This window comes from Benincasa hispida, chromosome 3, assembly GCF_009727055.1.
Source record: "Benincasa hispida cultivar B227 chromosome 3, ASM972705v1, whole genome shotgun sequence".
In the NCBI taxonomy this organism is placed as follows: domain Eukaryota; kingdom Viridiplantae; phylum Streptophyta; class Magnoliopsida; order Cucurbitales; family Cucurbitaceae; genus Benincasa; species Benincasa hispida.
Genome location: NC_052351.1, coordinates 73,161,278 through 73,233,366, shown reverse-complemented (window position 1 = coordinate 73,233,366; position 72,089 = coordinate 73,161,278). Strand labels below are relative to the sequence as shown.

The 72,089-nt window shown below is 35.5% G+C and overlaps 1 protein-coding gene and 1 long non-coding RNA gene across 3 annotated transcripts; both read left to right on the top strand.

Annotated features, from left to right (window-relative positions):
- The first annotated feature begins 31,208 nt into the window (after positions 1-31,208).
- LOC120073766 (probable serine/threonine-protein kinase At1g09600) lies at positions 31,209-57,192 on the top strand. Of its 2 annotated transcripts, XM_039026594.1 has the most exons (10): positions 31,209-31,675; positions 33,011-34,228; positions 40,589-40,873; positions 48,257-48,362; positions 48,504-48,574; positions 53,703-53,930; positions 55,404-55,504; positions 55,604-55,718; positions 55,813-56,295; positions 56,399-57,192. In XM_039026594.1, exons 2-10 carry the CDS (start codon positions 33,749-33,751, stop codon positions 56,600-56,602), a joined length of 2,073 nt encoding a protein of 690 aa, XP_038882522.1. In that variant the 5' UTR covers positions 31,209-31,675; positions 33,011-33,748; the 3' UTR covers positions 56,603-57,192. The 2 variants fall into 2 exon arrangements, with proteins under 2 accessions (XP_038882522.1, XP_038882521.1); XM_039026593.1 differs by having other exon boundaries at positions 48,257-48,574.
- LOC120073767 lies at positions 40,883-48,250 on the top strand. Its single transcript, XR_005480792.1, has 3 exons — positions 40,883-42,018; positions 47,163-47,232; positions 47,452-48,250. It is a non-coding gene; the product is annotated as an uncharacterized LOC120073767 (long non-coding RNA).
- Positions 57,193-72,089: the final 14,897 nt, after the last annotated feature.

Below are 72,089 nucleotides of genomic sequence, written 5' to 3'. Positions count from 1 at the left end.
GATATATTTCTGTGTCCATGATATAACCAATCAACAGTAAGTCGATCCTTCATGAATTGGCTGAAACTACAGCTAGGTCAAATTATCGTTATACCATTGTAGTTACATCTAACTCTTTAAGTACTATTGATTCTTTTAATGAACAAACAGTTTATAGTCCAACTGTAAACTAATCCCTCTAGGGTCAATGAGAAGGTGAGGCCTCATTGTTCAAGTCAGAATCAGATATTAAGGGAGAAATTCATCTACTTACTCTAAAGACGGGAAGAAGTGATTTATATCTTTTGTAGTTGTGTTCCTAGTTACATACTCATTCATATCCCCAAAATGGTAGGGTTATTGAGTCGGTGAATTTGGTCACTCTCACCCATACAGATTAAGGATTGCCCTCAGAGACAGGAGTTCACAACTCACTCAGGTTAAGGTCGAATCACTTATAGTCATCTTATTGAAATGTTAATTTCTTCAAGTAATGGTGGTATAAAGAGAGCTTAATCATTTCACGTTCCAATCTTATACAAACTCTATGTATAGGATACCTCCACTCACATGTCTCCACATGAACGATTAGGATTAAATCATTTGTAACACTTTATAATTGTTGTAACAATTACAAAATGGGCTATACCCATAGTATCACTAGGATAAGGTATCCAACCTTATCCATATACTATACTTTAACATGATTCACTTGTATGTCAGCCACATACATGTTTAAGTTACATAGAATAACTTTGGATTTTAGTTTTTTGGACTAGATTAATGAAAATTAAATATCGAATAAAATAAATTCTTATTTTATTAAATGAATAATTTGTGTACAGAAATTTACAAACTGCGAAACCCACGAGATTTAAGGCACCAACTTCAATAATGAGAACGATGCATCTTGGAACTGGTTTATGACTAACTTGAAAGCTGCAATCGGAGAGGTTCCAGGATTAGTCTTTATATTTGACTGTCACAATTCAATCGGAAAGGCGATCGCAAATGTATTTCCCAAGGCATTTCATGCTCTATGCATATACCACATCTAGAATAATTTGGTGATCCAATTAAAAGATAAAGATATAATCCCACACTTTTATCTTGTGGCCAAAACAAATAAAATGTCTAAGATTAAGATCTATAGGGCTAAGTTCCAACAATATCCCGGGGTGACGACATAATAGAGAGGATTGGGTTGGAGCAGTGGAAAGAGTTTATCAAATTCATTGTAGGTATGACAAGATGACCACGAACATAATGAAATGCCTTAATGGAGTATTAAAAGATGCTTGAAAACTTTTGATTACAAAATTGTTGGAGCACATATGCGAGAGTCTTTAAGGTTGGTTCTACATTCGTTGGGTAGATGCAGTGACATGCACAAACATCATTTCTGATTATGCATTAGATATTCTAAAAGCTGAAGAAATGATGTCCAGAACCTATCGGGTTTCCCCAGTAGATATCGTATAATTAATGTGGAAGCTAGGTATCTGGGGAGGCTCGTTAAACTCCATGCACGCACATTCAGTTGCATGGAATACAATTGCCTAGAAATCTCATGCTCTCATATGATTGTTGTGGTTGCACTACGTAATATAAATTCTCAGACTTCGTGCACAAAATGGTTTACCATCGAGTGTGTACTTGCCTTGTCGGTCGTAGACTAGAATAAAGACGAAGGCCAGATTTTGATGACTTTGAAATGTTACCGCCAAAAAAGGTTCCAAGTGTTGGTCGACATCAGACTATTCGAATACCTTCTGTAGGAGAGAAGCCACAACAAATCCACAAATGTACGAAGTGTAGTAGTAGATGACTTAACAAAAAAAAACTTGTAAATAGACACTAATAACACAAGGCATGGGTACATCGAGACTAAATGAAATGTAACTAAGCGATCATGTTATAACGGGTAATTCCATATCAACTAATGAGGGATCGAGTATCATTTAGTGATTGATCGCGTATCCATTAATTAGTGATCATGTATCAATTAATCAATGATCACATATTAATGGATCAGTGATCGTGTATTAATTACTCAAGGATCACATAGTTTGTACAGGATCGCATAATCTATTCATCGCTTAGGTGTATTTACATGTACAAGTGAGTTTGTTACTCTAATTAAATCAATATGTTATATTAATATTGCATTCATGTACCAAAAAATCATAAGTGATTTTTAATTAAATCATATTGCATTTATGTACAATTCAATTAAATTAATAAAGATATTTATGTGCCCACAATTTGACAACATATTGTTTTCTAAGTAATTGCATATATACTTGTTGCAAGCCTTCCCTATTCTTCCCTCTGGCAAGGAATTCTCCAAATTTGGCACAAAATATGCCACAATCAAGACTACTCCCTGTTTAGATGGACACCTTTGATTGTTTTATTTCCATAGCCTTTTCTTGAATCTCTTATTTGTTTTATCAAACATGACTGCTATTAGCATGGAAAGGATTGCACTCGACAACGTCTGAAGAATTGCCTCCACAATACTACTATCGATGTAGTTTGGCATGGAGTCGAAGATGTATATCATGCATTCAAATAAATCAAGGGTTGCCATGAACCAATGTTGTTTAATGTTGATTGGCCAAAAAAGAAAGTCCGCCTCTGTCCATGTAGATTTGTACTTTGTATGCCAAGCACGTACCCTATGATGGGATCGAATCTCGCAACGGAAGCGTATGAATGCTTTTGCGTTGATTTAGGGAAGATGAAAAATACAGAACTAAATTAAAATTATGACCAACACATATTGTGATTAATTTAGGGTATGCATAAATTAAAATTTAGAGGAATTACCTTTAAAGATGATTCTTCAAGAAATTCCAGCAGCTTTTCCTCTACGAATTCTCCTTCTTCTCTACTGTGAGAGCGCTTTCAAAAAGCCTTCCCTACTATGATTTTGGCGAGGAACCCACTTGTGGGAATGCTTTTTTGAAAGCTTAAGGAAATTGAGAAAAAAAATAGTTATTTTGTACAGAGAACTTTTTTTCTTTGTATTTTTCTTAAGATTGAGAGAGAACATGAAAAATCCATCATCTCTTCCAAATACAAACATGTATTTAATAGAGTGGGGGGATAACTTCCCTACTCTCCCACCCCCTTGTAATGTAGGGGAGTTATTTAGTTTAAATTGATTAATTAATTTAAGTAAAATGATATAATTAAATATCTAATATTTATTTACATTTGAATCATATTCAAATGTACAATTCTCTCATAACCTGCAGTTTTAATATGAATCTCATTCATATTAACTTGTAACCTATATTTTAATATTAATCTCACTTATATTAATTTATTATCAGAATCATATTCAAATACATTAAACCTTCCATATTATATGGTTTAATTCAAAAATTAACTATATAATTTTTCTATATACATTATATTAATTTTATCATATATAATTAACATATGTTTCCTTAATTTAATTTGAACATTTCAAATTATTCTTTCAAAACTTTTTGGTCCTCATTAATCCATTGTGAGCTAGCAAGGGTACATAATGGACCAATAAATTATAAGCTCCAATTATTCGAGATTAATTAATTAAAATTTTAAATTAATTAACCAACATTCATTAACTATGGGGCAAACCACTATAGACCCATAGTTGCACTCTTATGCACCATAGAATATGTTGCTGTCACTTATACACATCTAGATGTACATTCATTAACTATGGGGCAAACCACTATAGACCCATAGTTGCACTCTTATGCACCATAGAATATGTTGTGTCCATGAATATAATCATTACATGTAAGTCAATCTTTCACGAGTTGTTCATAATTACAATTGGGTCAAATATTTGTTTTACCCTTGCAATTACTTTTATATCCTTATGTATCACTAATCCTTTAGTGAACAGTTTATTTATGGTCCAACTATAAACCAAGTCTCTCTCGAGAAAGTGACATGAAAAGGCTGCATTGTTCAAGTCATGGAGTTAGCACTTAAGGGAACTACTTATCTACTTATCCTAAATGAAAATGAGTGAATTTCATTTTGTAAAATTACGTTAATCCCCAAAATGGTAGGCTTATTGCATCAGTAGCTCGGGCCACTCTCGCCCATGTAAATAAAAAAGACGACCATAATAGATAGGAGTTCATAAATCACTTAGGATTAAGATCGAGTTACTAATCATCCTATGAGATATTAATCTCTTCAATTAATGGGGTTACAAAGAGAGATTAATGATTTCATGGTCCAGTCTTATACAAACTCTTTGTAAATGATACCCTCACTCACATGTCTCTACATGAACGACTTGGATCACAACCTTTATAACACTTATAAAGTGGGTTGTATCCCTAGTGTTACTAGTATAAGACACCCAACCTTATCCATATACTATAGACCCTTTAGGTTATTACTTGAACATGATTTACCTGTATGTCCACTACATACTATTCAAATTTCATATAATAACCTTAGATTTTTACTGGAATGAATAATTCATTATTGCATAATTGATAAAAATAATCAGATAGTATATTAAATAACTAATTGTCTACGAGGTTTTAAGGCACAAATCCCAACACCTTGGACACACAACTTTCTAAGTGGTTGCATATGTACTCGTTGTAAGCCTTCCATATTCTTCCTATGGCAAGAATTCTACGAATTTAGCATTAGATATACCACAATCAAGACTACTTCCTATTTGGATGGTGGTCTTTGGTCACTTTATTTCCCATGGTCCCTTCTTGAATATCTTCTTTGTTTTATCAAACTCGACTGTTATCAGCATGGAAGGGATTACTTTCAATAACATTTGAAGAATTTCCTCCACAATGCTACCAGTTTGGCATGGAGTTGAAGATATATATTGTGCACTCGAACAATTCAATGGCTGCCATGAGCCAATGTTGTTTAATGTTGACTGACACAAAAATGAAGTCCACCTCCGTCCATGCAGGTTTGTACTTCGTATGTTCGTCAAGCACGTACCCTAGACACACAACTTTATTTCCTCAACTTTATAAGTGAGGTGTGTAATTTGTCCTCAACTACAACGATCACGTGTAGTTGAAGAAAAATTACATACTTCGCTTATACCCTAGACACATAACTTTATGTCATTCAGATGTTGATTTGAAGTATTCATACTGTTGATTGAATTGGTCACATATCTAATGAACCATGCCCGTTAAGTTCACCAAATCCTTGCGAACTTCTATCAACTCCCCCCTAACAAGTTTGTAAGACTTGCTTCTCTTATGTCTTAACGAGGATTTGGTATGCTCCTCCATAGATTCGAGCTCCTCTTCTTCGGTGCCTTCTATCGTTTGGTCCGTTCTATACTATGTGAATCGGGTTGCATCATAGACTGCTCTATTTAGTGCTGCTCTAATTGGGAAGGTCATATTAGGGAAGCTCATCATGCCATTCAGGCGTCTGCTGAATCTCATATTCAACAGGTTGATTAACTGACCCAGTTTGTGAAAGGAATTTTCCCGACAGAAGCGTGTAATCGCGTTCTTTGATTTCTTGAAAGAATTAAAAATACAAAAAGAAAGAGAAGGTTAAGCACTATACTTTTGTCGATCTACAATCGTAGTAAAATCTTCTCCTCGAACCGATAGTCTTTTCCTTGAAGTCTTCATTTTTCCACGAGATCTTCTTTGTTATGACTCTGAAAAGGATCCAATTTATGAGAACTTCTCTTGAAAGATGTAAGGGAATATGAAAGAAGAATTTTTAGAGAATACTTCTCTAAAATTGGGAAATTTTTCTTGGAAGAGAATTTTCTACATAATGATTATAGAGATTATGTTGTAGAGAGTAGAAGTATAGAAGTGATTTCTTTGAGGGCTCCCTAGGGTCCTATATATAGATCTCTACTGGGTCACTCTTAATCCTATTAGGAGAATCCTTCAAGATATATTTTAAATTAAATATTTAATAATATCTAATAAAAAATATCTTCTCATTTAATATCTCATACTAAAAGGTTTAAAATATTTAAATCATATTTAAATGTTTATCTTTTGCAGATTCCCTTTAATTTGAATCTATCAAATTAATTAACTAGTTATTTGAATCATATTCAAATAAATTAACTCTCCTAATATCTATTTATTTTGAATCTTAGTCAAATTAAATAATCTATTTATTTATATGGATCTCATCCAAATAAATAATTAACTATTTGAATCATATTTAAATAAATTAATTCTCCATATTATAAAGTTATAATTTGAATCTCATCCAAATAAACTTTTATTCTTTTATTGTATATAAAATTTATGGTTTCTATTGGTGCAAATCCAATCATCTCAATTTTCAATTTTAGATGAGAAAGAATTCTCCATTAGTAACAAATGCTTATCCATTAAGTAGAGGAAATCCTATTTAACAGAAGGAGTATGGCCTTATTCTTCCAAGACATACTAAGAGGGTCAGCTACCCAATTAATCTTCATAATTAAATACCGTTACTGTATAAGTAGATCTCGTTGTGAAAGACCGATTACTAGCTAATTCATGGGTAGAGCCAAAGAGGGTAAATTGTACAAGTTAACAATAACATTGATGAAATAAAAGAAGGAGCTCCGGTATATAGAGAGGACCTCACCGTTTAAGAAGTAACCATAGAAACGAAGGAACCCACTATTTCTTTATCCATTTCTATTTTGATTTATTTACTCTATGTTTTTTTTTTTTTTATACCTAGTATGAATACAATTTGGTATTTTGGGGTGACTAGAACAAAAAAAGAAATCGTGGTCGGGAATTCTTTGTATAGGATACCCCCACTTATGTGTCCCCACATGAATAGTATGGATCAAACTATTTGTAACTATTACAAAGTGGGTCGTATCTATAGTGTCACTAGAGTAAGGAACCCAATCTTATCCATATACTATAGACCTATAAGTTATTTCTTGAACATGATCCATCTCCATACTATTCAAGACTACATATAATAATCTTGGATTTTTCTTGTTAATAGATAAATTAATATTGCATAATAAATAATTAAATTAATAAACTAATTAATCACGAGGCTTTAGGGCACAAATCCCAACAATTTGTTAATCAGTGAGGACAATATCATCATCCCCCTCAACGATAGCCTCAACAAGTCTTCTTCCTAGGTTAACCACTTGAAACCTTCTTAGTCGATCCTTCTTGTACCTTATCTCCTCTACCATCAGTATAAGTATCCACATAACAATAGTCTGAATATAAACGATAACAACAATTTAAATATAGCTGATCTCTACAATCGAGCATATAATGATAAGCGGTCGTGTATGACAAGCCACATGATCCCTAAATAGATCGTGTACCATTATCTACTCGATCACTTACCATAACCTGGTGATTGAGTAGATAATGGTACACGATCATTCAGTAATACAATCAGTTGTTATTACTTACTTTTTTGGGTTGGAAGACATTCATCTCTAACATGTTCCAAAATGGAGCTTGAGAACAAGTTCACTTAAAAATGTGTGGTATTATGTTCTTGCTAACTTTGGTTACTATGAACTTACTAGATGTGGACAATATCTCGTAAGCTCATACCTGAATAAAATAAAGAAACAATATTAGACATATCGCATAATTTCGTTGAGGTTGGAATAAATTGGAAATGTACCAATTGGAATGCATGTACACTTTGATAGTGTAATATGAGACATATTTAGGATTTGCATGTCTCTTCAAATCATGAACCTCTTTCCAACGCAATGAACTCTTCAAATTTTCCAATGTCCATTCATATATGACAACGACCAGTCATAATGTCTGAAGATTTTGTCATCATCGATGATCCCAAATACGTTTACATCAAATTGGGTTTCCTTATCTTTTCCTATCGACACCATTTCGACAGTGACAATGCCACTTTGGTGGAATCTTCGTCGTTCGCAAATTTGAACTTTATAAATGCAGTCTCAAGATCCTTTCAGAGTTTGTCCTTCTCTTTTTCACCCCTTCGATTTAAACACAATGTGTCGTAGCCTCTCCCCACTAATATCCCTTTTATTCCTTTCCTCGATCAGTAACAACCCAATGATCAAATTAAAATCCTCCTAGGTGAATTTTACTTTCTTCCTCAGGTTGTTAAAGCTTACGACATCTGGATTCTTATCTCTAACCTCCCTTAACAAAAAGTGATGGAACAACTATCTATTAAATACAATGTCCGCATTAAAATATGGACTAAAACATATTTTCCTAAACATTGCCATCTGTTCTTAGGTCAGCTTCTTCTTATTTAGGGCATTCATTGTTCCAATGCGGACCAAGGAAGATATGATAGCAGTGTTGGGTTTTATATGTCCTAAAACTCATGGTCTGTAAATATTAAACATATTCTATTTTGCAATAAAAATATTACTGAGGTTTATTCTGCAAAATTGTTATTGAATATGTGAATTGCACCTTTAAGAACCCTAAATCTAATAAACTAAGAATCCCTGGCTATAGCATGAATTCTTGAACTATATGTGGAAACATAAAAGTGAATCAAGTTCAAGTATATAGCCAAAACGATCTATAGTATATAGATAAGACTGGATACCTTATCCTGGGGACACTATGGATGCGACCTACTTTATAGTTGATACAAACGATGTGATCCCTGAATAGTTCATGTGGAGACATGCGAGTGGGGCATCTTATGCAATGAGTTTGCATAAGACTAGACCACGAAATAGTCACTTTTACTTTACAGCATCATTTATTGTTAAGACTGATTATTTCAATTCGATGACCTAGGTAACTCGATCTTAATTCTGAGCTAACTATAAAATCCTGTTTATTTGGGATTATCCTTTAATCTACATGGGTGAGAATGACTCATCATCGCCGACTCAATAAGCCTCCTATTTTAGGGATAAGACGGGGTAGATAGTTGGAGACATAGTTCTGCGAGATGAAATTCACTTTTACCCGATTCTAAGGATAGTAGATAGCATGTTCTCTTAAATGTTGTCTCCAAGTCTTGAACAAGAGGTCCCACCCTCTCATTGGCCTGAGAGGGACTTGGTTTGTTGGTTGGACCACAAACCAATTATTCATTAAAGGATCACTAGGACTTAAGGAGCAAGATGTAATTATAAGGATAAAACGATAATTTTGACCCAACTGTAATTACGAACAACTTGTGAAGGATCGATTTACTAATCATGGTTAAATCAAGTGGACAGAAATATATCTACAGTGAGGAGAGTGCAACTACTGGGCTTTAGGGGAGTGCCCCATTAGAGATGTATAAAACTGTCGTAACTCAAAATAAACATCAACGTGTTTCTCTAAAAGAAAATGCCCAACTTTGGCACCTTCAATTAGGGCACATCAATCTTAATAGGATTGAGAGGTTGGTGAGAAATGGACTTCTAAGCAAGTTAGAGAAAAATCTTTTACTAGTGTGCGAATCTTGCCTTGAGGGCAAGATGACTAAAAGACCTTTTACTGGAAAAGGTTATCGAGCCAAAGAGCCTCTAGAGTTAGTGCATTCTGACATTTATGTGTCCGATGAATGTACGAGCTAGAGGAGGCTATGAGTATTTCATCACCTTTACTAATGATTACTCTTGGTATGGGTATGTTTATTTGATGCAACGGAAGTCCGAATCCTTTGAAAAGTTTTAAAAATTCAAGGCTAAAGTTGAAAATGCATTGGATAGACGGATTAAGACACTTCGATCGGATCGAAGTGGAGAGTTTTTGGATTCGGGGTTCCAGGATTATTTGATAGAACATGGAATCGTTTTTCCAACTCTCAGCGCCGGGTACACCTCAGCAGAATGGTGTTAGTAAAGTAGAGAAACAGAATCTTGTTGGACATGGTTCGGTCGATGATGAGTTACGTTTCCTTACCAGACTTGTTTCGGGGTTTCGTAGTGGAGACTGCAGTGTATATACTCAACTTTGTTCCTTCCAAGAGTGTTGCGAGAACACCTCTGGAGTTGTGGAACGGACGTAAAGCTAGTTTACGTCACTTTCGTATATGGAGTTGTCCACACATGTGCTTGAGCTAATCCAAAGAAATTGGAACACGGTTGAGGTTGTGCCTCTTTGTAGGCTAACCCAAAGGTACACGAGGGGTTACTTTATGATCCGACGAAAAACGGAGTGTTTGTGTCTAAAAATGCTACCTTTCTGGAGGAGAATCATATTAGGAGTATAGACCACGTAGTAAGATCGTGTTACGTGAGCTTTCCAAATGAAACTACTAAAACTTCAACAAGAAGTTGTTGAAGGACTTGCTTCTTCAGCAAGAGTTGTTGATGATAGTTTATCTGGTAGGTCGATTCCACCTCAGAGTTGGAGAACCGCGACGTAGTGGGAGGGTTATGAACCCACTCGTTCGCTATCTAGGTTTCACAGAAATCCTGGCTATGGTAGCCGATGGCGATGTTGAGGATCCGTTTGTCTTATCAAAAGGTAATGGAGAATGTTTGACCGGATGAATGGTCAAAGCCATGGATCACGAGACGGAGTCGATGTAATTAAACTCAGTGTCGGATCTTGTAGATCAGCCTTGATGAGGTAAGACCTATAGGTTGCAAATGGATCTTATAAGAGGAAACGAGGTATCGATGGGAAGGTGTAAACCTTCAAGGCTCGACTTGTGGCAAAGGGTTATACCCAGGTGGAGGGAGTCGACTATTAGGAGGCTTTCTCGCTTGTTAGCATGTTGAAGTCGATTCGCATCCTCCTGTCCATTGTCGTTTATTATGATTATGAGATTTGGAAAATAGACATCAAGACTGCCTTTCTTAATGCTAATCTTGAGGAGACCATTATATGGTGCAGCCCGAGGGATTCATAGCCCAAGATCAAGAGCAAAAAGTTTGCAAACTAAATAGGTCCATTTATGGGCTGAAACAGACGTCTCGATCTTGGAACATTCGGTTTGATACTGCAATCAAATCGTATGGCTTTGACCAAAACATTGATGAGCCTTGTGTCTACAAGAAAATCATCAACGGTTCAATAGTTTTCCTAGTGGTGTATGTAGACGATATCCTACTTATTGAGAGTGATGTAGGACTACTGACTGCAGTTAAGAAATGGCTAATGACCCAATTCCAAATGAAAGATTTGGGAAAGGCTCAGTTTGTTCTTGGTATACAGATCTTTCGGGATCGAAAGAACAAAGTGCTAGCGCTGTCTCAGGCATCGTACATTGACAAGATGTTGTTCAAGTACTCGATGTAGAACTCTAAAAGGGGCCTACTACCGTTCAGGCATGGAGCTACTTTGTCTAAGGAAATATGCCCTAAGATACCTCAAGAGGTTGAGGAGATGAGACAGGTCCCATATGCATTTGCTATTGACAATTGGATGTATGCGATGCTATGTACTAAACTAGACATCTGCTATGTTGTGGGAATAGTCAATAGGTATTAGTCTAACCCAGGACAGAGTCACTGGACTGCAGTCAAGAACATCCTCAAGTATCTTCGGAGAACGAAGGATTACATGCTCATGTATGGAACTAGGGATTTGATCCTTACTAGATACACGGATTTTGATTTTCAGACTGATAAGGACTCTAGGAAGTCCACTTCAGGGTCTGTTTTTACTCTTAATGGAGGAGCAGTAGTGTGGTGAAGCACTAAGCAGGGGTGCATCGTCGACTCCACGATGGAGGCCGAGTATGTAGCGGCTTGTGAAGCTGCTAAGGAGGACTTTGGCTCAGGAAGTTTCTGACAGATCTGAAAGTTGTTCCAGACATGTCTAGGTCTATCACCCTCTATTGTGACAATAGTGGTGTTGTGNCTCAGGAAGTTTCTGACAGATCTGAAAGTTGTTCCAGACATGTCTAGGTCTATCACCCTCTATTGTGACAATAGTGGTGTTGTGGCGAACTCCAGGGAGCCTAGGAGTCATAAGTGCAGCAAACATATAGACTGAAAATATCATCTCATCTGCGAGATAGTGCATCGAGGGGACGTGATAGTCACGAAGATCGCTTCGAAGCACAACGTTGCTGACTCGTTTACGAAGGCTCTCATGGCTACAATTTTTTAGGGTCACCTTCAAAGCATGGGTCTACGGGACCGCCTACGGCTGGACTAAGGCAAGTGGGAGATTTTTTGTACTGGGACTTAGTGCCTTAGTTTATTGTTTTGTAACTAGTTGTTTGTACACCCCACTCGCTTTAGGACAAGTGGAGATTGTTGGGGATGATACCCTAAATTCTCGTTGGGTTTTGTAGTTTGTAAACACATTATTGAACAAATGCTTGTGATATAATAATATACGATATTTTCTTCACTTTTGTCTATAGATCATTAAATGTTTTAATTGCTTTACCACAAACCAATAAACTAAGATCCCTGGTTGTTGTTTGTAACTTAAGTATGTATGTGGAGACATACAGGTGAATCATGCCTTAAGTGATAACCAAAATGGTCTATATTATATGGATATAGGAGGGGAACCTTATCTTGGTAACGCTACGGATCCGACCCGCTTTGTAAAATAGTTACAAGTGTTGTGACTTGCTATAGTTGGTCTGATCCTGATCATTCATGTGGAGACATGCGAGCGAGGGCGTCTAATAGCGGAAAATTGGAAGTCAATTTTACTTGACAACCAAAATCCCATGGACGCGGTAAGCGATGCATGTTCCTAAGACATACGTTGATAGTCATGTGTCGATGGTCATGCGTTGGAATGATAATGCGTTAACGGATGTATGCGATGACCATGCATCCTGTCACAAGTTTTCTTGCCTTCACGCCAAGTATAACATGGACGCAAGTTTCTAAGGTGATCCGAGATTGAACACAGGGACTTGTAGCTATATGTTTGCGGTGATGTGCATGCGGCGGTTAAAATAAAAGAATGGAAGGGATATTGCTAAGTTAATCCTACTCCTACTCCTATCTAACAGACAACACAATGAGCGTATGCATGAAAGGTAGAGATACGACAAACCTTGACATGGAATAAATGTATGGGAAAATAGATAGAATGCGGAGATGATTTCATTGCAACCCTTAAGAGTGACCGCAAGGGCAACCTTATTCAACGCAAGCCATGCGATCATGCTACACACACTAAGCTTAATCTAGGACGTATGCGGTGTGTATCCATAAATGTCGAGATGACCGCATACCGCCATCATATCCTACTTCCTGGACCGCACCATTGTCCTCTCCGCAGGGTGCATACGAGATAACTGGCATGAAATGCCAAGTTATTATAAGCCTTTTATTTAGAATTATGAGGGCTAACAGGTAGAAAGCGCAGTGATAATACTTAAAATTTTGAAAAATTGAGTTTTGTGTCAATAAGCACCTAAAACCTCACTGACCCAATATTATGTGTTATTCCGTGTCAAATTGTTTATTTTTTGTAGCTATCGCAGGAATCAAACGCATGCGTTTGTAATAAGCAATCACAGACAAACACATGTACTGAAGCCAGGCACCGAGAAAAGACGAATGCAGACGACAACCCTATGCAATCTAACGCATGGAGACTGCGGTGGACAAATGAGAGATTGGGGCACAGAGTGACAGTCATAATAGAAGATCGCAAGATGGTAAGAACGCGTTTGATAACTTCAGCTAAATTAAGCTCGGACGCATACCTTGGAAGTATCAACAAGATAAGGTGATGTGACAACGCCCATACCGCGACAAAGTAGAAGTGAGCCATACCTTCATCATTACAGCTGTCGGTGTCCAAATTCTATAAATAGCCCTTGAGACCTTCATTTTAAAACATCCGAACTTCTGCCTCAAGGCATAAGTTTGTGATCACAAATGAGAGCTTGAAAGAGATTTTCAGTGAGAACTCTTCATTTCCACAACCCAGACCGAGTGACGATCAGAGCATTTTCCAGAGATAGAGCTCGAGAGAGATATCTCCACCATTCAACCATGGCACCACCGGCAGCCTTGACGCAGAGTCCTTCATCTCCCTTCTAATCTCTGTATTGTATTACATTTTAGCTTGAGATATTAAGATATTTTGTGATCAATGCAAATCTTACTTCCTTCATTCCCGTTTTCTTCATCATCATCATCATATCTATCATAGTTTATCTTCAGTGTTTATTTATCAAAGTCAATCGCATGCTTAATCGTGTAGCCTAGAGATAGGATGCATGTAGCAACCCACCGAGAGGTGTGCGTTGTGCAAGTATAAGTGAGTTAATCCTCTTTGCTTGGTGAAAGGCTGTGGCAACGCCTGTCTATGGGATGTTGCATTGCCTGTCTATGGGATGTTGCATTGCTTGTCTATAAGTTAAATAGCCGCATCTAACTGCCTGAGAAGGTAAGGGATGGAACGTACTAAGCAAGGTTCGTATTGTTCCTAGAGATAGGCACAATCTTATGCTCGACGCAACCATGCACTATAGAGATATAGTCATGCAGCTGACCACCTAGAGGTGTGATGCGTTAGTGCAACAAGCTGGGATTACTAGGGCGATTTAAGATAGTAAACGTTACTATACGTTATTGGTTGTTGTGTCTTTACTTATTCTCATTGCAAGTCTTCTATTGCTCAATCTGTTTAGTTAGGAGTAGGAGTAGTGTGTAAAACATTTAAACCTTCTTCGCTTTATTTTTATTCTTATTCATCGCCTCAAACACATCACCTCATAAATATTATTGAGTGACAAGTCCTCGTGTTTGACCTCGGATTACCTGAGAAACTTGCATTTGTGTTATACTTGGCGCAAGCGTAAGAAAACTTGTGATGGGAACGCGTGATCATTGCATGCTAAGATTAACACATCATCATTCCGACGCATAAGAGCAAACGCATCAATTATGTCTAACGCATGATTTCATGTTCAAACCCATCCGTCCTTAAATGATAAAAATAAAATAAAACGAAACCCGTTCCTTAAATTTTATCAACAATACGCTGTGTAATAACAAACAGAGCTTATTCCTAAGTTTCCATTCTTGCTTATGCAAACCTAACCTAGCTCTCTCGAGTCATTAGGTTCTTTCTTTAGACTCTCTCTCAAGCAGCTCTAAAGGTGTGATGGGCGCATACATAAGACAAGGTAACCGCATGAACTTGGTTGACGCAAGATTGTTACTATCCCTAGTGAACAACGCAAACCTTGCTTAATGCGTCCAACCACTTACTCTCTCGAGCAATTGATTGTTGCTAACTTTATGCATAGACAAGCAATGCGTTAGCCTATAGACAGGTGTTGCCGTAGCTTCACACTAAGCAAATAAGGTTTTCTCACATACTCACGCAATGCACACCTCTCGGTGGTTTGCTACATGCTTCATATCCCTAATCCACATGACTAAGTATGCAATACCCAAGCAATCCCACTAAGTGTTGTAATGTAAGTAATGATGCTAAGAAAGAAGATGGAGATGGGGTCAAAGGAACAGAGAAATGCATTGAAAACAGATTGTATTAATTCCTTAATTCCAAAATGTCATACAATACATTAAGAGAAAAGAAAGGAAGAGGAAATGACTGGCTGGAAGCAAAGACTTGCTTCCTGCAAATGTGCGTCAAGGTTGCTGGTGGTGCCATGGTGGGTGGAGAAGCTGACTCTCTCGAGTCCTAGCTCCGGTCGTCACTCGGAATGGATGAAGGAGGTGAAGAACTCTCAGCCGTCTCCTCACGCGTTTGTCTGGATCATAAGGATTCGCCATAGGTGAACCTCAGGCAAAAACCTTGGATAAAATGAATTTCAGCTCATCGGCTTCTATTTATAGAGCTTGGATCGCCGACAGCATTAATTGGACTGCTCTGAGTTTGACATTTGGCACGTTCGTCTTTTCTGAACCTCTGCCACTAACGGCGTGGTAGGTGAAATGTCAACATCATTTCACGGCTTTCTCGAGGTAGATGCGTTGATGCGTTCAGTCCACCTACCTTGCATTGATCCCATTAGTTTGCGTTGTCGCGCAGCCGCAATCATTCAATGACCACATTCGCTTAATACCATAACTCTACACGATGACCGCAATCGCTTGAAGAGTGCAACTCCAATGCTATGGATGCATACGATTGATAACCGCAACATCCATGCGTTGATTGATGCGTTTGCCTTTGCGATGGAGTGTTTCTCCGCATGTGGTTGTCTATGTAGTGGTCCGGTTTTCGCGTTTGCGTTCATTTCCTACATTAGCTACAAAGATAGAACATTGAATGCATAATTAACGCAAAATAACGGGTTAGCTAAGTTTCAACATGTTGATCGATGCAAACTCATATTCTCGTGAATTTCTATTATGATCGATGCATAATCTGCCTAACAACCTTCATGATTTTAAGTAAAAGGCCTAAGATGACATGCATTTCTGCATGTCATCAGCGTCCTATACAAAGGAGTTTGTATAAGATCGAACCACGAAGTGTTATAGTCTTGTTATGTAACGTTGTTCATGATAGAGACTTCACTTCACTAGGATGACCAGTTGGGAACTCCTGCCTTTGAGAGCAGTCCTTTGATTTGCATAGGTGCGAGTGGCTAGATCACCGACTCAAACCTACCACTTTGGAGATTCGCCTGATTTAGGAGCTGGGAACTCAGCTACACAAGATGGAATTCACTCTTTCCCCGAAGTAGAGGTAAGTAGATAGATTACTCCCTTAAGAGCTAATTTCGGGGCAATAACGATGTGGCGCTATACACCTTCTCATGGCCCGAGAGGTGTCCACAGATAGGGGGACTATGTTGTATTATTCATTAGAGGGATTAGTGGTACTTAAGGAGTTAGATGTAACTACAGGGGCAAAATGGTAAATTGGCCCAACTATACTTACGAGCATCTGTGAAAAGTTATCGTACAATTGATTGGTTATATTTGATGGACCAGAAATATATCTATGGTGAGAAGAGTGCAACTGTCGGTCTTTAGTGAAATGTCTGGCAGTTAATAGATGGTGGATCTTATGGCTAAAGAGTTTAGTCAGCTATTCACGTACTGTTGGAGCTTCGAGCCATAGGTCTATAAGGTCCCCTAGGTAGCTCAATGGATTCAAGTTGAGAATCAGTTTTTGGGTCAGTTTGAAGTGTTCAAATTGACAAAAGGAAGTTGGATTATATATGACATGATTGAATTGGTCAATTATATATGATATAGTTAACATAATGTATGAGATATGTTAATTGGAGGAAAAAGATATAAATATGATTTATATCTAGTGGAGGAGAAAAGGACTATGGTTTATATGTTGCATTTGATGTGATATTAAACCATAGGTTATAAATATAATAAGATTATATTTATTTTTTAATTTAAATGATTATGAGATAATTGTTGCCGTTTTTTTCTCCGTAACCGAATGAGTTAGTGGGAGGTTGCATTCAATTTTTATAACTGAAGGATAAAATGAAAATAGTTTTCATTTTGCAAGGAATCAGACATTCGTTCACCGTTGAGTATACTGTCTATCGCCTAACAAATCGAGAGCATACATGATAGCTCAATTTTCTAAATGATCATGTACGCGCGCATTAAACGATCGCATAGAATTTCCTAAACGATCGTCTAGCTTTTTCTAAGCGATCACGCGCCCGAGCGTTTTAATAAATGATCGTCTATACAATCAGTCCCAGTTTACTACACTATCGTGTACCTTTACCTAAACGATCAAGCATTCGTCTATATGATGGACATCTAATATCTCCCACTTGCTTGGTCGTGGTAAACGATCATTCTTTGCTCCTTCCCTCTATCAATCCAACAGAGCCCACACCTCTTGGATTATCACTCTTGGATTCTTTGCTACCTTGTTCGTGAGGAGTCCGTTTATGGGTAGACGAAAGTGAGATTTGGTGGACAATAGCTTGGACGATCTCAGCGACAACGAGATTTGCTTCCTTGATGAGAGCGAGATTTAAAGGTGAATAAGGGTTCTTCAATTCGTACGTATCTCGATCTTTGTTGTTTAAAGTTAAAAACATGCCGTAATTTGTTGTTAAATGCATGACTTGTAAGTTTGATTGTGAATGCGGTATTTCTGTCACAATGAGTTTAGAATGATCTTGTTTCCACTCAGAGGTGCTCTTTGATAAGAGTTCCTTCACCATGACTAATACATGAGTACTGAACTATATCTAGAGACATAAAAGCAAATCATGTTCGAGTAAATAGTCAAAATTGTTGGGATTGGTGTCCTAATTCTCCCAGAGTCTCGTTGTTTTGTAAAGATACACATTGTTCAATGAATAAAATAAGTGTTATTTAATTCTGGCATTTACTCATATCCAATAAACAAAACTCTTTGGTTATCTTATGTGAACTTAAGCATGTATATGTGATATACAAGTGGATCATGCCTTAAGTGATAACCTAAATCAGTCTATAGTATAAGGATTAAGGTGGGATATCTGATACTAATGACACTATGGATACGACCCGCTTTGTAGAGGTTTGCAAGTGTTATAAACTACTACATATGGTAGATCCTAACCATTCATGTAGAGACGTGGAGCAGGGCTGTCCTATACAAAGAGTTTGTATAAGACCTGGACCACAGATGACTAGACTCTGTATATAACGTCGTTGATACTAGAGATTTGCATATCACCTAAACTACCATAGGTGACACGACCTCAATTCTGAGTGTTTTTTGAACTCTTGCCTTTGAGGGCAGTCCTTTGATTAGTATGGGTGAGAGTGGCCAGATTGCGAACTCAACGTGCCTACCTTTTTGGGGATTTGTCTGATCTGGGAGCTGGGAATTAAATCCACAAGATGGAATTCACTTCTTTCCCGAAGTAGGGATAAGTAGAGAGATTGCTCCCTTAAGGGCTGATTCCGAGGCTTGAACATAGTGGCCACAGCTTTTCTTTGGAAGAGAAGACTCAGTCATAGTAGGACTATGACTTATGTTCATTAGAGGGATCAGTGATACTTAAGGAGACAGATGTAACTACAGGGGCATAACGGTTATTGGCCCAGCTGTACCTACGAGTGATCTGTGAAGGGTTGTCGCACTGCTGATTGGTTAAGATGGACACATAATATATCTGTGGTAAGGAGAGTTCAGCTGTCGATCTTTAATGAAGTGCCAGACAGTTAACGGATGGTGGATCCCATGACTAAAGAGTTTAGTCAGTTATTCACGTACCATTGGAGCTTCAAGCTATAGGTCCATGAGGTCCCCTTGGTAGCTTGGATTCTGTTGAGGATCAGTTCTTGGTGTTGATTTGAAATGTTCAAATTGACAAGAGGTATTTTGATTATATATGATAACTAATGCAGTATGATGTATGAGATACATCTAGTGGAGGATTGATGTAAATGAGATTTACATTAAGTACCATGAAATAGAAAAAGAACTATGGTTTATATGTTTCATGAGATGAAATATTAAAACTATAGGTTATAAAAATAGTATGATAAGTTGTTATCATTTATATTTATAATAATATTAATTATTGGATAATTAATTCTTTTTCTTTTAAATAACCAAAGTAGTGGGTGGTTATTGGATCACGGTAACCGTGAGTTTAAAAGGAAAGTGGTTTCCTATTTTGAAAAGAAGGTTTTACAAAAGTTTGAAAATGTTTTGAGTTTTCTCTCCGTGAAAAAAGAAACTCACGAAGTCGTCAAGTAAATTTGGATTTACTAAACGATGGCCGGCTAGCTAGACGATCGTACAGGTGTGAGCTAAATGATCATGTAGTATTTACTAAACGATCGCATAGCTTTTCTATACGATCGCTGGTCCAAAGTAAAAATCGTGCAGAGTCTGTAGGTGACAGACTGAGCTAGACGATAAAGCTAAACGATTCACATAGCTTTTGCTAGACGATCGCATAGCTTTATCTAAACGATTGGGCATCGACCTATGCGATAGGTCTCCGCCATCTCCCACTTGCCCAGTCGTGTATGCGATCGTTGTTTCCTTCGTTCGTCTGTCTCATACCAAGTTCGAACAGAGCCCACCCTCTGGATTCTCACACCGAGAATACCAAGGTCGCCTTGTTGGTGGTGTCAGACTCAACTCAACACCGTCGAGGTTTTTCTAGAGGCCTTTCGTGTTGCGGAAGAAGTTCGTGACGAGGAGATCGTTGAGGACGAGCGCGAAGTGTTCTGGCTAATGTTCGTGCGGTGTTGTGGTTGTGTAGATCGAGCGTTCGTGATGCTGATTGTTCGAGCGGTCACGCAACAGAGCGTGGAGACGCATCCTCATATGTGGTAAAGTTTGATCTCTGTTTATTGAGTTTATTCATGTTGTAATTTCTCTGTATAATTGTATAACCGTTTGTATTGAAGTTGACTGTAAATATATGTTCATTAATGATTGTAATTTGGATAGTCTTGTTCCGCTGCTCATGAAAATCTCGACTTCCGATTTCCTTCAAAAATGATTTATAGTATATGAATAAGATTTAGTGCCTTATTCTAGTAACACTATCAGATGTGGCCCACTCTGTCATTGGTACGAGGAGTATGGGCGTCCTGTGCAATAAGTTTGTACAAGATCGGACCACGAAATTATTGGGGTTGATGCCCTAAATCTCATAGGGTCCTATAGTTTGTAAATCTTGTATAAACAAACTTGTACGTGATTAATAATATTTGATATTTTATTCACTTTGTCTCTGAAATATATGATATTTTAGTTGCATTAACTACAAACCAATAAACTAACATCCAATGTTATCGTTGTAACTTAAACATATATGTGGAGACATACAAATGGATTATGTAGGATTGTATCAATAGCAGCAGAAGCACAAGGATCATCTAAGCACTCAAATTCACTAATTTTGGCATAATATAAAGCATGCTTCTGCAGAAAATGGGTTTCAAGACATACCTTTTGTAGAACTTCTTCAAAGCTCCACCTCCAGCTGCTATCTTCTCCATATCTTGTTATAGACCACCTCAAGATCTTCCCCACTATTCTCTTGGTGCTCTAGATTGAGTTGTGGGACTCAAAACAAGCTTGAATCAAGGGATGAAGGAGAAAAGCTCACTGCAACAACCTTGTTGAAGAACCATTCTTCAAACCGAATTTTCCCTAAAAATTCTTTTGATTGCATGCCCGATTTTCACTCCAATCTCTTCATTATAATATAGATCAACATGCAAAGAGAAGAGTTGCATGAGTTGCAGCTCATGCTTGGAGAAGACAAGGCAAGTATATTGCTTCATGTGTGAGCTAGTTCAATGATGGATAATGGAAAAAACTACTTTTCCATTTAAGTGTGTTTTAGTTCTCAAATTTTTCAATTTTATCTAAAAATAAAATTTTGATTTAAAAAATCTATTTGATTTTTAAAAAAGAAAAAATAATTAATTTCATAAATTAATTATTAAATAAAACTTAATTAATTTAATATCAAATATTAAATTAATTTTAACACATATCTATCTCTATATATTTAAATCATATTAAAATATATAAATTCTCCTATTCCGTTTAATTCTAAAATTAAACATGTAATTATATCTCATATGATTACTAATTCCCTTAATTCTAATTTGAACGTTCAAATTAACTATCACGCTATTCTAGAGCTAGTCCTTCACCAGCTAGTAAGGGGACCTCGCGGAACTACAGATCATGGGCTCCAACGATCCGAGATTAATTGGCTAAACTCATTAGACCAAATTAATCTCCATTCATTAACTAATGGGTCATTCCACTAAAGCCCATAGTTGCACTCCCCTCACTGTAGATACATTATGTCCACATGATTTAACCATAATCAGCAAGTCGACCCTTTACAGGTTGTTCGTAATAACGGCTGGGTCAAATATCTGTTTTACCCCCGAGATTACGTCTTATTCCTCAAGTCCTTACTGATCCTATGATGAACAACTGGTTTTTGATCCAATCACCAAACCAAACTCTCTCAGCCCAGTGAGAGGGTGGGGCTTTTTGTTCAAGACCTGGATTCAGTACTTAAGAGAACAACCTTTCTCCTATCCCTAAATCGGGTAGGCATGAACTCCGTCTTGCACCCTATGTCCCCAACTATCTATCCGGTCTTACCCCTGAAATAAGAGTCTTATTAAGCCGGCGCTGTTGAGCCAACCCTCAACTATGCAAATCTAAAGGCAATCCTGAATAAACAGGAGTTCATAGTTAGCTCAGGATTAAGATCAAGTTATCTAGGTCATCTAGGTGAAATAGTCAGTCTTAAACAGTAAACAATGTTATAAAGTAAGAGTGACTTATTTCTTGGTCCTGATCTTATGCAAACTCATTGCATATGACACCCCCACTCCTTATGTCATAACATGTACGAATTAGGATCACATCGTATGTAGCACTTTACAACTCTTTATAATAACTACAGAGTAGGTTGCATCCAATGGTGTTACCAGAATAAGGTACCCAACCTCATTCATGTACCATAGATCATTTTGACCATTTACTCGAACTCGATCTACTCTTATGTCTCCACATAAAGTTCAAGTACTCATACAATAGTCATGGGTCTTAGTTTATTGGATTTAGACTTTCGTGCAATTTATGAGATAAATAACAAGTATATTGATAATAGAAAATGTTTATCATTTTACAAACTGCAAGTTTTTAGGACATAAAACCCAACAGATTATATTTAAGTGATAACCTAAATGGTCTGTAGTATATGGATAAGGTTGGGTACCTTATCCTGGTAACACTACGAGTATGGCTCACTTTGTAGATGTTACAAATGTTATAAAGTGCTATAAAGGATCTGATCCTGATCATTCATGTTTTAGATATGCGAGCGGGGATATTCTATACAAAAGAATTCGTATACGACCGAACCACGAACTGTTTAGTCCCATTATATAATACCGTTCATAATAGAGACTTTCATTTCACTAGGATGACCATACGTAACATGATCTTAATCTTGAATGAGTTGTGAACTCCTGCCTATAAGGTAACATTTTGGAGATTTATCTAATTGGGGAGCTAGGAACTCAGCTACACAAAATGGAATTCACTCCTTCCCCAAAGCAGGGGTAAGTAGATAAATTGCTCCTTAAGGGCTGATTTCGGGTCTTGAACAATGTGGCGCCACACCTTCTCCTGGCCCGAAAAGGATTTAGTCATAGTGAAACTATGATCTATTGTTCATTAGAGGGATCAGTGGTACTTAAGAAGTTAGAGGTAAGTATAGGGGCAAAACGGTAATTTGGTCTAGTTGTACTTACGAGCAATTTGTGAAGGGTCATCGTATTATTGATTGGTTATATCCAATGGACACAGACATATTTATAGTGCGAAGAATGCAACTGTCAGTCTTTAGTGGAGTGCCCGATAGTTAACGGATGGTAATGTAATTAAAGAGTTTAATTAATTATTTATGTAACGTTGGAGCTTCAAGCTACAGTTCCATAAGGTCCCCTTGGTAGCTCAAAAGGATTTAGTTGAGAATCAATTTTTGGGTTAATTTAAATTGTTCAAATTAATAAGAGGGAGGTTAATTATATATGATATAATTAAATTGATTCAATTATATATGATATAATTAATTTAATTCAATTATATATGATATAATTGACATAATGTATTTGATACATTATAGTTTAATTGGAGGAATAAATATTTGAATGTGATTCAAATATATTTTCTATGAATGAGATTCATAGTTGTTAAATTTAATATAAATATGATTTATATTAAATGCCATAAAATAGAGAAAAAGAACTATAGTTTATATTGTATATGATGCAATATTAAAATTATAGGTTATAAGTACAATATGATAAGTTGGTTATCATATTTATTTATTTTATTTATTACTTTGAATAATAAACCATTTTTCTCTCTAACCACCTTAGTGGGTGACTAAGTAGTTTTTTTATGGCAAATGGAATAAATAAAATATGATTTTATTATTCCAAATCCAAGTTACACGATTTTGTAAGTGAATCTACACGATTTGCAAAGCCTATACGATAGGAGTCTTTATACTACACGATTTGGAGAACGAAGCTATACGATAGAGTGTGTTCTTCTTCAATCGTCTTCCTCCTCCAAACTCTCAAACTCCCTCTTAACCAGAATAGTTAGAGCCTACCACTCCTTGATTCTCACCCTGAGAATACTGAGGATACCAAGTGGTAATGTCCTTCACTTTTGTTTCAGTCTTGTTGTTGTTCGAGGAGTTCGTGAAAGTTTGAGGGATTTATGTGAAGAATTGTTCTTCAAATATATGATCTCTGAACTCTTTTCCTAGTTTAAAGCATGTTGTAATTTTTATTAAGTTGTATAATCTGTATGTTTGCTGTAAATGTTTGTTTTCAATCAAAATGGAATTTGAATTATTCGCTTCCGCTCATGGATCTCTTGTAAATCGAGTTCCTTCATAAATAAGTCACTCTTACTTTATAACGTTGTTTACTATTTAAGATTAACTATTTCACAACGATGACCTAGGTAACTTAACTTGAATCATGAGCTAACTATGAACTTCTATTTATTTAGGATTATTCTTAGATTTGCATGGGTGAGGGTTGGCTCAACAGCGCCGGCTTAATAAGCTTCCCATTTCAGGGGTAAGACTGGGTAGATAGGTGGAGACATAGGGTGCAAGATGGAATTCACTCCTACCCACTTTTAGGGATAGTAGAGAGGTTGTTCCTTTAAGCGCTGACTCCGAATCTTGAACAAGGGGTCTCGCCCTCTCATTAGACCAGAAGATTATTCCACTTCAACCAAGTTCCCTTTTTTTTTGCCTGGCCCGAGAGGGACTTGGTTTGATGATTGGATGACAAACATATTGTTCATTAGAGGATCAATAAGACTTAAGAAACAAGAGATAATCTCAGGGGTAAAATAACCATTTGACCCAACCGTTATTACGATAACCTATGAAGGGTTACTTACTAATCATGGTTATATCGAATGGACACAATATATCTACAATGAGGGAAGTGCAATTTTGGGCTTTAGTGGAGTGACCTAACAGTTAACGAATGGGGGTTAATTCGGTGTAAAAAGATTAGCCAATTAATCTGTAGGTCCACGAGGTCCCCCTACTAGCTCACAAATGGATTAGCCTTAGAGTAACGTGATAAATTGATTTGAAACGTTCAAATTAGAATTAAAGGAATCAGTAATTATATGTGATATAATTACGCATTTAATTTTGCTATTAAACAAAATTGGAGAATCAATTAATATTTAAATACGATTTAAATATTAAATTCATGAATAGGATTTCATGATGATGGAATGTTAAATTAATTTAATATTTGATATTAAATTAATTGGATTAATTAAATTGTTTAATTAATTATTAATTATTAATTTTATTAGAAAAATTAATTTTGAATTAATTTTTGTAAAATTAAATATAATTTCTGTTTCAATTATTGAATTAAAAGCTGAAATTAAAATTAATCTAAAAAAAAATTTCAAATTAAAAGAAAAAAAAGGAAATTGGAAATGGAGAAGTTGGATTTTACCACTTCCATTTCCAACTTGCTTACACACATTCCACTAAGATTTTTCAGTTAAATTCACAAGCATGAGCTGTCAATCATGCAAGGAGTTGGTTTGCATGGTTATCATGCTTTATATACTTCAGAATTGAACCAAAATCGGGCATGCAAAAGGGTTGTTTTTGGCTGAAAATCTCTCTTGAAGAAGGGTTCTTCACAAGCTGCTAAAACCAGAAAGTTTCCTCCAAATTTCCTTCAATTCAAGCTTATTTTGAGTCCCACAACTCAATCCAAGACACCTAGAGGATAGTAGGGAAGACCTTGTAATGGTTCATGAGCTGAATTCAAGGAGATAGCAGATGAGGATCGTGATTAAAATGTTTCTTCAAAGGTATGTCATGAAACCCTCTTGTTAGTTTACGAGCATGCTTAATTCAAAGCCAAAATTAATGAATTAGAATGCTCAATGATCAGTTTTTCTTTCGTTGCATGTTTTCTAACTCTCTCATATAAAGCATTTTAATTCATCAATTTTGGCTTTAAAATAAGCATGTTCATGAGATGTTAAGAGGGTTTCATAGATACCTTTGAAGATCTTCTTCAACAACGAGATCCAGCTGCAATCTTCTCCAAATCTGGTCGTGAACCACCATTAGATCTTCCCCACTATCCTCTAGAAACCTTAGATTGAGTTGTGGGACTCAAAATAAGTTGGAATTTTGGGAATTATGGAGAAAAGTCACTGGTTTTCACAGTTGAAGATCTTCTTCAACCTTCAAACTTCTTCAGCCAAATCCAATAGATTGCATGCCCCCTTCAACTCAATCACGAGTGTTTTATGCAGGAGTTTCATGTAAGTTGATTGCATCTCAAACATCCAACTCCTCCTTTGATTTTGAGTTGAAATTTAGTGGTGGAAGATTTGTAAGGTGCTAGGTCTTCAAAGTGGAAAAACCCCACATTTGAGATTTTTCCATTTTTCAATTTCTTTTCTTCTTTTTTCATTTTAAAACTAATTTTTAAAATAAAATCGATTTTCAATTTTAATTCTTTAATTAAAATTGAGTTTTTATTAATTTGACAAAAATTAATTCAATAATTAATTTTTCTAATAAAATTAATAATTAATAATTAATTAAACAAGTTAATTAATTCTATTGATTGATTAATTTAATATAAAATATTGAATTAATTTAACACCAATTACACCATTATGAATCCCTATTCATTAATATTTAAATCATATTTGAATATTTAATTGATTCTCCGATTTCGTTTAATTCCAAAATCAAACGTGTAATTATATCACATATAATTAATATTCTAAGGTTTATTCTATTTGTGAGCTAGTAGGGGGACTTAATGGACCTACAGATCATGGGCTCCAACGATCCGAGATTAATTGGCTAAACTCTTTATACCGAATTAACCCCTCATTCGTTAACTGCTGGGTCATTCCACTAAAACTCAGTAGTTACACTTCTCTCACTGTAAATATGTTGTGTCCATTGGATATAATCATGATTAGTAAGTTAACCCTTCACAGGTTATTCGTAATAACGGTTGGGTCAAATGACTATTTTACCTCTGAGATCATCTCTTGTTCCTTAAGTCCTACCGATCCTCTAATGAACAATTGGTTTGTGATATGATCATCAAACCGAGTTCCTCTCGAGCCAATGAGAGGGTAGGACCCCTTGTTCAAGACCCAGAGTTAGTACTTAAGGGAACAACCTCTCTACTATCCCTAAAAGAGGGTAGAAATGAATTCCATCTTACATCTTATGTCCCCAGTTATCTACCCAATCTTACCCCTGAAATGGGAAGCTTATTGAGTCGGCGCTGTTGATGAAGGAACTCTAACGGGAGAGAACCTTGATCGGAAATGGATCGACCAAATTCCATTTTTATTGAATATAAAATTTTACGGTAAACAAGTAACAAGATATGCATTTAATTCTAAGTTACATCATGCTAATAAAAGGGTTTCAAGAAACCCCACCTTTGAAGACCTTTCTTCACGTTTTCCCTCGAATAGTTCACGAACAATTGAAGACTTTCTTCAAGATTAACCTCGAAAAAAATCGAACACTACCACGAATGTCGGTATTCTTAGGATGAGAATACAAGAGTGGTGGGCTCTGGCTATTTTGGATTTTAAGGGAAAACTTAATGCAGAGGAGGAAAGCTAGAGAACTCTCCCAAAGACTCAAAACTACAAAATTCTTCTGTTGTCTCTCTCTTTCTCAATATCGACTAACCATCCAAGAAGAAGAAGAAACATTTTTCTTGTATTCTCCTTGCCAAAAATAACCACCATCCACAGAAAAGGATGGGAAGAGAGTTGTAACTCCCTTCCTTATTATTAAAATAATAATAATATAAATATAAATATATAAACTTAACTTATCATATTATATATATATATATTAATTATATAATATATATATATATATATTTTAAATTATATGTTATATCAAATATAACATATAACCTATAATTTTAATATTGTATCACATACAATATAAGCTATAGTTTCTTTTCTCTATTTTAACAACTATGAATCCAATTCATAGAAACTATATTTGAATCTCATTCAAATATTTATTTCCTCCCATTAAGCTACAATGATCAAATACATTATGACAATTATATCACATATAATTGAATCAACTTAATTATATCATATATACTTAATCCAAAAAACTGATTCTCGATTAATACTATTGAGCTACCAAAGGACCTCATGGACATGTAACTTGAAGCTCCAATAGTACATAAATAATTAATTAAACCCTTTAATACTGTTGGGCACTACACTAAAGACCAACAACTATACTCTTCGCACTACAGATATATTTTTGTATCCATTTAATATAACTATCAATAGTACGATACCCTTCACAAATTTCTCGTAAGTCAGCTAGGCCAAAATACCGTTTTGCCCCAGTAGTTACATTTAACTTCTTAAGTACCACCGATCTCTCTAATGAACAATAGATCATAGTCCAACTATGACTAAACCCCTCTTGGGCTAGGGGAGGTGTGACGCCACATTGTTCAAGACCCGAAATCAGTCCTTAAGGGAGCAATTTATCTACTTACCCTACCTCGGGGAAGGAGTGAATTCCATTTTGTGTGTAGCTGTGCTCCTAGCTCCTAATCAGACGAATCCTTAAAATGGTAGGCTTGTTGAGTCGGCGATCTGGCCACTCTCACCTATACAAATCAAAGGACCGCCTTCATAGGCAGGAGTTCACAACTCACCTAGGATTCAGGTCATGTTACATATGGTCATCCTGGTGAAATGTAAGTCTCTATTATGAACGACAATATATAATGAGACTAAACATTCCGTGGTCCAGTCTTATACAAACTCCTTTGTACAGAACATCCTTGCTCGCATGTCTATACATGAATGCTCAGGATCAGATCATTTGTAGCACTTTACAACAATAGTGACACCTATAAAGTGGGCCATACTCGTAGTGTTACCAGGATAAGGTACCTAGCCTTATCCATCTACTACAGACCATTTAGGTTATCATTTAAACATGATTCATCCGTATGTCCCTACATACATGTTTAAGTTACAAAGATAATCTTGGATGTTAGTTTATTGGTTTATGGTTAATGCAACTAAAATATCATATATTTTATAGACAATGAATAACATATCATATATTTTATTAAATATGTAAATGAGTTTGTTCAAAAATGTTTACAAACTATAGGATCTTACGAGATTTAGGGTATCAATCCCAACAATTGAATCAACCTTCACCTATGCAAATCTAAGGATAATCCCAAATAAACAGGAGTTCATAGTTAGCTCAGGATTAAGGTTAAGTTACTTAGGTCATCGATTGAAATAGTCAGTTTTGAATAGTAAACAACATTATAAAGTAAGAGTAACTTTATTTCTTGGTTCGATCTTATGCAAACTCATTACACAGGAGGCCCCCACTCTTCATGTCGCCATATGAATGAATTAGGATCACTTCGTTTGTAGCATTTTACAACTCCTTGTAATAACTACAGAGTGGGCTGCATCCGATAGTGTTACCAGAGTAAGGTATCAAACCTTATTCGTATACATAGATCCTTTTGACTATTTACTCGAACCTGATCTACTCTTATGTCTCTACATAAAGTTCAAGTACTCATGTAATAGTCATGGATCTTTTAGTTTATTGGATTTATTTTTGAAACGAAATAAGCAATTGATATATTCAATAACAATTTTATTGAATCTACACTTAAATAACAACTTTATTGATTTATAGAATAAGTTTATTGTTTTACAAAACCACGAGTTTTAGGACATAAAATCCAACACATGAGAGGGTGTGGTGCCCTATTTTTCAAGCCCCGGAATCAACCCTAAAAGGAGCAATTTCTCTATTTACCCTAACGCTAAGGAAGGAGTGAATTTCTTCTTGTATAACTGTGTTCCTAGCTTTTCAATCAGATAAGTCCCCAAAATGGTAGACATATTAAGGCTGTGAATCTAGCCAGTCTCACTCATGCAGATCAAAGGATTGCCTTCATAGGCAAGAGTGCACAACTCACTCAGGATTCAGGTCAAGTCACCTATGGTCATTCTGGTAAAATCTAAGTCTCTTCTAGCAATGGTATTATATTGAGAGACTATTCATTTCGTGGTCCGGTCTTAAACAAACTCTTTGTATAGAATACCTCAACTCACATGTCTCCTTATGAATGATCAGGATCAAATCATTTGTAGTACTATACAACAATTGTAACAACTAAAAAGCGGGTCATATTCGTAGTGTTACTAGGATAAGGTACCCAACCTTATCCACCTACTCCAAACCATTCAAGTTATCATTTAAACATGAACCACCAGTATGTCTCCACATGCATGTTTAAGTTACAACAAATAACCTTGGATCTTAGATTATTGATTTTTGGATTAATGCAACTAAAAGTCGAATAAAATATTTCTTATTTTATTAGATAAATAAATTATTTGTACAAATACAATTACAAACTACAAGACCATGGGATTTAGAGCATCAACTCCAACAGTTTTCTTGAACCTAACTTTAGTTCTTGTATTTTGAATTGAACGTGACTTGCACACACACATGGAAGATGATTAGATTTGGCCATGGATGGGCATAATGATAGACTTATTTGAACGTTTCTGCTTGAGCCTTTAACTAGCTATTATTTGAGGCATGAATCACTAGCACACTTATTTAGAACTTTTCTATTTTCTTTTTTCTTCTTTGCTCGTGACTAGCAAAATCTTATGTTTTGGGTGGTGAAGTGCACACAAAATGATTGAAAACCCTAAATCCAACGATCGTTCCCCATGTACTCAGTGATCATTACCCATGTACTCAATGATCCCTATTTAAGTACTCAACGATTACTACCTATGTACTCAACGATCCCTACCATAGTACTCAACGACTACATTTAGATTCTTTGATACATACAAGCTACTACACCTACATTTAGATTCTTTCCGCTAGGAATAAACATTCAGACAACAGCAGAAAGGAAACCATCGTGCATTTAAGGATAAAAGTAACATACCTTTTAGATAAAATGAGAATGGTGGAAAAAGTGTCGAAATGTACGGAGAGAAGGTGTTCGAGACGCTTGGAGAATTATTGAAGATGAGAGAAATGGAGAGGAAACTGAGAGAAAGGGTCATGTAATGAGAGAGAGTGAGGAGAACGTGAACAACGGCTAAGAACTTAGTTCAATTGACATTTGTATTCAAATCTCCACTCCAACTTGTACTAAAACAAGTTGGAAGTTTTTGGCTTTTGGGTCCTTTGGTACGAATTTCCACTAAAAAAAAAAGGTCATATTCATAAAAGAAGGAAAATAAAGAAAAAAGGAAAAAGAAACGAGAAGTAAAAAACGGAAAAGAAACCGTCGACTATCGAACCCCCTCCCCCTCCCTACTTTCTCTCCCTCTACTCAGCCGTCGACCCCCTTCTTTTGTCAGTCTTCTTCTCCGGCGAGCACCCGACCGGCGTAGATGGTGGCATTCACTCACTGTTCACTGGAGAACCCACGCTGTCCACGCGCTGGCGACGTTACCCACACAGCAAACCCACGCAATTGAGATGCGTTTCGTACTCGGGCCGCGAGCGGCTAGCCCTCACAGGCGACGACATATGCAGGTAACGCCGGGCGTTCTTCTCCGGTGACCCACTTACTCACCAACGAGTTTTGTCCCACAAATCTGACTTGCATCGCGAGCACGATTTCGAACGGCTTCGCCTAAGCCTTCATAGCATCGTTTCCCTCCGTTTCGGCGGCGTTGAGATCCGAACACCAATCAGATAAGATTCAGTAAGCATCGTTGCTTTAATTCCCTTTTGGATTGGAACTAAGTATTCGAATGTTTGTCTGAACCATTGGAACTCATCTGTTGTTATGTTTGGGTCACTTTCGAAGTGTTCGATTAAGTTCTATAAGTATTAACATTCTTTGAACCATTTTAGACTCGATTGAAGTATGTTAGACCAGTCTTTGACACGTGGAAATTTATTGTTTGTAGTTTTGAGTGCTATAGGTTGTCGATCAAGTTAAATAGTTTCCACATCCCTTCCAAAACGTAAATTTTGGTGAAGTTATGTTTGGACTTTCGTGATTTTATAAGAGTTTAAAAGTATGTTTTGAATGTTGAAAGCATGTTTTATGTGATTTGTGAATTGATTGAAATTGTTTTGTATGTTTTTTTATTGTTTCTGCAAAATGAGAGCATGTGACAGTTTGAAAGATTTTGAATTGAAAGTAAGTATGTTTTTGTTTTGTCACCTGTGGAAAGTTTGAATGATTTGATTTGGGCCGGTTAATTCTTCTGTTGAAATTGTATTTGGAACTGCATGTTTTGCTTCAAATGTTTATGAAAGAGTTTTGACATTTTTTTTTGAAAAAGGGAATAGCATCTTCATTAAGATAATGAAATGAGACAAGCTCAATATACAAAAGGAAACAACGATCAACAAAATTGTTTATGGAAGAGTTTTGACAATTCAATAAGGTCTTCTGGATATGCCAACTTTCTTTTGTGTTTTGAGAATTGTATGCTTATTTTTTTAGTAGCCAAAATTGGAATTGACAACAAATTGACAGATTGAAACTTATTTGTGAGAAAACACATTTTGTGGTTTGGCATTCCTTTGAATGAAGATTTAATTTATATGTGTGTTACACTCATCTAGCCTCACATTTAAGTAAATGTATTGAATATTTGGGTCGATTTTTAATTGACATATCTGAGTGAATTAATTATTTGTGTTGCCGACGGGTAACAATATATGTTTGGACTACTTCAATTATGGATCTTTCTCAGTTGGTTAAATGAAAGTATTGATTAATCAAGAGTTCTGTCTGATTGAAAGTATTAATCGGTTGAAAGTTTTGTTTCTTTAAGGTATTGAAGACTTTGTTTTGTTGAAAGTCTATTTAAAGGTTTAAGTTTGAAATGTTGGTTTTGAAAGCTTATTTGATAGATTTTTGGCTTTGAAAGCACCATTCGTTACAGAGTTATAATTCAAGGTTTTGCAAGGATTTTTATATTTTGTTTATGAAGGTTTTGAAAGAAAATGAATTGCAAAGTTGGAGACGAGAATTGCTTATTGAGTTTCTTTACTCATATTTGTTTCTCCAAAATGTTTTCAGGATCAAGTTGAGGAAGTTTGACGATCTGGCACAAGGCATCAAAAGATGTTTCTTTTAGGTTATGATAGTTTATCCTAGAAATAGTTTGTAATAAGCTGTGTCTGCTGAAGTGTGCAAGTTGTAAAAGTTTCTCATTGTTATAATTTCTGCATTGTTGTCATAATAGCTGTTTTGGAAAATATGGGCTATTACACTTTGTGTTTTTGGGTATTCTAGTTTTCCTAGAGTTGGACCTCAATTGATGTTCAACTGATCACATCCTCAAAATTAGAATTTCTCATGGTTGCTGTTTGGATGGGGTGGAGTTGAAGCTTTCCATTCAGGAATTTTCTTTCTGCTTTACATTGGTTGGAACTGGATTGATTACCTTCCTCAAGGTCATTTCCATTCTCATTCTTTCTGGAAAGTTTGTTTATTGGGTTCCTCTAGTTTTATACGAAGATCTTGTTGATTTCATTTTCACTGGGGACCTGGATTTTCTCATTCTGTTTAAGTTCTGAGATTTTTTAAAGTTGTCCATGCTACATATGCATGGCAGCAAATCATTGGAGGAAACTTTGGACTCTTGTTGGTAGAAGGTTATATATTCTCTCAGTAATACAGAATTGTTTAAAGGCTGGATGCTATTTCTTCTACTATGCTTTTGAGACTGTTGGACGAAGAGTTGGGTTTTGTTTTGGACTTTTGGTGAAGAAATTTGTAGGATTGGATTTCCTGTTGAGACTCTGAGGTGGGAGTATGGGCTGCATTTGCTCTAAGGGAATTCCAGCAAACGACTATGTTGCTGAGAATCATTCCAAAGAGAGGCATTTGAAGTCTAATAGATCTTCCAGGCTTAATTCTTCATTGAGGAAAGAAGAACCCGAGTTACATGCTGATGAAGGGCAAAATGATGCAATGGTGCGATTGTTGTTGAACCAACCTGGGGAAGAGAATGCTGGATCAACACCTGAATCAGATGGTGCTGAGAAGGCGACATCCTTTGAAAAAGCAGCCAGCACTAAGCCACTGGGAGAGGGGCAGCCAACTATGGAGGATGGAGCAAGGAGAGCTGGAGTACATAATAATAATGCAGCACCTAGAATAATCAATGTTGTTAATGGGGAAAAAGGGGCTTTGGTTATTGCTGGATGGCCATCTTGGCTGACATCAGTGGCTGGAGAAGCAATCAATGGATGGGTTCCTAGAAAGGCAGACTCTTTTCAGAAGTTGGATAAGGTCAGTTCTAGTAGTTTTACTTTTTATTTTTTTATTCTCTATTTGTACTATTTTCTGCAACATTTATTTACATATGCACTTGTTTTGTTTATATGAGCTTAACCTAAGTTGGTCAGAATAGAAACTTCCTCTTAGAGGCTTATTAGATTTATAGTCCACCGTGTTTGTGTTCTTTACTTGAAACGAATGATATTTACTTCTGCTGACGATGTGAAAAGACATCTTTTTGCCATGTGTGGTTGGCTATTGCTTTGTAGGTGTGCTCTAAATCAAATTTATTGCACTAAGATAAATATGTGTTCGCAATCCTTTTAATTTAATTTCTAAAATGAAAATTACAGATAAGAATGGATTGGGCATCATACTCTTAAAACAGCCAATATAAAAACAAGCATGGTCTGTCCCATAATACATGTCCCAAGCCATTGTTTTAAAAAGCTATTGAGACTTATGCCTTAAGGCAAGACTTTAAGTTTTAGCCTCGAGACTTATGCCTTCATTGAATAATATGAGGCTTATGCCTCTCATAGAAGAGGCTTACACCTTTTTGAAAAGGCATAGAGGCTTATAATCTTTACACCTCATCTAATGATTAAAAAAATAATAGTGATGGAGTTCTATCGCTGCGATTAGACATTCTGTCTCCCTCCTGATTTCACCTCCCTAACTTTTTTGGCCTTTCTTTGGAACTCCTTCGCCAACGCCTCCGCAGCAGAGCTAGAAGCGCCTACTCCATTGCTTCTTTTCCTTCTTTCTTTTCCACTTCTTCTCTCAAGGGGCTCTTCCATTTCAAACACTTCGATGTCGTCTTGTGTCTCCTTAGCCATCGTGTTGACTGACTCAAGTGGCGATGGCTCAACCTCAACTTGCCGACCGCTTGGCTGATTGACCACGCCTTCGTCTGAGGATTTGAGAGGGTTTAGATTCTTGAGAATTTCTCCATAGACTTCTCGCTCATCCTTACGCCTTGCTTTGCTTGTGGTGAAGGCAGATGGTTGAAGGTGATTATGGGGCGATGAGGACTGGGACGCTGCTGTGGCTGATGGGATGAGTATGGGGTTGAATGGTGAAGGTGATGCCACCGTGGGTGATGGCGCGTAAGTCGGTGCGGCAACGATCGAGAATGAGATTGGGTTGAAGGAAACAAAAGGGGACACGACTTCGTAGGAGAAAGTGGGGGTGGTTGATCGGGCTGAAGAAGGGGTATTTTGGCTTGCCATTTGGATCGTGGATGGAGTAGGTATGATTGGAGAGAGGGCCGGAGGGATCTTTAAGTTCATGGGGAAGCTTTTGGAATGCAGAGGTTTTAGGGTTTTAGGTTCGCGTAAAGAAGAAGGGTGTTCGAAGAAGGAGGGGGTCTAAATAAGTGAAGGGTGAAGAGGAAACGAATGGCTGCCTCGTGATTCGAGGCAATGATAGTGCTGCGCACATTAATGGCGAACTGATAGAATGTCTGGCAACACGTCTTTTCACCATCCTATGATAGGATGACGTATCGTTTCCTCACCTGCGATGGGTTCTTGGAGATGCATTGGGATATAATTCTTTTGCATCTCCAAGTCTCATCGCATCACTCATCGTATTAAGAAACCCCAATTCCCCCCTTTCTCTAAGGCTTGAATTTACTCAGCAGTCAATGATAACCAAAAACAGATAATAAACAAAGAGAACAACAATAATTAAGCAATAAGAATAAAGGATAAAAAAGAAATGAAAATAAAGGATACCAAAAAAAAGGATACGATATGTCCCTTGAAAGATATTTCTTTATAGCGCAGGGACTTCCTTTTATCGCATCATTCGAGCTTTCCTAGGTCTATGGAGGTCTTTTCGCAATCGAGATCCCCTCCATAGTAAGGCTTGATGTGTTGTCCATTAACTTTAATAACGTTGGCTCCATCCTCTCTAACCAATTCCACCGCTCCATGCGGATAAACTTCCTTGATGATGAATGATCTTGACCAACGCGATTTTAGCTTGCCTGGAAAAAGACGCAATCTAGAATTAAACAAGAGAACTTTTTGGCCAATTTCAAAATTTTTCTTACGAATGCGTTGATTATGCCAACACTTTGTTCACTCCTTGTAGATTTTGGCGTTCTCATATGCTTGCAGTCTCCACTCATCCAATTTCAATAATTGTAGCTTCCTCGCTTCTCCCGCAGCCTTCAATTCTAGGACTGGAGGTTGTTCCAAAGAGGTTCTATTCAAGCCTTTTCCTTTTTCTACGTTCAACGGTTCACAAGTTTTTTGTATTACTGCCGTCGCATAACATGATTCCACAATGGTGAAGGCCTCTTCCTTTGGTCCTGATTCTTCATCTGTTCCCCAATCAAAACTGCAGGGTCATTCCCTCAAGATCAAGTGCAAGGATACATGAATTAAGATTACTATCAAGATTGGCGAGAACAACCCCGTTGGCGGCAAGAAATAGATTTTAAAATGAAGATTGAACATCGAAGTCTTTTTAGATCGGGTGAAAAGCGTGGAGAATCTCTTTGACTACATGGAGACTCCATAACACAAGAAGGTAAAACTTGTTTCCTTAAAACTTAAGAGTGGTGCATCGGCTTGGTGGGACCAAGTCTAAGGAAACCGAGGTATGTAGGACAAAAGACCTATCACTAGTTGGCCAAAAATGATGAAATTGATGTTGCCAGCTAATCATGAGAGACTCCTTTACAACCAATTTCACCATTGCAAGCAAGGAACTCGTATAATTGAAGACTATACGGAAGAATTTTATTGCCTAAGTGCTAGGAACAATTTGGCCGAAAGTGATAACCAACAAGTAGCTCGGTTCGTTGATGGCTTGAGACAAGACATCAACGAAAAATTACATTTGTAGCCCCTATCTTCTTTGGTAGAAGTAGTATTCGTGGCATCTACAATCGAGGAAGATGAAAGCATTAAAACAGAAAAGATGGACTGGTTGGAGGAATACTTGGGACAAGAACTCTTCATCAGCAAAAAGGAACATGACAGACACTACCAAACGGCAAACCAACAATATGCCTACAAAGAACAAAGGCAAAGAAGTTGCATCTAAGGGAAGTCCTTCTCCTTTCTCTTCTAAAAAAGAAATACTAATCCTTATAATAGACTTAATCTTGACAAATGTTTTAGGTGGTCAAATGGGGCACCTTTCTAACGATTGCCCTTGAAGGAAGAACCTTACAAATCAAGAGCAACATGAGGATGAAGAAGATGAGGACTACTCTGAAGAAGACATCAATGTGACCCAACCGGACTCATTCAAGACCGAGGTTTGAATGTTGACCTCGTAATGTGTGATGCGTTTATTGCTATTAGTTGAAAGAGACTTGTTAATTTGTCACCACTCACTAAGCATCTTGAAGCTCATTTTTTTCTTTCATGTTTTTCTTCCCAGGTAGTGAAAGATGAGGAGTTCTAGGGTGCTGCTAAGTCAAAATCTGCCATGCCACAGCCACACTTCCGGATTTAAGTTGTTGTAAACATTTGTAGTTAAGTTTGGAAGTTGTATAAGCATTATACTGTTTGTAATAAAATAAGGTTTAGCCAAACAGTTGTTGCTTATTTACTTGATTTGAGTTTTAGTAAGAGACAAAAGTTTCAGATGGACAGTAGGTATCACAAAAGGGTGGTATCTGTTGTCCTCACGCCTCCTTTCGGGTTCTAGAGGGAGGCTCGGGAGGGGGTGTGACAACCCGGACATCTCAACTAGGTTGACACCCCCATAGCACCCTCATCATTTCTAAAATAAACAGAACAAGAATAACAAAGACTAACGAAAATCCAACAAAACATATTACAACAAGAGCATTGGATATAACCAAAGCAGAAATGGAACTATTCTAATAAAAATGTCCATTACACCGTGCAACCAGCAAGAAGAATAAGACTCAGAAGAGACTCTAAAAATCTGGAAAAATGAAAGCCCTCCAGTTTAGGCTTAATTCTTCAACCGAGTATTCAGCAAAATGCTTAGAAAGTGATCACCAAGAAGTTGCATTCAGCTGGGCTGTCTTGAGCCGTTCAAACCAAGCCAATCTCTTGTCATGGAAGACACATTGATTTCTTTCAGACCAAAGGTCAACGAGCAACAACTTCATAGGATTGATCCAAAGTAGTTTAGCTTTCTTCCTCATAGAATGACCCATCAACATTTGCATTACGTTAGAATGAAAATTGTTTCCGAACACCCAGTTCAATTCGAAAAATGAAAACAGTCTTATCCAACAATTGCTCGCATAACAACAGTCAAAAAACAAATGTTGCAGATCCTCTGAAGCAGCATACAAAGGGGGCATATTTGTGGAGAAAGACAATGAGAAGACAGCTTCTTTTGCATCACATCAGAGTAATTCAATTCCCCAAATAACATAATCCAAACTGTGACATTCACACGCTGAGGACTATTTGACTTCCATAATGCTTTCTCCAATTGCTTGTCTAATGGGGAAGTTACTGAAAGATGTTTCACAAGAGTCTTGACAGAAAAAACTCCATTTTTATCAATAGACCAGACTTACTTATCAAGGGTATTTGACAAACTTTTTCCATCAACAAGCCTAAGGAGGGTCTGAAATTCTAAAATCTCATCCTCCTCCAAATTTCTTCTGAACACAAAGGACCAAGATGAAGAGCTTTGATCCCAGTGATCTGTTATTGATCCCTTAGGATTAATGACTATCTTGAATAATTAAGGAAAATGAACCATCAACGTAGTTTTTCCAATCCAAGGATCCATCCAAAATCCAATTCGGTGCCCATTACCAAGTCAAAAGCATGCTAAAGCTTCAATTTTCAGCCAAGACCTGGAGATGCTAATCCAAGGACTCCTTAAACTTAGGTTGGTTTTTCCAGCTGTATGCCATCTGAATAAGCTGCTACCGTGGATACTTCTCCCAACTTGACTCCAAAGTGAATTTTCTTCCATGATAAAATGCCAACCCCACTTAGCAAGCAAAACCAAATTTCTGTTTTGACGACCTCCAGTGCCAAAACCTCCATCTTCTTGTGACTATCTTCCATTTTATCTCCCGTTTTACCAAGTGATTCATTTTTCCTCCATTGTGTCCCTCCCAAAAGAAACTTCTTATTTTTTGTTCTAATATTGAGATCACCTTTTTAGGCATTAGAAAAGTGGACATATAGTAGGTTGGAAAACTAGATAGAACAGATTTACAAAGAGTAATTCTTCCCCCTCGAGAAAGATTGTACCTTTTTCACTTATCAAGCTTGTTTTGAATTTTATCAATGATCGGCTGCCAAAAAGACACCTTCTGTGACTGTCAATTTACTTTCATCCCACATAGTTAAAATGCCTCCGGATCATGCTATGGCAAAATTACATTTTCTTTGCTTTTGTTTTCAATAAAATTTTAATAATTCAAATAGAGATTTGGGATTGGTTAGACTTAATTCTTCATTGGGCGTTGGCTAATTGAGATTTTTGTAATTACCAGTTTGGTCAGTCTGTTAGATTGGGGTTTGTTCTTGTAATTAGGGTTGGGGCTCCTTTTCGTAGGTTTGATTTTTGTTTGCGTTTGTACATTCTCTTATATTTCTCAATGAAAGCCAACTTTCTTATAAAAAAAATTCAAATAGAGAATGGGCCCTGGTTTCTTTTGTTAATTTCTATTATCTTTAACTATAAATATATAACTTTATTTATTAATTATAGAAAAAGTTAAATTATGTCAACAATACAAAATACTCTAAATTTAGTTTTGATACATGTACAACTTTGAATACTACCACCTCCAATAAGATACCTCAAGACTTTTACATTTATAACCCATTTTTTCTTTTTAAAATAAAAACAAAGCTTTTCATTGTTATATGAAAAGAGTCTAACAGATGTCCCGAATGGAATAATTTGCATAAACTTTAGATTGAGAACACCAAGAAGCCGCAAGAAGACGTCCTAAGTCCAACTGATTTGGCCGATCAATCGATTTGTCATGGAACACTCTGATTATGTTCTAACCAAATCTTAGATAATAGAGTCTTTGATTGCATCAGACCGTAATATTTGGGATTTAGAGGATAATAAAGGACCAACCAAAATTTTCATGACATTCTCACGAAAAGAGCTTCTGAAGACCCATTGGAGATTAAAATTAGAAATAACCGCCACCAACATGAACAAGAGAATAAACATTAAAAGAACAAATGTTGTAGATCCTCACTGCTGGCCATACATAATGGTCATTTCCTTTGTTCTTTAATTTCATACATTTGAACCTATATTTTTCCAGGGTGGTTCTTGCTGTTAAAGAGAACGTTGAATTTAATACATCACTAGTTTTTATTAACATGTGTATCTTGGCGTTTACACTTAGTTTATATTGATTATTTTATAATTTGAATGTAGATTGGACAAGGAACGTACAGCAGTGTTTACAGGGCCCGTGATATTGAGACAAACAAGATTGTTGCATTGAAGAAGGTGCGATTTGCTAACATGGATCCTGAAAGTGTTCGTTTTATGGCCAGGGAAATTCTTATCCTGCGTAGGCTTGACCATCCTAATGTCATGAAGCTTGAAGGTCTTATTACTTCAAGGGTATCGGGCAGTTTATACCTCATATTTGAGTACATGGAACATGATCTTGCAGGGTTGGCATCGACCCCAGGGATCAAGTTCACTGAAGCTCAGGTGATCGACTTTTCCCAGCTAGTGTGATAACATAAGATCATATCATGGAATAACGATATATGGAAATCTCAATTGGAAGCAACAAACAAGTTAAAGAGTTATTTATCTTAGATGATAATGACTTAAACATTGCCAATCTGCATAGAATTCTTTTACGTTTGGAAAGTATAGATGTTTTTGCATGCACATGGTGTTCACAAGAATGTGCTTAGGTGAAATTTAAGTTTCAAAATTCCTATGGACATATATTTATCCCGTGTTTAAGTGATACAGAACAAGACAACTGATGTGCCCCTACCTGCACATCTTAGTCTAAACTGTCTCTTGCAACTTCTCAAGGTGTGAAAAAGAAATGAAAAAAAGAAAAGAAAAAACAAAAAGAAAAAAACCCTGTGAGTAAGGATGAAGGCACATTACTATTTTTCTTCATAGGCAGTGAAACTTTCAGCGATAGAGATTAAAGTATGACGACCCATACTAGATACCATGCCTATACCAGCAATAAATCTTCATCATTGTTGGGCCTTCTTTCCGATAACCCTCCGGCCTTTCTTCCCCTTCTTGACGATGGCAGTTTGAGCCCTATCAGCCTTTCTTTTTATTGAACTTCTTCAGCCCCCTAAGTTTCAAGGGCCTTAGTTCATCTCTTAAGATGGAAGTTAAAAGCTGTCGCATAGATGGAAAATATTTTTGCATTTGGCAAGAAGATGATATTTTCTTAATAGAAGATTTGAGTGGCCATCGGAGGAAATGGAACAAGGATATTTTTGGGTGCATACAGATGAAGCAGCAAGCCTTGCTGAATGAACTTAACAACATTGATGATTTTGAGGAAGCTCACAGTTTGTATTCTATTAGGCAGCAGAGAGGGTCCTCTATTAAGGATGAGCTCATGGAGATCACATTTATGGTAGAGACTAGATGGCGATTGAAATGTAGAGTGAAATGGGCAAAGAGGGTCACGAAAATAGTAGATTCTTCCACAAGATTGATGTGATATCGAAAGAGGAAGATTGATGTGATATCGAAAGAGGAAAAACACAATTGTGGAGATTCTATTGAGACAAGGGCAAGCCTTGTTGATGACAACGACATTGAAGCTGAGTTCTTTGACTTCTACCGTGAGCTCTATACCAAACAAAAAGGTACTCGTTCCCCCCCAATTATTGACAATTGTGACCCCATAACCAATGATCAAACTACTGCTCTAGAGGCCCTATTTAGCGAGTTGGAAATTTTTCGTGCTATATCTGACATGGGAAACAATAAGTCTCTTGGCCCAGATGGATATACTTCTGAATTCTTAAAAAAAGCAATGGAACAGTTAATTTTGTATATTATTGAATGAATTAGAGTACATAATCAACCTTTTACAATGTGAATTCAAGAAACCACTAAAGGAAAATACATAAATGAAAATATCCAAAAAGGAAAGTAATAATGGAAAGAAACCACTAAAGGAAAATACATAAATGAAAATACCCAAAAAGGAAAATAATAATGGAAAATAAACCCTAATTTCCTTTTAATACCCTCCCTCAAACTCAAGGTGGTAGATTGGCGAACAACTTAAATTTGTAAAGATAACTTCCGAAACAAATCAACAGATCTGGGATGGAAACAGAAACCCACGAACAACGACAACACGAAGTAGGCTGAAAACATAAACCCATGAAGAACGGAAACAAACTTCTGGGCTAGAAACAAAGATTCTCATGGAGAGATTGATGACAAAACCTACGAAGAATTTCTGGGTTGAAAACAAATATCCTCATAGAGAGATTTAAAACAGAACCTACAACTGTTGATCTGAAAAAAAAATAGAGACTTTAGAAGATCAGAAAACATAACAGAGGTTGAAACTGAAAAACAGGAACACATAATCAATTAAGCAGGTGAATGAATTCTGGATCTGAGCTGGGTGACATGAGAGATCAAGTAGGCCGGCTCGGTGGGTGTTTGAGACGTCAGATTTGATGTGGTGGTGGCTGGTGAGGGCAAGATAGTAGGTGGGTGAGTGGATGTGTGCACGGTAGAACAAAGTGGATCTGAATACTAAAATCCTAATGGGCGTCGGGTCTGCCTCCGTTGTCGTCGATCAACGGAGGCAAAGAACGGACAAGACTTTGGTGGCTAGGGTTCAATAAAACAAAACCTAATGCTTTGGTACCATGTTACTTTTGTTTATTGTTGAATAAATTAGAGTACATAATCAACCTTTTACGGGGTGAATAAATAGACACAAGAAACCACTAAAAGAAAGTCATAGATGGGAAATACCCAAAAACGAAAATAATAATGGAATATAAACCCTAATTTCTTTTAACAGGAACATCCTTAAAGATGACATTAAAAGGGTGTTCCAAGAATTTTTTGAGAAAGCCATTACCAATGCAAACTCAATACGAGCTATATCTGCTTGATTGCCAAAAAGATTGATGCAAAGAGGGTTGGGAATTATAGGCCTATCAGCCTGACAACCTGTCTCTACAAAGTCATAGAGCGAGTTTTATCGGAAAGACATAAGAAAGTTCTTCCACACATGATTGCTGAGAATCAGTTTGCTTTTGTGGCAGATCGTCAGATCATTGATGCCTTTTTGATTGCAAATGAGCTTATTGATATGTATGCTACATCCAAGATTGAGGGGTGGTTATAAAGCTTGATATTGAGAAGACATTCGATATGGTTGATTGGGAGTTTTTGGATAATGTTTTGCTTGTTAAGGGATTCGGTCACCAATGGAGAAAATGGATTATGGGATGCCTCTTGTCAGCTAATTTCTTTATCATTATAAATAGCCGACCGAGGGGCAAGATAAAAGCCTCCAGAGGCCTCAAATAGGGAGACCCCCTCTCCGCCTTTTATTCATATTGGTGATTGATTGTCTCGGTAGGATGCTCTTAGAAGACTCCAACTCAAACCTCATTGAAGGTTTTAGTTTTAGGAACATGCGGCTTCAAATTACTCACTTGCAGTTTGTGGATGACCACTATCCTTTTCTCCTCTCCCAATTTTTTGAGATTATTTAGACCTTTGAGTAAAGTTCTGGCCTTAGAATCAACCAAAGGAAGGCAGAATTTATGGGCATCAACATAGACAGTTGGGTCAATCAAATGGCTACTTTCTTTGGATGCAAGGTGGGATCTTGGCCATCTACATGCCTCAGGCTGCCATTACATGGCAAACCTTCATCTTCTACCTTTTGAGAAGATTGAAAGAAGAATTAACAATTGGACATTTCCAAGGGTGGTCGTTTAACCCTAATACAAGCCACCCTTGACAATCTTCCAACTTATTACCTCTCTACTTTCAAAATATCCACCAAGGCGGCCGATCAGATTGAAAAGCTTCATAGAAATTTTCTATGGAATGGAACAATGATAGTAGGGGCATTCATGCCATTCGATGGCAAACGACATAGCTCCTTACGCACGAAGGGGTCTTGGGTTGATTGAGACGAAAAAAGGAATCAAAGTCTATTGGCAAAATGGATTTTGGGATACCAGTTTGAGAAAGGTGCCCTTTGGAGAAGGTTTATTGATGCTAAATATGGCGCCCCTCTACACCCTCAAGGTCGTTTCTTCAAAAAATACAAAGGTCCTTGGACTAATATTGCTCATCAGGTTACCCACATTCTCCATAATATTACTCAAACCGTTGGCAATGGCTCTACCATTTCTTTTTGGAATGACAGTTGGGTTGGCCCCCTCCTCAAGGGTGCCTTCTCTAGATTATGTGCTCTCTCCAACCAAAAGGATGCTTCCATTGCACAGTGTTGGAATTTGGAATATGAGTCATGGGATTTGGGATTAAGGTGTAATCTTAATGAAGTCGAGATTGAAGAAAGGGCTACCGTATCCACTATTGAAGAGGTTGAAGGAGGTGAGCCATAGTAGCATAAACACTGCCGATACCCTCATTAAAAAGGCTGCCGATACCCTCATTGAAAAGGCTCCTTGGGTTGTCTCCACCCAAATTGGTGCGTCCTTTGCCGTGCTAATGCTGAAACAATTACGCACATCTTGGCCCATTGTGAATTTGCTCAATTTTTTTGGAGGTGGATGTTAAAGACTTTCAACTACCATGTGGCCTTCCCTAATGACTCTCCAACTTTGCTGAATATGCTTCTTATTGGTCATCCTTTCAAGAAGGATAAGGAAATCTTATGGGAATTCATCTTCAAAGGTTTTTTATGGCTTATATGGAATGAATGGAACCAGTATACTTTTGAGGACAGAAAAACTGAATTTACAAAATTCTTTAACCATCTATTGTACACTTCTCTGTCTTGGTGTACATTTATCTAGTTTTTTTGTGATTACAATCTTACGGCACTTATTGAAATATGAATAGCAACATATAATCCCTTTTTCTTGTTGCTCTTTTGTAATTTCACAATATCAATGAAATTATGATTGAATGTTTCTCAAAAAAAAAATAAAAAATAAAAAAGTGGCCATAGGAAGATCTCCCTTTCTGATTCAATGCTAAAGTGGCTAGTTGAAGAAGTGAAGAATTTTCTGTGTTTTCCTTTGCATTACTTCTTCCAGAAAAAGGAAAAATGGGATCATGATGTCTTGCACCTAGCTAAATTCAAATTGCAGAAAGATTGGTTTCTTAATTGTGCGTTTGGCCTGCCACAGGAGTAAGGAAGAACCTTCATATTCCTTTAGGACTCTGTAAGAAGGTTGGCGCTGACATTTAGCTTCATGCTTAACAATAGTCTTAAAAACCTAATGGATCCAAGTGAGAAATCAAAAGTCAAGGAGTCATTTGAATGTGCAAAATCAGAATCTAGATAGGAGAGCTCTTTTGCTGAAGTGCTTCGTCTGCCTCCACCCAATAAATGGACTGTCTTGAGTGCCCCAAAGACAAGACTCTCCTTTGCAAGTATTAATTCCTATTGGGTCAAGAAGGAATCTGAAGTTTTGAATTTGAACACAGATTCCTTGCTTGTGGTTTCAAGATTGTTTGTTCATTATTCTTTGGACGAAGTTAAGGAGGCTCTGGAAGATTTCTTCCTGTCACAAGTTTTAATCAATCTTGTTATGGATGATAAAATCCTTTTGAAATTAGAAAAGGATTTAGCTCATTTGAATTTTGGTAAATGGAAGTTATTTAGGAGAATGCATCTGAAATTGGATTTTTGGTCGAATTGTGCTCATCTAAACCAGAATTTCTTAGGTGCCATGGAGGATGGATCCTTATTAAAAACCTACCATTAGCTTATTGACAAAGTTCGGTTTTTGATGCAATTAGGTGGGTTTTTAAGTATTTCATCTCAGACACTTAGGGCTTGAATTTGAAAATAGAGTATTCAATGAAAACAAAGTTGTATTTCATGTTTTCAGATATGTGTTTGGTAGCAGATTTTGAAACTAGATTCTAATTTAAACAATGTTTAAAATGTGTTCGATATTATATTTATAAATTATAAAACTAGTTGTAGTTACCCATTAAATATTAGTTGATGATAAATTATTACTAATTTATTTATGAACATGTTTTATGTAATTTTTTTTTGTATAATTATTATCTTGTAACATTGTATAATTTATAATTCATTACATAATACATATTTTAATTTTAAAAAATTGAATTGAGGTTATAATTTGATATATTGTATTCTAAATGTTTTTATCTTTATTTAATATAATTTTTCATTTTAAAATTCAAAATTCAAACTCTGGATACAATGAAAACATAAAAATATTGTTTTCAGTATTTGCACTGTTTGGATCACAGGATCTGAAAACAGTTTTCAAAAATAGAATTCAGGTTGCCGGCCAAACACATGAACTTAGTGATCTAAAAACATACAATAGAATCTGGATTGCCAACCAAATAGGGTCTTATTTGTTTGGCCACTATCTAAATTGGAAGAAATGTTTGGGGTTTTGTCCAGCTTCATTGGATATCAAGGACTTTAATCTTTTGGTGATTTTAAAATCTACTTTGAAGCTATAGACCCTTGGAATTCTCATAACGTGAAGCATTTGAGTGAAGATATTTTGTTGGATTACGACTTTTTATATTCCATTGATCAAGAAAAGGCCAAGTGCTAAAAATGAGATCTTTGAAAAGGGGGAAGTGAAGACTCAACCGATTTACTCTCTCGAGATATTATGATCAATGCTCCAACTATTGCAATATTATATGAGAAATGTAATAACTCCAGTCTCTTGGATGAGGAAACCGTTTTGGTGCCACAATTTTTTTTTTCTTTTTAAAATAGAAACGAGCCTCTTCATTAATCTAAAGATACCCTCATTTTTTTTTTAAATAGAGAACCCCCTTTCGAGGAGAACTTTGGAGAAGATCTTGTTGACTTGTTTCACTGGTCAGCCGGAAAGGAGGTTAGTCAGCCTAATATGTTATGCATGTCTCCACTTTCTACATCTCAAATACCCTCCAAATTCTCCTCCATAGTTGAAATTTGTGGTCTACAGTTTTGCAAAGCATCCCACCATTCATCTTAGTTGGTAAATTGATCATTTTTTACTCAGTTTGAAGATCATTTCATGGATTAATTGGGGCCTCGGAGCTAATGCTTTTTTAATCTATTTGGTGTTCAGAGCTAATCGGTTGGTCTTTCATGGAATCCTTTGGTATTCAGATTCTTCATATCTAAGGAGTGGGATGAGATATCTAACAATACAAGAGTCTCAGACAAGCTTGTGTTGTCTCGGATCATTTTCCATTGCTATTAGCAGCTGGAATAGTTTGGTAGGATCCTACGCCATTTTGATTTTGTAATACTCAGTTGCCAGCCAGTTAAAGATTGGACATTTATATTGTGGAAGCTAGAATTCAAGGCTGGGCTGGTTTTATTCTTAGTTTGAAGCTTAGAAAGATAAAGGTGGCAATCAAGTCTTTGTTTGCAGCTTATGAACATTTAAAGGGGAATTCATGGAGTTTTATTTTTCAGAGGTGCAAAAATTCAGAAATGCAAATATTTGGCACAAGTTGAGGTTGTAAGCACCAGCTTCTTTCTCAGTTCTTTAGCAGCCACGATGAGGATGATTCTAATTACTGAGTTAATGTCAAGCGATGGGATTTCTCTTAGTTGTTATGGACAAAGGCAGTTAAAGCTTTTCTTGTGGAGATTTGGTTGGTCAGAAATCATCGTTTTTTTTTCTTCATGACAAGTCTCCTCCTTGGTTTGTTCAGTTCGAGTTCGCTCGGAAATTAGTCTAAGTTGGAATGCTTTTGTATTTCCTGCATTGTCTTTTGTACTTTGGGAGAAGGATTGCTTTCTGTCTTATTATTATCTTTGTATTTTGAGCATTAGTATCTGTTCATTTTATCAATAGAAAGTTTGTTTCCTTTTAAAAAAAAACTGAACCTAGTCTAATATGCTTGATGTGGGTTGACGTACAGATAAAATGCTATATGAAACAGCTGCTTTGTGGCCTTGAACATTGCCATGCCCAGGGAGTTTTGCACCGTGACATCAAGGGCTCAAATCTTCTGATTGACAATAATGGTAATCTAAAGATAGGTGATTTTGGGCTTTCAACCTTTTTCTGTTCCCAAAAAAAACAGCCTCTTACAAGTCGTGTGGTAACTTTGTGGTATCGGCCACCTGAGCTTTTGCTTGGTGCAACGGACTATGGACTTTCTGTAGATTTGTGGAGTGCTGGTTGCATTCTTGCAGAATTGTATGCTGGGAAGCCTATCATGCCTGGAAGAACAGAGGTATTATCTTATCTAATGACCTTTCTTGCATATTAACACATTGCAATATGCATTTACTTGGCCCCTAAAATTGAATAATGTTTGTGAACTTATTATCTATTTTACATACTTTCTAATGCATGCGCTCTTCTCTGCTAAAGAAATTCAAGAGCGATGAATATGGATCAATTGGCTTGCTAGATCCTATAAAAAAAAAAAATTGGCTTGCTAGAATTATTTCTCATGCTGCCACTTGGCATTAAAATGAAAGAATTATGGTCCTTTGCTATGGTAGCAGCCGTGTATATTGCTAAGAATCAGAAGGCAATAAGCAAAAATGGACTGTTCCATATGTAAAACACGTATGGTGGTTTTTAATGTACTCTTCTTAGACAAAGGGTCTACAAGCTGGTTTGTAGATGTGCATACTATATTTTAAACCACTTTTGCTGTCTGATTTTGTTTATTCTAAGCATTGCTGGTGGAATTATTCTCAATGTTCAATGGGTTTTTTTCCAATTCATTTAAGGCAACATTCTTTAGCTAATTGCTGGTCCGTCATTGGCGTTGAGATTGAAGATTGCGAGTCTAATGCAGTAGAAGCTATCTTATCAGAAATTTGTTTTGAAAGAAATTAGAGGATCTTTCACAATTCAATGATGGAATGATCATTTTGGTTTTGCTCAAGTCTTCCTCCTCCTGGTGCATTCTATCCAAACATTTTGCTCATTACTCAATTCAGGAACTTCGTCTTAATTGGAATGCTTTTATCTTTCCGTTGTAATTTCTCACCGTATGATTTTATGTTTTGACTATTCTCTTTTAAGGGTTATCGTATTTTGAGCATTAATCTATATTCATTATATCAATAAAAAGTTTTGTTTCCTTTTCAAAAAAGAAAAATAATAACATTTCTATTCATGCAAGGTTTGAAGTTGTTAGAGTGCTCTTGGGAAGCTTTAGACACTTTCTAAGTATTTCAAAATGGATATGTATCCCCACCGTACTCTCTCTCACTGATGGACCCAACTTTAGTCACTGCCACTTGACCTAACCCTAGCTTCCGCCATTGTCATCAGACTTAGCTACACAGCCACCAGTCCTTTTTGTCTTTGTCCGTCGGTTGTTCCACGTTCACGATTTCATTTTCTCATTGTTTGTTTGTTGTATTGAAAAGTTGTTGGCTCTTCTTCTACTTCGTCCTTGTCCGTCGTTGCTAGCCTTCTTGTCATCGCTACCATGCACCACCATCGAAGTCCATTTGTCCTTCAACTTTGTTCGTCTTTTTTTTCCTCTCTTTTTTCCTTAGTTTTGGCTGGCTTCTCATGCTTGTTTCAGATGTAACTTTCCCTCGGTGGTTATTAAAAGTTGTTGCATTCGGTTTAGTATTTTGGCTGAAAATCATTTGATTTTATGGAGAAATAAAAAAAGGACGCAATCAACTTGTTCCTCTTTTTATTTTAGCTCTTCTCCTTTGCATGTTCAAATGTACTACTGCTGAATTACTGCAACTTTTAGTTCATTCTTTTTTTAGAAGAAATTGAAGGATGATTTTGGGATCTTTTGATTATCTAAATTTGAATCATCTTTTGGTTGACATTTTGAATGTTCTATCTAGCCTTCCTCAAGAGGAAGAAATATTATGCAAATTCCTGTTGGCATCGATAAAAAAGGTTGAATGATTTTATGAGAAATGGTATTGATTTCCTTTCAACTCTTGAGAACAAGATGTATTCGAAGTTTGAAACTTTTCATCAGTTGAAGGCAGCAGGAAATTCTCAAGAGGGGTTGGTTACTCACATGTGCATTTCAAGAAGTTTCGTGGAAGTGATCAAACATAACACAAGTTATTTTTAGGATTGAAACTCATCAAACATGATGATCAAAGTTCACTCCCCAGAGTTTTCTTCATTTTGAGTAAGAAAAGAAAAAGAAGTGGTAGAACTGAATTTTAACTCCATTATGGTGGTATCTCGGTTGCTTGTTCACACTCTTGGAAAGATGTTCAGATTTTCGTAAAAGATTAATTTCGGTCCAAAGTTTCTATTAATCCTTTTAGGGACGAGAAGACCTTGATGAAGATTGAAAATGATTTTTCATAATTCAAATTTGATAGGTTAGGCTGGTAGTCCAGTTGGTGGTTGGTAATGTTGGTGTACAAGAGAATGCAAGTTTGATTATCTGAATAGGCATAATTCAATTTTGATAGCAAGTGGAAGCTTTTTGGAGACCATTTGAAACATGAGCATTGGTCTAATGAGAATTACTCTCATCCGAAGTTCATTAAAAGTTATGGAGGATGGATATCAGTTAAAATTTTCCTTTGGAATATTGGAAACTATTCATCTTTGAGGCTATAGGAAAAATTTAGGTGGTTTGGTCAACATTGCCTTCCAAACCCTTAATTTCATAGATTGTTCAACTGCTCTGATTGAAGTTGAAAAAAAGTACATGTCGCTTCATTCAAATTGTTGTTAAGGATGATAATATCAGTAATTTCTCTCTTTGTTTTGATGGTATAGCTTCTATGGACACTCCAAGTTCGAGTAATTTACTTCATGTTGATTTATCATTCAAAGACTTTTTAAATTTGGTGGATTTTAAGGAGATGAAAAAGGTTTTGGAAGATTGAAGAATTTATTTTGTCAAATGAAGATAAGTTGATTGAAGTAGATGTTGGTTCAAAGACAACAATAGGGCATGCTTTGTGTCTTAATTTGAAAGATTCGGATGACTCTGGTCCTTATGTGGTTGTTCCTCTCCCTTTTATTAATGATGCATTTTCACTAGAAGAGCAACTTGAAGAAGACAAGCATTCAAAAAGATTCTCTAGAACTTTTCGTCTCCTAAATCTAAAGTGAGTACTAATGGGCGAAGCCAAGATTCATAAAATCCTTTCATTATTCTCGTAGGAAAGAAGCCTTTGTTATCCCCAAATGCTCAGAGGGTAATTTTGATGCTTTAGAGGAATCTTATACTCGTTTATTGATTTCCTCTTCACATTCGATCGAGTCTCATAATGTTGGTTCAAAGCAGCAACAGTCTTTGGATCCTGTGTCTTCTAACCAATCTGTTATTTCTATCCCTCAGTCAAATGTTCAGCTTATTAATGGGTCTACGACCCCCCCTTTTCCTCTTTTGATTATGATGAGGGATTAATTGTTAGTGTAAGCAGTGAGAAAGATGAACTTCTTATAGAGGAATTAGAGCAACAACAACATGAGTTATTTTTAGAGGATTTATTTACAAAAGCCTATAATAACCTATTTCCATGTGAAGACAATGGGTCACTTAGATTAAAGCTTATTGCAATTGCAAGACCAGTGTCTTCTCCTTTAATTCCAAACAAATTCTCTCCTCTAGTTGAGGCTTATGGTCTTCAGATGCAGTTAATTCCTCCTAGATCTTTGGGAATTACAATTTAATGTGTTTGCCATGTTCGATTAGACTTGGTAGCATTTTTATGGATTTTTTGGGCTGTTTTATTCTTCTATCAGAGATTCCTAAGTCCCAATTGAATTGGGGTTTTGTTTTCTGGTTATTTATTTTGCTCTATGGTGATTTCCCAGCTCATTTTCAGTTTTCATTCTTTTCCTAGTGCCAATTTTAGAGTTTTTTGGCCTGTAGTGGTGAATTCTCTTGTTAGTTTTTTGGTTTGATATTTCGCTTCATTGGTTTGCTTGCTTTGGTTCGATTCCTCTCATGGCTTCTTTAGGACGCTCTCTCTCTTCAAGGTTTTGGTGCTTTTTAGATTTAGGCTTTTCATCTTATTTGGCATGTAATCACTTTCAGTTGTAATTGTTTCTGATTTATTTCTTATTTCTTTAGAGTTTTTATATTCTTGAGGCATTAGTTTCATTTCATTATATCAATAAAATTTTTTTTGTTCATTTTCTACTTAATCGTTATCTCTCTTTCATTCATGTACTTTCTATTTGTTGTTTTTTTTTTTTAATCTAATTAGAGATGTTTGTAATGTCTTTCTTCTCATTCTTTGTAATTTTATACATCAATGAAATTGTCTCTTTTTAAATAAAAGGAAAAACATGTTATTTGATGCTCTGTTCGGCGATAGGATTTGGACAGAAATGATTTCAAATGACAGGATTTTAAATGCAGGAAATAATTTCAAATTATTATGTGCGTTAATTGGCTCAAAATCATTTACATTAAAATTTCTTGTTTGGATACCCACGGAAATGAAAAGAAAGCATGACATTTTACTTTTTTGCCCTTACATGTTGCAGGAAATTATATTAATAATTATAAATTACTTTTATATCAAATAACAATATTAATTGCATACAATTTGAATAACATATTATTTAATCAAAACCAATTAACTTATTGAATAAAAGATTACAAATGTCATAATCATGGCCAAATGAAAAATCAACAAAAGATATAATGTAAAGGGAACAACAATTAACAAAGTGAAAAACCAAATATGAAAAAAAAAAAATCTAGAATCTAACCTGGTGAAATAATGTAGAGAAACTGGAAGAACTGAAACAAAAATGATGTAACGTAGGAAGATTGGGAGGGTTTTAGTTATTGTAGTATAAAAAAGATTTTGGAGGGTTTTAGTTATATTAGTGTAAAAAAGATCTTATGGGTTTTAGTTAATGTAATATAAAAAAGATCTTGGAGGGTTTTAGTTATATTAGTGTAAAAAAGATCTAATGGGTTTTAGTTAATGTAATATAAAAAAGATTATGTGGGTTAAAAGCGGAAAGAAACATTTCTTGGTTTAAAATCCACCTAAGTCTGATGGTTTTGGAATGGAATTTGCATTTAAAAAAACAAAGTTTGAAGTGTATAATAATTCTGTTGGTGTTTAAATTAGTGTTCATCAGAATCTTGATTTTTTTTTTTTAATATGAGAAATAGTAACTGAATTTCATTGATAGCATGAATCTACTTGCGAACCTTGATTTTCAGGATTAGATTGCCAAGTCACCATGTTTGTTAGTTCTCTCTCTGTAACCTGTCTCTTATACACATCTAGATGTGTATAAGAGACAGTTACAGGATTTGATTATTGTTGATAAACTATTTGTTACATTTACATTAACATTTTGACATAGGGGTTTGAACCCTTATATTCGGATACAATAAATTGTACTGCGAAATGTGTCATCATCAATAGGTGGAGCAACTACACAAGATCTTTAAACTCTGTGGCTCCCCATCTGAAGAATACTGGAAAAAGTCAAAATTACCTCATGCCACCATCTTTAAACCTCAGCATCCTTACAAGCGGTGTGTTGCTGAGACTTTCAAAGACTTCCCTTTCTCTGCATTGGCCCTTTTGGATGTCCTTCTTGCAGTGGAACCTGATGGTCGCGGAACAGCTTCCTCTGCCCTTCAAAGTGAGGTAATCAATATTTTGCAATGAAATTTGTTTATTGGGGGATAAAAGAAAAAGGAAATGAGCTAAATCTTTTGTTTCCTTCAGTTACAAATTTCCTATTTTCTCGGGGTTTTTGGAGATATACAAGATAAAAACTTGTACAGTACTTGAAATGTTTAGGAACGGGACCTAAATAATTGTTACCGAACGGGACCTAAATAATTGAGAATCTTAATTATCCAGTCTTGAATCAAACCAACCTTACTCTCTCTGCAAACCTAAAGGAACTTCAAGGATCTTCGACTTGAAACTCAGCATCAAGTAACATGGCTTGAATTTCTTGGGAATTTTAGCGTACAGATCTGCAAACACCTACTTGAATTCAAAATGAAGCTCTAGTTTAGTTTGAACTTCCATACAAAGAGCCATTTCCTTGCAAAGCTTTTCCAGTTCCCAAAATATTTGAACAAATCTTGCCAGTTTGAGTTGTGTGGGGTTAGACACATTTGATGGTGGAGTTGGATGAAACTAATAATTTGGGAGTGCATTTTTTTTAACTGGCAAAATTTCTAATAAATTTTACTGCAAAATATTTTTGCTAGTCACCTATTTTGAAAAGCATCTATAGAGTTTGACAAGGAGTTCCATGGTTTAGTTGGAATCTACTGTTGGGATGTTATGTCCTAGGTTAGATAAGATAATTTGGGACAGAATGTGTCATTATGTGTTTCTAAAAATGCTTTTGTTTCAATAGAAGTAGCTTAATCAGTCTACAGCAAGGATACAAAGGGATGTAGGAGACCAGATCCCTTGTCTAATTCCTTTCGTAGCTAAGATTTTATCTCAAACATTGATAATAATAAATTTTATACGTTGGGTTGAGATTTGAATCTCCAATATGAAGTGAAGCTCTAAGGGGGTGTTTGGGGCACTAAGTTGGTTATTATCGTTGGTGGTTATTATAGTCTGTGGGTTATACTAGCCTATGGATTATAATAGTCTGTGTTTGAGGTGTAAACTATTTTAGTTTAGTTATCATAGTCTGTTTGGGATGTTGACTATTTTAGTTTGGGTTGAAAATAGTAAATACTATAGCAAAGAGGAAGAGAGAGGAAGCACGAAAAATAGTAAATATTGTTGAGTTAGTTTCATATCGGCTAATAAAAATTCATGTTCTTTGTGTCATTTTATTTTTGCCCCTATACTTTTAAGTGTCCAAATTTAGTTTATTTGCTTTCAATAAATCTTAAATTAGTAATTGTGAGTTTGAAGTTGATTTTTATCAAAATTGGTTAAATAATAATTATAATTTTCATGGAAAAGAATACAGATTTTGAATGATACTATAAGTACATTGACCAAAATGAATGTTCAATGTAGAATTTTATATTTCGTTTGGTAAAATATAATTACCCAAGCGTTTAATGTTGTGTAAATATTTTTCATCTCTTAATTCTATGGTCGCATGGTTGATTCTTATGTGTTATTTTCTTTCAGTTCTTTACCACCAAACCTCTTCCCTCGGATCCCTCTGCTTTGCCAAATTACCCACCATGCAAGGAATTTGACGTGAAGCTTCGAGATGAGGAATCTCGAAGGTAAATTCTTTATTGATTTCCTAGTAGTGAGAAATATATATCCGGTTGGCCTTTGCTGTTCTTTCTAAAATCATCCATTCTTCTATTTTCCAAAACTAGGAGAAGAGCTGCTATCGGTGTTGCACGTGAACATGAAGCAGCTCGAAAGTTTATGAGAGGATCGAAAGCTAATCATGCACCAGATGCAAACGCTGAATTGCAGGCATCCATACATGTAATTAGAAGATTAAAGATGCATTTGAATAGTTGTGTTTTAGAAGAATACAACCTCTGGTGCACTTATAATTTAGTTCATTTGTGAAATTCAGAAAAAACAAGGGCAGCCGAATCCTCCAAGTGTCATTGAGAAGTATAATCACGAAGAGGATGGTGGCTCTGGCTTTTGCATCGAGCTCCCAAAAGACGCAGAGCAAATGCAGGCGACTGCACTGGGTTCTTCTCGAAACATAAACGGGAATGTGGGTGATAATCTAAGAGGTTCTTCAGTTGGGGAAAAAGGTGCAGAGCTTAGAAAACAGAGATCTTATATGCAACATGGTGCTGGACAGTTATCCCGGTATTCCAATTCCATTGCAGTTCGAGGTGGTTCACGATTTGACTGTGGTGGAGAAAGTAGTGCTAATTCACACTGGCCAGAAGAGTGTTTTAATGTGTCATATAACCATTTCAATGGCGGTGAATGTTCAGAAAAGCATGAATGGTCTCACCATTTACTAGACAGGACAAAAGCTTCCTGTAAGATAGATGATCAGTCATCTGGAAAAGAGTCTACTATGATAAAGTATCCAGTGGTATTTAGCAATCTACTCTGCTTTATAATCCATTTTTAATAAAGTATTCAATGATCATCTCATGCTTTTGGAGCTAACCAATTTCCTTTTCATCCATCTGCAGAGTTATGCTCCGAAGAAGAGAATTCACTACTCAGGACCCTTGATGCCTCCTGGTGGAAACCTTGAGGAAATGTTGAAAGAGCACGAGAAACAAATCCAACATGTGGTGTGCAAGTCTCGTATTGACAAAGCTAAGACAAAAAAAACGTACGACGACAGAGGTCAAATGGAATTGTTGCTTCACCATGTGAGAAATGGCAGTTGAGCCTTACATTGTCAAAAGTTCAATCCGTGCTGTATGGAAGAAGCTTTTCTTTATGTTGGTGAAACTTCCATGGGGAATTTTGACAAATCCTTGAAACTACTTGGAGTTCACGAAGCTCGCACAAACAGCAAGGTATGGTCACACTTAGTTTTGTCAACCGTATGCCAAGAGTTCCAAGATTAATGCAATTTTAGGAAGGAAGACAATTAGAACAATTGACTGAGATTTACCATTCGCGAAGTCGGTTTCAGTTCCAGAAATTGATTGAGGTCTCTTTGGCACTTTGCTCAGTTGCTGAGTTGCTGAAGGAATTTTTTTGTACAGCCTAACATGTGTTATCTAATCAATTTTGTCTTGTAAAGGGGACAATGGATGTTCTTCCAAATTGAAGATTTTTTTTCCCTTTTACTCCACAGGCTTATTTTTTAAAATTGTTCAGCAGAGCTGCTAAAGAAGTTAGGAAAAGCAACTTGTTCTTGTCTATTTATCTGCTCTTAATTATGTAACAGTTGGCTCAATATTTTCATTGGATCACTGTAATTAATCTTTGTTTATTCATCTTTGCAAATGAATCTATTGATTTGGGCAAACTGTGCTGTTTAGTTGAGGTAGGTTAAATTATAAATTTGTGCTTCTGTTTAGTTGAGGTAGGTTAAATTATAAATTTGAGAAATGGTAAAAAATAACACCTTTAAATTTTCACCTTATTAAATTAGTACTATTTTTGAAAATTCGTTCAAATAGCTTTCCATGATCCATCTCGGATGAGATCGACCACTGAGATTTAGTTAAAAAACTTAGTTTTTTTTAACTTATCGATTGTCGTCCCTTTTGGGCCTTTCTCGGTACATCGCAGAGAGATTATATCGAGATTCTAGAAATATTTTTAAAATATTATGGGATCTTCCTAAATTTTATATTAAATCTTATATATTTTTAATTTTTTTCCAAATTCGATTATATTTATCAAATATTATATCAAAATCATATGTAACTTTTAAAATCTTCAGCAAATTTCTAATTTCCAAATCAATTTACCAATTATCCAAATGATTTTTTTAGATGAATTTTAGTGGATTGATTTTGATTTTTAAATTTTTGGAAAAATTAAAATTTTCAAAAGTAGGTAAAATATGAAAATATATAAAATCTCGGTATAAATTTTCGATAGAATAACATCAAGATCGGTGAATTCTCGGGCAGATTAATACTAAGATTTTATATACTCTTTATATTTGATATTTTTTTGGGATTTCTACATAAAATACCTAAAGAATAGACACATTTACGTTAATATCTTAACATTTCATTTTTACAAAAAAATCTATTGGTTTCTCTATTTTCACTAATATATATATATATATTATTTCTCTTTTCTCCATGCATACCCTCTCTCTCCCATGCATGTATTCTCTCTCCCCAATAATATATTCATATATTCTCAACCCCATAATTCACACTCATTTCTTCCTCTTCCCTCTCTTTTGTTGGGATTGATGTCCTAATTCTCCTGGAGTCTTGTTGTTTTGTAAAGACACACATTGTTTAATGAATAAAATAATTGTTATTTAATTTTGGCATTTACTCATATCCAATAAACAAAGCTTTTTGGTTATCTTATGTGATATACAAGTGGATCATGCCTTAAGTGATAACCTAAATCGGTCTGTAGTATAAGGATTAAGGTGGGATACCTGATCCTGGTGATACTACGGATATGACTCGCTTTGTAGAGGTTTGCAAGTGTTGTAAACTACTACAGATGGTAGATCCTGACCATTCATGTGGAGACATGGAGCGGGAGTTGTTCCATTATATACAAAGAGTTTGTATAAGACCTGGACCACGAGATGACTAGACTCTGCATATAAAGCCATTGATACTAGAGATTTGCATCTCACCTAAACGACCATTAGGTGACACGACCTCAATCCTGAGTGTTTTGTGAACTTCTGTCTTTTGAGGGGCTGTCCTTTGATTAGTATGGGTGAGAGTGGCCAAGATTGCCAATCAACATGCGCTATCTTTTTTGGACTTGTCTGATATGGGAGTTGGGAACTAAATCCACAAGATAGAATTCACTCCTTTCCCGAAGTAGGGTTAAGTAGAAAGAATTACTCCCTTAAAGGCTGATTCCGGGGCTTGAACATAGTGGCCACAGCTTCTCTTTTGAAGAAAGACTCAGTCATAGGTAGGACTATGACTTATGTTCATTAGAGGGATCAGTAGTACTTAAGGAGACAGATGTAACTACAGGGGCATAACGATTATTGGCCACTGACCAACGAGTGATCTATGAAGGTGTGTCCGCACGTGATTGGTTTAAGCATGGATCAGCATAATATAGATGTGTAAGGAGAGTTCTAGTTGTCGGTCTTAGTGGAGTACTTGACAGTTACGGTATGGTGGATCCCGAACTCGTTGGAGCTTCGAGACTACCAGGTCATGAGGTCCGGTTGGTTAGCTCAATGGATTCAGTGTAGGGAATCAGTTCTTGTGTTGATTTGAAATGTCCAATTGCAGAGAGTTTATTTGACAATATATATGAGTGCTATCAATCGGAATATGATGTATGAGATACATCGTGAGCTGGGTGGAAGATTGAATAAATGAATTTACATTAAGTACCATGGAATTAGAAAAAAAGAAACTATGGTTTATATGGCTTCATGAGATAAATATTAAAAACTATAGGTTATATAATATAGTATTGATAAGTTGTTTATCATTTATGTTTATAATAATATTAATTATTGGTTATTATTTCTTTTTCTTTAATAACAGTGAGTGGGTGGCTATTGAAATTTATGGTAACGTGAGTTTAAAAGAAAAGTGGTTTTCCTATTTTCAAAAAAGATGATTTACAAATGATTGAAAAAGTTTTTGAGATTTTTCTCTCGGTGAAAAAAAGAAACTCACAGAGTCGTCAAGTAAATACAGATTTACAAAACGATGGCTGGGGAGCTAAATGATCGTGCAGTATTTACTAAATGATCGCATAGTTTTGCTAGACGATCGATTGCCCTAAGTAAACGATCATGTAGTGTCTGTAGGCAACAGACCGAGCTAAACGATGAGCTAAACGATCACATAGCTTTTGCTAGACGATCGCTTAGCCTTATCTAACGATTGGGCATCGACCTATACGATAGGATCCCGCCATCTCCACTTGCTAGTCGTCACCGATCGATGTTTCCTCCTTCGTCTGCCTCATACCAAGTCCGAACAGAGCTCCACCTCTGAGTCTCACACCGAGAATACCAAGGTAGCCTTGTTGGTGGTGTCAGACTCAACTCGACATCGTCGAGGTTTTCTGGAGGCCGTTCGTGCTGTTGCTGAGTAGTTCGTGATCGAGGCGATCGTTGAGGATGAGCGCGGTGTTCGTGTTGCGGTGTTGCAGTCGTGTAGTTCGAGCGGTCGTGCGCAACGGAGCGTGGAGACGCATTTGCAAATGTTCGTAGGTTTTCCCTTTGTGTATTTGTAGTTATTCATGCTGTAATTTCTGTATGAATTGTATAACCGCTTGTTTGGAAGTTGACTGTAAATGTAATGTTCATTCATGATTGTGATTTGGAATTATTTTTCTTCCGCTGCTCATGGAAATCTCAGATCCGATCTTTCTCCTTCCCCCTCACTCTCTTTTCTCCTTCCAACAGTGTGAGTTGCAGGCGGTAGACAACGACGTGGGACGAATTAATGGCTCAGCATAAGATGACACGAACAACTTGGAACGAAACGATAGTGTGGACGACGTGGGACGAATCGACTGTGACGAGTTGAGTAGATTCAGTCGACGACACGATGGAGTGAGCAAATTCGGTCGTGACGACGGGGAGAGAGATCCGTAGCTGCCATGGCTGAAGAAGAAACAAAGATGAAGATGGAGAGTTATGTATTATAAACCCTCATATGAAGATGAATTTTATTTTTTCCTATTTTTTATATATATTGTGATATACATATATACTTTTCTTTTTAGTTTTTGTATGAAATTTCATATATACTATAGCATATGTATTCGTTTATTTGATATAAACGATCATTTTTTTTTATTTAGACTTATTGTATTATGATATATATACTGTGGTGTAAATAAAATTTATGAAGATTTATATATTGTGATATATTTTATATATCTATTTATACTGTGATTTATGTCAAGCATTGAGTCAATCTCTAATTTATAAACTGTAGTATATTTCATATATTGGTTAGAATATTTTCAAATACCTAACAAAATATTCTAATGCATATTTAAAATAACCGTGAATTCATCAAAATGTTCTAAGGTATATTTAAAATAACCATTAATCCATAAAAAGAAAACCAATAAATTGATATATGAAAACCAACATAAATAGAAAATAAAATTTCATTAAATGCATCTTTTTCCAAATTGGAAAATAAAAAAATTAAAATAAATGCATTTTCTTTCTTCCATTGATAAATAAGAAAAACTATATTAAATATATTTTTCTCTTTGTCATAAATGTATTTTCTCACTCTATCATTAAAGTAGCTTCGAAAATAGAAAAAAAATATATAAAACGATATAAATAAATATAAAAAAGGGTAAAGCTGTCCAAAAATAACACTAAAAGACCTTTCTAAAAAAAATCAAATTTAAAGACATTTATGAAAATATATGGCTAAAGATAGACTTCTTATGTAAATTTTTTTTTTTTTTTTTTAATATTTATTTTTGCAAAATTTAATCTTTCTCAAAATTTAAAAATCAAAATGCAATCATCCATCAAAAAAATTTAATCGGTAAATTCATTTGGAAATTTAGAAATTCATATAATCAAGGAAACATAAATTGGCCTAAAATACATAAAAGTTGAATATAATATTCGGTAAAGATAACCAAATTTAGAGAAAATTTAAAAATATATAAGATTTGGTATAAGATTTGGATAGATTATCTAATATTTGAAAAAACTACTAAAATCTTGGCGTTTAATCTATTCGAGATGTATCGAGAAAGGCCCAAAAGGCCAGAACAATTGATAAGTTAGAAAAATTAAAAATTTTAACTAAATCCAGGTTGTCGATCTCATTCGAGATCCACCAAGAAAAACTAGTTTAACGACTTTTCAAAAAGTGTGCTACTTTTTGAAAGATGGAAAGTTGAGGGTGCTATTTATGACAATTTCCCTATAAATTTGGTCCCTGTGGTTTAGCGAAAGTTTTTTTTTTTCTTGAACAAAAGAGAAAGTTAGAAATTAGTCCCTTTAATATTAAAAGTCACAACTTATTGGGTGTTTGGACCATCATCTTAAAGTTGGTGAAGTAGGTTATTATAGTCCACTCTATGTTTCGGGTTCTAATTATAATAGTTGGGGTTTTCAACTATTATAACCTATCTTTAATTACTTTATTGTTATTATTTTAAATCATTTTTTGTTACAATATTTATTATTTTCTACTCATCATCTCTTTCCGTCTTTGTCATAGTGTTTACTATTTCTTACTCAGACTAAAAGAGTCGGCACTCAAACATATACTATTATAAACAAGACTACTTTAGTATATATCCCAAACATAGACTATTAAAACCTATAGGCTATTATACATATATTATAATAATCAACTCAGAGTTCCAAACGCTCAAATGTTTATAGTTTGATAAAATTTCATAAATAGTTTCTGATAAAATTCTCATAAAATGTCTTCACTATAAGGACCGTTTATGAAGGTTTTATCAAACTATAAAGAACGAATACATTTTCTAAATGATAAGTATCAAATTTAGAACATATACTATTTTGCACCTCTTGTTTTAGATTAAGAAAATTATAGTGAAACCCTAGCAAAGTGAATAAAATAATGAGACCGTTAGTAGAACCGCTATTGGATTTCTATTTTAACACTTTGCAAAAGCGTTACAACTTATTACAGCAATTTTCTTGTAATTGTTGCAGCGGTCTTATAATGTTACATACCTATAGTAACCATTAGTTAATCTGCCGCACTTGTGACAACCACTTCAATATTTCCTTTAGTAGCATCGTTAATATGTCCTATTGCAACAATTTTAAGATTGTTATAAGTTTATGCAACAATGTTTCTTATTGATGCCAAAATCTAGACAAAGAAAAGTGTATTTAACTTTCACGTGACAATAACAGTAAATTTGTGTAACCTGCAAGATGGAAAGATTTGCACACCCATATGATGCTAGCTACACAGACTCTAATGCTTAGATCAGAAAGTGTATTTATTTAGCATGTATATTATATAGTTTGAGTATTAGAATGGACTTACTCCCCCATTTAACTACACAATGTGTTTATAAATTGTCCTAGGTCCTTCCCAATAGGGTTTTGAAGTTGCATTGGGGTTACCCTTTGTCTCCATAGGTTGGGGCGTGCGAGTGGTGTCCCATTTAGTATTTTGCTAGGGTCAACTTTGGCTAAGGCCGGGGATGAACACATTCTCTTAGCTATATTTTGGTTCTAAGATGATCCCTTTGACCAAGGCATGCGTGAGGCATGTCCCTTTAGGTATTTTGTAAGGCTTGCCCTCGATCAGGCTGAGGTCGAGCACATTAGGCCCATTTGGTCCTAAGTAGCCACTTTGGGCCAAAATCTTGCTAATTTGGTGTTTTTATTTTTGCTTGATGTCGATTATGCCATTTGATCCAAAATTACCTATCCCAAAATAGAGATCATGGTTTGGTTGTCTGCAAGTTAGTTCTAGTATACTAATATTATAAGTACGTGATGATGGCAGTCAAGACATAACGTTGTGATGTGTAGTTTTGTAAAGAACAAATGGTCTTTGGTCTTTAGTGCAGGTGCACTCTGTCAGCAAGTAATATAGGAGGTACTCTAGATATTGAACCTAAAGGATTGGTTGTTACAAAACTCTAAAGGAACAAGACTTTTAGAGCAAGTAAATGCAAATCCAATGTAATCGAAAAAATAATTAGGATTGATGATTTTTTGTGAAAACAGATTAAAAGTGAGAATGATAAAAGAGGAACTCGAATATGCGCATATGAAGGAGTAATCTAACATACAATGGAATAAATCAAAATCAATAAGCACTCTAACTACTCTCAATTTGAGTTTTAAACATGCTTATCATAATTTATCTGAGAAATAAATACTACTTATTCAACAAATTCGATTGATTGATACGAGTTGATTTTCTATTACGAAGGGCTTGAAGCAAAACTTACCTTTGTGGGTTGAAGAAGTCGGTTCGACCGGTTCAGATTGTTGAGAACGTCCTAGAACTCACAGTTCGTAAATTTTGTGTTAAACATTCTATTTATCAATAAAATATTATTGAGTATCTTATTTCAATAAAGTTGTTGAGTTTGCATTCTATTATGAAAATCCAATAAACATATCCATGGCTATAGTATAAATACTTTAACTTTATGTGGTGACATAAATAGGATCAAGTTAAATAGTATATAGCCTAAATGGTTTATAAGTTTATGGATGAAATTGGGTATCTCATCTTGATAACACTATTGGATGCAATCCATTTTGTAGGTAATACAAATGATGTGATCCACAGATCATTCGTGTAGAGACATGTGAGTGGGGGCATCCTATGCAATGAGTTTGCATATAGACTGGACCACGAAATAGTCATTTTTCTTTATAACGACCGTTTATTGTTAAAACTGACTATTTCATTTTAAAGTAACCTAGGATAACTCGATTTTAATCCTGAGCTAGCTATGAACTCCTCTTTATTCGAGACTATCCTTTGATCTGCATGGGTGAGGGTAGTCCAACAACACAGCTAAATAAACCTTCCATTTTGGGGATAAGGCCGGATGAATAGCTGGGGACATAGCTCTGCAAAAATGGAATTCACTTCTACCCATTTTAGGGTTAGCAGATGGGTTGTTCTCTTGAGTATTGATTCTAGGTCTTGAACAATCAGAACCCCGCCTTCTAATGATAGAGAGGGACATGATTCATAAATGGTATTATGAATCAAATTGTTCATTAGAGGGTCAGTGGGAACTTAAGAAATAAGATGTATTTATAGGGGTAAACTGGTAATTTTGACCCAACTGTAATTATGAACGACCTGTGAAGGATCGATTTACTTATTATGGTTTACATGGATAGAAATATATCTATAGTGAGAAGAGTGCAACTGTCGAGCTATAGTGGTGTGTTTTGATGGTTAATGAATAGTAATGAATTCGATTAAAGAGTTTAACGAATTAATTACAAATCGTTGGAGCTCATGATCTGTAGGTTCATTAGGTCCCTCTATTAGCTCATAAATTGGAATAGGAAATTGAGTATTGAATTGGATGAACTTTGGAATTAAGGTTATGAATTTGAAATGTTCAAATTCAATTATTAGGATTTTCGATTGGTTGTGTTTGATACAATTAAAACCGTTTAATTTAGTTGAAATTAAATGAGATTGGAGATTCAATTAATATTTAAATTATGATTTAAATATGAAATTGAATCATATTGGTGAAATTGGTGTTTCATTAATTTAATACTAAGATATTAAATTAATTTTCTTTTAGGTTTAATTAAAAAAAATTAGTTTTATTTAAATTAATTTTATAAGAACTAATTTTTAAATAAAATGGTTTTATTTAAAAACATTTTATTTTAAAATTATTTTTCAAGTTAGGAAAAATCCACCAACCAAACCTATGGTGGTTTATCACCTAATCCCACCATCTTCTTTCATCAATTCTCCAAGTAGAAGTTGCCCTCCATGCAATCTTACTTTGCGCATGATTTCAAAGTTTAAATTGAACCTCCATGCAGAGAGTTTGGGTGGAATTCTGAGATTTTTGATACTGAACTGCTGGAAGGTTGAAAACCCTCTCAAATCATAAAAAATCATCCCAAATTTAGCTTGATTTGAGTATTTTCACCACACATTCCTTCTTAAGCTTTGTAGAGAAGATCTTGATGGTGGTCTTGTTGAAGTTTCAAGCTCAATCTTGAAGTGATTCTACCGAATTCGTGGATTAAGTCTTCAAAGGTAAGTTTTGCTTCAAACCCTCTTTGAACTTCTTTTGAATAGCATGTTTAAACTCAAATTAAGATTAGTTAGAGTGCTTATTGATTCTGATTTATTTCGCTGCATGTTAGATTACTCCTTTAGTATACACCTTCAGTTGGAGAATCTCACCTTCCATGCAATTGCAACTTTCACTCGACTTAAGCATGGTAAAACATATTCACCACCTATTCAATCTTCTATGAAGTATTTTTAGTAGTCTAATTTATTTAACCTATATGTCTACGCTTAATGAGAACTTAGGTAAATAAAACACAATCCAAGGTTCTAAATGTTTCATCCTATGTCTAGGGTAATAAAACAACCGCTTATATCTAAGTTTTTTCTTTTATCGTTTTTATGAAAACCAAGTTTTGCTTAATCCTTTTAATATTAAACTCAACTTTTATATATTAATTTAGATGGTCAATCTAGATGTATAATGGAAATAAATTAACTCAATACAAGCAAATCATGCTATGGGAATGAGCAAGGTTACTTTTTTGTGCATGAGAAAGAATTATCCTCCTGCCTCAGAGTATTTGCATATTTGAATCCCAAGGGAGAGTTTAGCTCATAATGAAATAAAAGAAAACAATAAATAAAAAAAAATACATATTAGAGAAGGACATGAAGATAATGAAATGATCAATAAAGAACTCGTATTGATTAAAGAGAATTAAAGTACAAAACTGGAAAATCGTAAACTAAAGAGAACCATAGGCTATTACTCTTCCTTTAGTCAATCCAACTTCCTCTCCGCCCTGATCTTTCAATAATAGAATTTTCGCCAATTTCCTTCAATAAACTCGAAAATTATAAGAAAATACTCCAAAAATCAAGAACCAATTATTTTCAATGGTCTCACTTGAAACATTTCTATTTTCTTGCAGTTCTTTTCTAATTCAAATCAAAATTCATAATAAAACAATTCGATAACTTAAATTTTAAAGCTAAATAAATGTACTTATTAGTATGATCTTGATCTTCATCGCATTTCAGTGGACTTGTGGCTTAATTTTATGATATACTTACTTTGCTATCGCTACTATAGTCATATCGAACTTAACATTTCTAGATCAACCTTGAAGCGTGGGTGATGTCAGGAATATGTAATTAAACTTTTTTTAAAGACTCGGTTAGGTTCTAAACATGCATCCACCACAATTAAGTAGCGTTAAGAATAAAGTTGATATCGTACTTCTCTCATTGGATATAAGTATACAAACTTAGCATTTTGATGATTTATGGTTAGCTCTTTGAACGTGAGCCCAACTAGGGAATGGATCAAATCGTCATTATATTTGTCCAGCTCTCACGTTTGTATCCTTCTATACGTAAGTGGAGTTAGCTTGTCTATCTTTTTACATTAGCTCAAGCACTTTTCCCTGATCCGACTTGGGATGTTTCCCAGATTTTAGACCTTGATTCTTCAACTGTCAACTTGGCCTTTTAGGCTAGTTTTCATCTTCTCAATTGTTGCTTGAAAAGAAATTGAATAGCTAATTTGTGTGGGTCGACCTTGGCTTTTCTAGACTCGACATACCCCTTATTTTCTATTGTTCTATTGTTTACTTAACCTTTTATGTTGTTTTTACCGATAACCAAGATATTGCTAAATCCAAGATGTTTGATTTATAACGATCTGACTAAAAGAAAACCTATAAAATTTATCTAGAATGATAATAAATTTTTAGGTACTCTGCATTCCATGGGTAAGGGAGAGTCTTTCTTTCTTGGTCAGCTAATGCATATGTGCTAGGTCTAACTATTCTAATAACTTAATAGAGACCCTCCCCATTGGCCCAAGCGCCCCTAAAATTTGATCTAAGATATATTGCATCACTTTTATTCACACCATATCTTCTTACTTAAAAAACTTTGCAGTCATTTTGCATCACTTTTCTTAACACCATCCTATTCTTGTACTCAGCAACACGAAGGCGAGTTGTTTCACGATGTTCCTTCAACATGTCTAAGCTTAACTTCATAGAAATTTCATTTTCTTGAGGATCCAACTTTTCTATTCTTGGTGAGGGAATTTCAATCTCGACTGAGACCACTGGTTCAACCTTAGAAGAAAAAGAAAAAAGAGTTTCCTTTGTAGAGGTTCTTGCAAGTTGATCTATATGCCCACAACACGCTTTGATAGTTCTTCCGCTTACACTTCTTTGAATCCCTCAAGTTTTGTTTCTAGGTTTCATTTAATGATTTTATTTACTGCTTCCACTTATTCATTTTCTTGAGAATGAGTTGGGGATGAACATTGGTGTTTGATGTTGAGATCTGAGCAAAATTCCCTAAATGTTGAATTGTCTTATTGCTTTCCATTATCTATGATGGTTGTATTGGGGATTCCGAATTGACATACCATATTTCTCCAAATGAAGTCGATAACGTTCTTCTCTATTATACTTTCAAGTGTCTCGGCCTTGACCCACTTCGTGAAGTAATCCACGATCACCGATGAGAAATTTATTTTTTCGTTTACCTTAAGGAAGAGGACCAATAAGATCTACTCCCCATTGTGCAAAATGCCATGGACTCATGATATTTGTTAATGGTTTAGTTGGTTGCCTTGGGATTGAGGCATACCCTTAACCTTGGTCATATTTTCTCATAAGATTTCATGCATCTTGAAGCATGGTACGCTAATAGTAACCTTGTCTAACGATTTTGTGGTATAATGATTCTTGAGAATGATTCCCACATGTCCCTTCATGGATTTTTCTCATCACATATTACACCTTATTAGGTGTGAGAATCTTAATGAGCCCAACCAAGATGTAACATGATGGTGTGTAGCAGATTAATAGTCTTTGGTCCTCAATAAAAGTGCACACTTACATGGGTACTTCAGATATCGAACTCGAGTAAATGAATGTAACATCACTCTAAAATTATTGAGACTTTCCACAAGAATGCAAATGCAAAGTACCCAACAAAATAGTTGGGGATGGTGGTTCTTGTGAAAACTGATTGAGAATAATAATGATAAAAGAGGGACTGAAATGTGGGCATATCTTTGGGTTGGCGAATATCATATTTCATGCAGTTGCAAGTTAACTCAACTTAAACATGGTGAACCGGATTCAACATCTATTCGACCTTTTTTGAAGTTTCTTTAGGAGTCTAAGCCATTCAACAACCTGTATGCCTATGGTTAACGAGAACTTAGGTGAATAGAAACTTCAATTCAAGGTCTAAAGGTTTCTTCTATGTTTAGGGTAAAAACAAAGGCTTTATGTCTAAACTCTTTTTCTGTATTGCTTTTATGAAAACTAAGTTTCGTTTAATTCTTTCAATATTAAACTCGACATATGTATATCAATTTAGATGATTAATCTCAACTAACAATGGAAATAAACTCAATAAAAGAAAACCATGTTGTGGGAATGAGGAAAATTATCATTATTATTATTTACATGAAATGTTTATTCTCCTCCCTTGGGGTATTTACAAATTTGAATCCCAAGGGATAGTTTAGTTCATATAATGAAATACACAAAAAGGGTAATAATAAAGGAGGACGGATTAAAAGAGAAGAGAATTGAAGTATCAATGGCGAACATGTATTGCTTTAGCTAATGAATCAGAAGTATAATACTAAAATTCAAAAGAAACTTGTAACTAAAACAATTGTAAAGTAAATAAGAAGAAATTACAAAATAAGAGTTTAATACAATGGAGATATTGTTTAGAAATAAAAAAAAAAAAAAAAACTTAAGTGCCCAATTTTTTTAAACTTAAGAAAATTTCCCTTTTATTGATTTTTTGATAAGTTTCATATCTGTGTATTTTTTAACCTTTAAATTATGGTTAATTCATGTGAAAATTGGGTATAAAGTGCATCATTAAAGCCTTAAGAAGTCATAAGTTGGTCAAAATAAGTTATTACATGTTTATGAGTTATTTTAGGTGATTTGAGGATGTTTTGAAGTGAATTAAGCTATTTTGAGATGATTTGTGCAATACTGTAATGTTGTAGGAAAATTCAGAAAACGTTTCCTTTTGATGTGGCCACATTGTGCCCTAGACCCAGAAAAATGGGACTTTTGCAGTAGTTCATTTTTTTTTTGTTGATATTACACTCCCAAGTCATTCTTTGACTCAATAATCAACTAGGATTTCATGGAGGATAAATTTTGGCCATTATCAAACCATATTGAATCGACATAAAGTGCCAAAATCATAAAAAATGGAGAATTCAAGTTTGAAAAAAAAAAACTCGTAGTTAGTCGAAGAAAACCTTCATCCTCTTCAAGAACAAGAGTTCCTCTAAAGAGTAAGGTCCTATTAGGTTATCTTACCCCGTAAGGACACAATGTAGAGTGAGATTCACCTGGAGAAAGACTGAATCAATTCTAGAGAGAATCCTAGATGCAAAGACTTTGTTCAGGTACACAACTCATTATTTTCCAGATTTCTCTTATTACTCTCTTTTGCTATTTTTCTTTTCATTTTATTGTTATTCCATCATTTTTATACATTATAACGGATGACATTTGTTATAATGAAGCGTTCATATTATTCTTTACTTATGAGATAATTTTCTTAAGGGAATTGGTCTTGTGGATACCATAAGAATAACGTGACTTAGTTAATACAAACATATTGGATCACTCTCACTTTCTATTTCTATTGTTGGAACTTATCTTATCTAGTTAATTAGAACTGATGCTTAAATTAGCATGTTAGTCAAGTCTTAATGCTAAGAAGCTTAAATATAAATGGATACCACAAAAGAATATGACATTAAAAGCCTAGACATAAGATGTCACGTGATCATAGACATATGACATACCATACTTAGGACCAAAAGATTGCCTGAAACTATCTAAAATTTAATTAGCTATAGATGAAGGGGGTGGAATTTTCATAGCGGAAATGAGTATTCGCATTCGTGTCTTAGAATTCGTTTTCAAACTTAACAAAAAACAGAGAACAATGGAAACATGATAAACATACAATCTTAAGCATGCATTCTACAGATAAATATAGAGAAGAAAAGGGAAATGATATACATTACCTTGAAGAACCTATTCTTCACAATTTCCTCTCCTCGGGTGATCAAGAACTCAAATCTCCTCATGTAAACAACAACTAGAAATACAACAGCCTTCTTGAAGAACTTGGACACCACCACAATGACTAACTTGTTATTCTCAAGGTGAGAATCAAGCAGAATTTTGTGGGCTTGCTGTTTAATTTTGGTGAAAGGGAAAGAAGAGTTCTTGAGAGAAATTGGCCGAGGATAAGATTGTAGAGAGCAAGATAATATCTGAATTTTCACATTTTGAATTGAATAAATCTCCCAACTCATCTACACACTATATGATAGATGCGAGGGAGTTGTAGAATAACTCCCTTCACCAATGTGAAATAACTCCTTAGGAGTCATTTCAAATTTCAAACTTTGAATTATATTAACTAACGTAATATAATTAAATTTAAACTATATATTATATCCCAAATAATATATAGTTTATAGTTTATCATAATTACATATAATATAACCTATAGTTTTAATATGAATCATATTCATATTAATTTTAACCTATAGTTTATATATGAATTATATTCATATGATTAACATTCGAATCATATTTCAATATTTTTTCTCTCATTTAAACTATACAATATAATGTATCAACATACATTATATTAATTGTATCTCATACGATTAATTCCCTTTAATTAATTTGAACACTTCAAATTAATTCAAAATTAATTGATTCTCATTAATCCTTATTGAGCTAATAAGGGGACCTCATGGACCTAAAGATTAGAAGCTCCAATGATACAAGATTAATTAATTAAAATGTTTAATTAAATTAATCAACATTTATTAACTACCGATCACTTCACTAAAGACTGCCAACTACACTCTTCGTATTGTAGATATATTTTCTGTGTCCATTGAATATAACCAATCAACAGTGCGTTGCAACGTTTTCCCTGACACTTGTGGCTTTTTTTGTTGAGCGTTGCAATAATGTTTCTATCGTTACAATGCTGTGATGATTTCTATAAATACCTCCATTTGCTTTAGGTTAGGGGGAGACGCCCACCTTCGGCCTCCAGTCGAATTTCTCCTCTCTTTTCTCTTCCACTTTGTATTTTGGGCGTTTCTTTAGTAGTTAATCGAGTAATACCAGATTTTTGCTTCTCATCCTCCATGGGAAAGTAAGATTTTGGTTTCTTAGCCTAGGGATTTGGAGGAACTCAATACAATTTTGTGAGATTTCGATTTATTGATGTATACAGACTTGTCTATGGGTTTTAATTCAAATTTACATTTATGAATTGCATGATTTTAATTGATGATTGACACCCAATGATTTTGTTGTGTAATTCTAATGCTTTGTGATTAGTTTATAATATGTGACATATAATTATAGGTTAATCTCAAAGGAAGCAATAGGTTAGTTAGGCTTGCAATTCATTGTCTATAATGAATAGTAGTTTGTCCTATCAACCT

What these genes read in the sequence shown, in the direction of transcription:
- LOC120073766 (XM_039026593.1), top strand. Translation starts at nt 33,749, where the DNA reads ATGGGCTGCATTTGCTCTAAGGGAATTCCAGCAAACGACTATGTTGCT. An exon ending in CGAGATGAGGAATCTCGAAG is followed by an intron (nt 55,505 to 55,603) that starts GTAAATTCTTTA and finishes TTCCAAAACTAG; the next exon opens with GAGAAGAGCTGCTATCGGTG. An exon ending in AATTGCAGGCATCCATACAT is followed by an intron (nt 55,719 to 55,812) that starts GTAATTAGAAGA and finishes TGTGAAATTCAG; the next exon opens with AAAAAACAAGGGCAGCCGAA.